Below are 72089 nucleotides of genomic sequence, written 5' to 3'. Positions count from 1 at the left end.
AGACTTTATCGTGATTACCACCCCTTCCATGGACGGCAGCTTCACCTTCATGTGCCGAGTCGATGGAATTGCGCCTATCCTGTTAAGAGTGGGGCCTTCCCAGCAGGATGTTATATGCTGAAGGGGCGTTTACGATGAGGTACTTGATTTTCTCCGTCCTCGACCCAGCCTCATCGGTAAACGTGGTTCTCAGCTCAATGTACCCCCTGACTTCCACCTGGTCGCCAGCGAACCCATACAAGCACCCTCCATAGGGCCTTAGCTGGTCAAGGGGCAATTCTAGCTGCGTGAAAGTCGGCCAGAACATCACGTCTGCCGAACTTCCTTGGTCCACCAGAACTCGGTGAACCTTCCTCCCCGCCGTGATCAACGAAATAACAATGGGATCGTTGTCATGAGGCACAACGTCCCGAAGATCCTGCTTGGTGAACGTAATGTCCACTTCGGGCGAGTGATCTTCAAACATGTCCACTGACATCACCGATCGCGCGTACTTTTTCCTCTGCGATGCGGTGCATCCCCCCCCTGAGAAACCCCCTGCAATGGTGTGGATCTCCCCATGGATAGGCATCTCGTGTTGCTGGGCTTCTCCACCTGCCGGCTGGGAACTCGACGCTCCTCCGGTTCTTATGTCCAGCAGATAGTCGTTTAGGAACCCGCTCTTAACCAGATCGTCGAGCTGGTACCCTAAAGACAAACACGAGTCCAGGTTGTGGCCAAAGCACTGGTGAAACTCGCACCAGACGTCCGGCTTTGACCCTAGCACCTTGTCGCCCACCTTCTCGGGCACCTTCAATCTAGCAGATATGTTAGGGATAGCAATCAGGTCCGCTAGTCCCATGACGAATTTGTGCTTAGGCGGGCGATTGTATTCCCGGCGTGCTGGTTGTTGGCGTGCTGGCGGTTGGCGCGCTTGGCTTCTTCCCTTATTTCTCCTATCGTAAGGATAGCGAGTCCTTTGGTCCTTTCTGGCCGCCGCTGCCGTTTCCAGCACCCTCTGTGGCTGGATCCTGGTCTGGGCGCGTGGCCTGGCGGGAGCCACGCTGCCTCTCTTCTCGGCGACCTCACTCTCGTCGGCGATGTGGGCCACCGCAAGTCGCCTGACTTCAGCAAACGTCGCTGGATGAGCCCTGATCAAGGCTTCGCAGAATGGCCCTGGCTGCACGCCCTTCTTGAAGGCATAAACCAGCATTTCTTCATCCTTGGCCGGCGATCTGACCATCTGTGCTCCGAAGCGATTGAGGTAGTCTCTGAGGGACTCCCCATGGTACTGCCTTATATCAAACAGATCATAGGACACTCTGGGCGGTGCCTTGTTCACAATATACTGCTCGACAAAGATCTTCGAGAATTGTTGAAAATTAGTTATGTGGCCATTAGGCAGGCTCACAAACCACTCCATCGCCGTTCCCTGGAGCGTGCTCACGAACATCTTACAATAGACGGCGTCCGACCCTCCTGACAGCATCATCTGTGTGTGGAACGTGGTCAGATGAGCCTCTGGATCCTCCACGCCGGTAAAAACAGCTTTAACCGGGACCACGCTCGTGGGAATTGGCGTGTCGGTAATCGCCTGAATGAAAGGCATTGGGAAAACACGAGGCGGCGTCGATGGTGCCACCTCTTCAGCGGAAGAACGAACCTGCTGCTCTTGGAGAGCTCGACGTAGCTCCTCAGCTACCTTGCTGAGCTCCTCGTTCCTGGCGCGAGAGGCGACTAGGTCTTCATGTATCCTTGCCTGCTCGACGCGCGAGGCTTCTACAGTGGCCTGCAATGAGCGCATCATTTCTGCCATCTGCGCCATGGTCATGGCGGCGTCGCCTTCAGTCGCGACGGGAGCCACGGGGCTGGAACGATTGCTTCTCATCTTTCTCATTAACTTCAGCGAACCACAGAAATACAGCAAATAACACTTCAACCACGAACGACTCAGCGGTCGATCGGAGAAGATTCAAGAAACTGCGCAAGAACTTCAAGAACACCGCAAACCTTCGAAGAAAATCGCAGCTTCACCAAAAACCACCGTTTCCCCGCGAACCAAACAACCAAACGAAACAACTCGAATCCACCGATCGAAAAGCCAAGCGAACGGTTTAAAACACAAACTTCACCGAACGAAACTCAAAGAAACCAAGAACGACGGTTGCACCAGCACACAACCGCGCAGAAAACCTCGAAAACCTCCACGAACTCACGCTGTGGATGGGAGCACATTTTACACGGCCCCACGGTGGGCGCCTGATGATCCTGCCTGTTGACCGGAGCGCTGGAGAATGCCTCGTCAAAGGATCGACGTGCGTGCCGCTTCTCACCTCCGTTCCTCCTCTGGATCTATCTCAAGAACCTGCAAAGAAACGATACGGCGCCGCTGCGGCCGATCGCACTCCGACGCTCAAGTCAGTGACGGTATCACCAAATACTAAGAACTGGAACCGTGCAAATCTCTCTCACAAACAGCTCTGTCACTCGCAAGCGTAAAGTGTATGAACTGAACGTGCGTACCTTAGAAAATCTGTTAGGAACTCTTATATACCTGATGGTTTTCTCTCTCCTGGCAGTTACAGACTTGGACACGTGGCTCGTATCCAACTGTACACGTGCCATCATCTGGGGCTCCCTGACTTGGCGCTGCTTCTTCTCTCATTTTGGCTAAGTTACCTATGCATGGTACTGCCCAGTGCATAGCTAACTCAGGAGTGTGATCTCTACTGAAACTGGCGAGGTAGGGCCTTCATACACCTTCCCTGTGGTCTCGTCGGCCGCCTTCATAATCTGCTTCTCCTTCATCTTCGGCGATGTGCTTGTTCTGGCGATCTCCGACTGCCTGGTCGCCCGAGTCTGCATCTGGCGACTTCATCCCCAACCTGGCGATCGCCTGTTCTGGTAAGCTGGAGATCGGAACACGCCAACCTAACTATCGGCGACTACACGTGCCTCCCGACTTCCTTCCCAACTGTCAACCTGGCGCCTTGTCACCACGCCTATACCGTAGCAGGATGCCACGTCATCGCACCCGACCACCAGGGCGGTACAGTAGCAGCCGAGGCCGAAATAATGCACGCCACTCTGAAGAAGAATATAAATTTGTTTGCATGGACACCATCCGACATGTCGGGCGTAAGCCCGGGCATCATCACCCACAGGCTGTCGGTGTTTAAGGAAGCACGACCGATCTCCCAGAACAAGAGGGATTACGGCGATGAAAAGCGCCTAGCAGCAAAAGCAGAAGCCGAGAAGCTTCTTTCGGCTGGGTTCATACGGGAGGCCTGGTACACGACTTGGCTGGCCAATTTCGTCATGGTCACCAAGCCAAACGGTAACTGGAGGATGTGTGTCGAATACAAAAACCTCAACAGCGCATGTTCGAAAGACTCATACCCCTTACCGAACATCGACCCCGAGAAGTGCACATTTGGGGTTGAGGGAGGGAAATTCCTGGGCTTCATGCTCACCCATAGGGGGACAAAGGCTAACCCCGACAAATGCCAAGCCATAGTCGGCATGAGAAGTCCAAAGAACATCAAGGAGGTGCAACCGCTCCTAGGGCGCCTCACAGCCCTCTCAAGATTCCTCCCTCGACTGGCTGAGCAGAAGGCAGCCTAGTTCACCTGGGAGGCCAGATGTGAGGAAATCTTCAAGGAGCTGAAGGATTTTCTAATATCTCCATCAGTCATACAAAATTCGAGGCCCGACAAACCCATCCTGGTATACTTGGCAGTCTCGAAGGAGGCAATCAGTGTCGCACTAGTGAAGGAGGTCGAGAACGAGGAACGACCAATATACTTCGTCAGCCAGATGCTTCATGCGACCAAGACGAGGTATCAGATGATCGAAAAAGTGGCGCTCACCCTGGTCCTCACAGCAAGGAGGATGTGCCCGTACTTCCAAAATCATTCAATCGCTGTAAGGACCGACTACCCCATCTTTAAATTTTATACAAACCCGACCTTGCAGGGAGGATGATAAGATGGTTGGTCGAGCAGTCCGAATTCGACATTCGGTATCAACCAAGGGAGGCTATCAAGTCCCAGTGCCTGGCCGACTTCTTGGTCGAGCTCACACCGCTACCCACCTTGTCGGCCGGATGGACACTCTACGTAGATGGCTCATCCAACAAAACAGACTTGAAGCAGGAGTTGTCCTGGAAGGACTGGGCGATCTCCTCCTAGAGCAAGCACTCAAGTTCAGATTTAAGGCGACCAACAACCAGGCCGAGTATGAGGCCTTGCTCGCTGGGCTAAACCTAGCCTACGACATGGGAGCATGCGAGGTCGTGTGCAAAAGCGACTCCCAGGTTATGGTCGACCAAGTCAAGGGAGAGTTCAAGGTGAAGGAACCTCTACTACAATGCTATTACCATGCTTTCCGAAACAACATCACCCGGTTCAACAAGGCACATTTGGAGCACATACCAAAGGAGATAAACAAAAGGGTTGACGCCTTATCTAGGCTGTCAATCACAAAGAAGAAGAGCCACCAGCGATCAGTCATACAGATATGGCTGAGGCACCCCAGTGTGTCAGAGACCGAATGCCTTGCAATAGCCGAGGCCGAAACTAACAACTGGATGACCCCCATCATCCAGTACCTTAAGGACGGCACATGCAAGCCAGAGGAAGAAAAAACAATGAAGCAATAGTGTGCCCGGTACACTATGATTAACGATGGTTTATACCGAAGAGGCTACTCGGCCCCCCTGCTGAAGTGCATCACTAGAAAGCAGGTCGAGTACGTCCTGACCGAGATCCACGAAGGAGTCTGCGGAAACCACTCGGGGGCACAGACGATGGCCTCTAAAGTCCTAAGAGCCGGCTATTCCTAGTCGACCGTCCAGGGAGACTGTGCCAAGTACATGAAAAAATACACCAAATGCCAGGAGTTCGGCCCCCTCCACCATACTAAGCCAGAAGAGCTGCATAGTCTCATCTCTCCATGGTTGTTCGCCATCTGGGGGATGGACATCATTAGTCCTTTCGCATCAAGAAAAGGGCAGACTAATTTCCTCCTAGTTGGAGTCGACTACTTTACAAAATGGATCGAGGTCGAGCCACTCGCATCCATCTCGGCCAAGAACGTTCAAAATTTCGTATGGAAAAGCATCGTGTGTCGATTCGGCGTTCCGAACAAAATAATAACTGACAACGGCCGACAATTCATTGACCGAGGACTTCAATCCTTTTATGAAGACCTCGACATAAAATCAATCACGGCCTCGGTCATACTAAACGAGCTGAAGAAGCGCCTAGGCAAGGCAAAAGGTCGATGGACGGAGGATCTAATAGAAGTACTTTGGGCGTATAGATGCACCCCCTAGACAACCACATAGGAAACGCCATACAGCTTGACATACGGGACTGAGGCAATGATCCCGGTCGAATTGGGCAAGCCCACCATACAAAGGCAAATGTTCGACGTCATCCTAAACGAGGAAAGCCTAGCGGTCAACCTCGACTTGGTAAGTGCGCTTCGTGACAAGAGCAAGATTCAGGAGACCGCGTACAAGCTTTAGGCGTTAAGACGTTACAACACAAAAGTCCGACCGAGGAGCTTCCAGAGGGAAACCTCGTCTGGAGGATGCGCAGCGATGCGAGAAGAAATGAAAGGAAGTTCTTGTCCAAATGGGAAGAACCTTTCCGAGTCCAAGAAGTCGCAAAGGGGGGAGTTTATCACTTAGAATGGCTTTCGAGCAAAATTGTACCAAGGACGTGGAATGCCATGTACCTTAAGTTCTATTACAGCTGAAAGAAATAAAATCACGCACTCTTTCCTCACCCTTCCAGGGAGGTTTTAACGAGGTGTTTTTCTCAAAGTACTAGCACTGCTCTCCCTCAAAGCCTCGGTTCGGTCTGGATGAAACCCTAACCGGCATACCCTGTCGACACTACTCAACTAGGTTTGGTCAGGATGAAGCCTTAACCGGCATACCCTGCCAACACCTCTCATTCGGTTCGGTTCGGATGAAGCCCTAACCGGCATACCCTATCGACACCGCTCAACTAGGTTTGGTCTGGATGAAGCCTTAATCGGCATACCCTGCCAACCCCTCTCACTTGGTTCGGTCCGGATGAAGCCTTAACTGGCATACCTTGCCGACACTGCTCAACCAGGTTTGGTCTGGACAAAGCCTTAACCGACATACTCTGCCAACACCTTTCACTCGGTTCGGTCTGGACGTAGCCTTAACCGGCATACCCTGCCAAGACCGATCAGCACACCCAAGTTAACCTTTTAACTTGACACAAACAAACCTAAAATCAAGTCATGGATTCACGTTGAAGGTCGATCACCCATTTAATTTGTTCGATTAAGCAATCACATTAAAGGTTGATCGCCCATTTAACTTGTTCGATTAAGCAATCACATTAAAGGTCGATCGCCCATTTAACTTGTTCGACTAAGCATTCGCAATGAAGGCCGATCGCCCATTTAACTTGTTCGACTAAGCATTCGCAGTGAAGGTTGATCACCCATTCAGCTTGTTCGAATAAACAACCACACTAAAGGTCGACCGCCAGTTCCAGTTGTTCAAATTAAAGACTCGCATTGAAGGCTGACCGACCGTCCAATCAAATGGAGACCGACATTTTAAACTTGTGAAATTTTTTCTTAATATCATTAAGATCGAAAGCACGATATAACAAAAAGACCGATATATATTAAGAGCAAAAGGGGGAGGCATACCCCGACCTCGGAGGAGAGAGAGACTACAAAATAAAAGGCCACAACCCGGCCGAAGGCGAACCTAGTCTTCATGATCTTTGTCTTCCTTGCCTTCGGTCGACCCAGCCTACTGACTCGCCAACGCCTTCATCTCGGCAATCGGCATGATCCGACCCTGGTACACCTCGTGGTCGAGGTCAAAGGCACCAGAGGCCGACGGCCCCCCACAAAGCACGTTGGCTTGGCGAACAGCACGGAGGAAGCTCTACTTCAGCAACTCCTTGGTCTGGTCGAAGTTGCGGTCGAGCTCGGCCTCAGCCTTGGCCTCGTCCCTAGCAGCTTTGAGGGTGGCCAACTCAGTCGCCGAGGACGAGAGTTTCTCATCCCTCTCCTCGACCATCTTCTTCAGTTGGGTGTTCTCAGCCGCCACCCTAGCCATCTCGGCCTTCACCTCCCCCATACGGCACTCGGCCTCAGTAGCCTCCTGCTGTTCTTTTGCCCTCTCGGCCACCTTGGATTCCAACCACTTCGAGAGGTCGGAGTTGGCAGCCAAAGACTGCTTCAGATGGCCCGATGCTTTGACCACTTCATGCTCCAGCCGAGATATCTCCTCGGCATGGCGCTCTCTTTCTTGGACCCCTAGCTAGACCATAACGACCGAGTGACACAGCATCTTTAGGCCGCCCGTAAGCAAGTCCGAGGATGGAACGCCTCGGATCACCTCTCGAGTGGTCTCGGGAAGTGCCAGATGCACCCCTCGAGTAAATTGCATGTCCCCCCAGAAGAGCTAGGGGCGACATCGAGACCTCTATCACGCATTCGGTCTCGGGAGGGCCAGCCACCTTTGTCACACGCTTGGGTGAGTGCGAGTCCACCTCGACCGCGGCATCAGCAGGGAGCTAGGGGAGCGAGTAATGGTGGCAATGTTACTACCATCCCCTGGCCTAATTTTGGACTTGTGGGAAGGCCAGCCGAGCCCTTGTCTGCATGGACATCCAAACCCTTCGGTGCCGTTTTGGCTCGGCCGCCCATTTTCTGTAGGCGTCCAGCACATCGGCACCAGCAAGTGACTCTTGAGCCATGATTTCTACAAAAAATAACAAGTGTTAGAAGACGAACTACCAAGACCAACCAAATAAGTAAAGACTCATACCCTTAACAGCCGCCCATCGTGCCGACTCGGTATAGGCACCAATCAGCCTTCTGGTGGGAAGCTTCCTCGAGAGTGCATCAAAGAGCGAGAGGATCTCTAGCTCATCGGCACCCCCCATCAGCCTCAGCCACTCTTTAAAGTCACGAGGCTGGCTAGTCTAGTAAAGGGGAAACCGTGACCGACCAGCCTCATCAAAAAATTAGGTCGTCGCCTCTGGCCGAATGATGACCTTAACAAACCTCTCTTTGAATCTCTTGTAAGAGACAGCGAAGGAGATGAAGAGAACACTCCCTGACCGACCGATAAGACACAGGTTGGGTGGGGTGAGAGGTATAGTAAGAAAGAAAAGAAGAAGGAGAAGGGTGAAGGCGTAGGACATCGCACAACAGGTGAAAGGCCTGAATGGACGCCCAGGTGTTTGGGTGAATTTGGGTGGAAGCCACGTGAAGCGCCCGAAGGACGCCCATTGTGAACTTGTCAAAAGGAACAGAAACGTGTAAGTCTGCAAAGAGACAGGTATACATGTAGAAGAAGGAGGGACTTGTCCCTGGTCTCCCCAAACAAACGCTCTCGGTGGACGAGTAAGGCACAACACTAAGGAAGCTGGAATGCCCACCCGCCTTTAAGACCGGGCACTTACCCAAAAACTTGGATACAGAAGCCTTAGTCTTATAGAAAGAAGAGATCTCAACTACCTTTGAGTCTACCCAGCTAAGGTCCACGAGAGGAACACCCATCGAGGGAGATGACCGAGACTCGACCTCCCTAACCGAGATGAGCGAGACCCCCACGGACGACTTGGCCGACCGACACATTTAACCATTAACGCTCAAACCAGGGTCAGTGAAGCTAAATTACCGTTAAGAATTAGGTAATGCAACCATAAGTGTGACCCATTCCACTAATTAGGCCCAATAAGGTAAGCCCATTAAAATAATATAAATAGCGCACATTCCAAGAAGAAAGGTACGTCATTATCATTGTACACACCCGAGTGTCGAATACCCTTTTTACTAACTTGAGCGTCAGAGTGCCTTCTACAGGTACCTCCCCCATTTGGCATTCACCCGAGACTGAGAGCCAAAAGAGTAACGTGACGACTAGAAGGATCACAGCAAAGCCCTAGCAACTTGCCCGAAGAAAGGAGGAAGACGAAGCCTTCAACAATTCTCTAGGTCTAATCTCCCTAGCAGAAACATAAACCGAGCCCTATTGTAATACAGAGATTTGATGTTAATCATGAAGACTAGACATTGGATTTAAACTTAGCCTCATTGGCCTTTGCCTAATGCTAGGGGACTGTGGTTTCATGGGTTGAGTCTGATTATGTCATGAATAGATCATGATCGCAATTATGGCATAAACAAATCAGATGTTGATCATGAAGATTGGACTTTGGATTTAAGAGTAGCCTCATTTTCATTTTCCTGAGGCTAGGGGATTGTGGTGTCATGGGATGAGCGCAATATTGTGATAAAGGACATTATTATTGTATCAGTATAGAGGTGGAGATCTCAGAAATAAGCCTAAATAGTGGAATAATGTTTAATATTGGAAAAGGTTGGAAACAAGACCGGATATAAAATAAGGCAAGAGGAGGATTTAACATATTATTACAAAGGGGACTTTAAGCCTAACTCAACCCCATAAAACCGGCTCATGGGGTGAGGTTTGCACCCACTTATATACAATGAAATGTCCAAATCTCTAGTCGATGTGGGATCTCCAACACACCCCCTCACGCCGAGAGTGACAGCTCGTGCGTGGGATAACATATTATGGGTGGTCCGATAACGGTCTGATAACGGGTGGCCTGATAAGCTCAACAAACACTCGCTAGGATAGGCTCGAAATGGCTCTGATACCATATTACGAAGTGAAATTTAAGCCTAACTCGATCCCGTAAAACTGGCTCATGAGGTTGAGGTTTCCACCCACTTAAATACAATGAAATGTCCTCATCTCTAGTCGATGTGGGATCTCCAACACACACCCCTCACGCCGAGAGTGACAACTCGTGCGTGGGACTATATATTATGGGTGTTAGTGAGATACATAAGTCTTCCAATCAATCTTCTATAGGCTTGAATATTTGTGAAAGGAACAGTTCCAGTAGAAGAGAATTTCTCATGATTATCAATAGGAGTGGGTGCAGGTTTGCAGGCTAAAAGACATGCATCTGTTAATAATTCCAATGCATATTTCCTTTGATTTACCATTATTCTTGTCTTACTTCTTGCTACTTCTAGACCAAGAAAATATCTTAAATTCCCAATACCTTTAATCTTGAATGTCTGATTCAAGGCTTGTTTGATTCGATCAATCTCTTCTTTATCATTTCCTGTCAATATTATATCATCCACATATACCAATAATGTTGTAAAAGATCCTTCAGAAGAATTAATGAACAAGGAATGATCATTCATAGATTGAGTATATCCCATAGAAAACAAAAATGATGACAGTTTGGCAAACCATTCTCTGTTGGCTTGCTTAAGGCCATATAAAGCCTTTTTTAGTTTACAAACTTTTCCTGGTGGAATAGAAGTCAATCCAAGAGGAGCAACCATGTATACATCTTCTTTCAAATCTCCATGTAAAAAGACATTGTTTATGTCTAATTGTTTCAATTCTCAATTATAAATAGAAGCTAAAGAAAGAAGCAACCTTATGGTGGTCATCTTTGCTACTGGAGAGAAAGTATCAAGGTAGTCAATGCCTTTTGCTTTTGTATATCCCTTTGCCACTAACCTTGCTTTATACCTTTCAATTGTCCCATCAGCCTTATATTTTATTTTGAATACCCATTTGCAACCTATCACAGCTTTGTTCTTAAGCAGAAGAGTAGTCTCCCAAGTTTGATTTGACTCTAAAGCATATATCTCACATTGTATAGCTTTTCTCCAACAGTCATGTTTCACAGCTTCAGAACAAGTGTTTGGCTCAACATGTGAAGAAAGAGACATAACAAAATATTTGTAAGAAGGTGATAAATTGCTATAAGACAAAACAGAATTCAAAGAATATTTAACTCTTGAAGATGCACTGGAAACATTAAGATTACAATGATAATCCTTTAAATACTCAGGTGGTCTTTTTATTCTTGTGCTCATTTGGATAGATGGATCTGATTCAGAACTTTGTTCTATATCATGATTTTCATTGAGGTTTTGATTTATATGGGAACAATCTTCTTCTGAAACCTCAATTTCTGACTCACAATTATTATCACTGCTATTTTCAACATTATCACAAGGTGTATTATCACAAGGTGCAAGAATGGCTTGTGATGGCTGACTTAAGATAGATTGATCTTCAGCAAACAAAATTTGATCATTAATGTTAGAACTGTTAGTTTCATTGCTAGTATCCTGAACCCTTTGGTATGGAAAAACATGTTCATAAAAGACAACATCCCTAGACACAAAAATTTCTCTTGATTGAATATTCAACAAAATATATCCTTTTGTCCCCCTTTGAAAACCAATAATAACACATTTTGATGCTCTTGGATCAAATTTTCTTTTATTTGTTGACAAAGTGCTAGCATAACATAAAGAACCAAACACCTTTAATCCATTAAAATCTGCATCAGTTTTGTAAAGCATTTCATGAGGAGAAGAATAGTTTAAAAAAGGTGTGGGAAGCATGTTTATAATATGCGCAACATGTATCACAAAATATGACCAATAAATTTTGGGTAAATGAGATTGTATCATAAGAGCTATTGCTACATCTAATAAAAGACAATGTTTCCTTTCAACTATACTATTTTGTTGTGGAGTATTGACACATGATGTTTGATGTAGTATTCCTTTACTGACAAAAAAATTAGTCATGACAAACTCAGTTTCATTATGACTTCTTATTATTTTTATTGTTGTCTCAAACTGTGTTTGAACAAAAATAACAAAATGTTCCAAAACCTTAACAACTTCAGATTTTTGTTTCAAAAGAAAAATTCATGTGTACCTTGAATAGTCATCAGTTATGGTCAAGAAATATTTATGGCCATGAATTGATGGTATTGAGTATGGTCCCCAAATATCTACATGAATCAAATCAAAACATTTTTTTGATTTAGATGTACTAATAGGAAAAAAAAGTCTTTTTTGCTTTGCAAAATGGCAAACATCACAAACAAAAGATTTGTTATATTTAACATAAGGAAATTTATTCTTGATAACATCAATACATTTTTTTGAAATATGACCTAATCGAAAATGCCAAAGGGTTTCTAGATCACTAGCACTGACATTAACAGTATTGATGATGTGTGTTGATTCAAGGGGTTTAATTTCAAATTTCTGGTAAGATGGGATCTTGAGTATATAAAGTCTATCTTGCATCTTAGCAGAACCAATTATTTTCAAGGAGTTTTTGTCTTGAATGTGACAACCATTAGAATCAAAGGTAAGAACACAAGATAGTCTATCAATCAATTTTGTTACTGAAAGAAGATTAAAAGTGAAGCAAGGAATATACAAAACATTGTTTATGACATGATTTTGATTGAGAAAAACACTTCCAGAATAATTGGCAATGACTTGATTTCCATTTGGTAATTTGACATAAATATGATCAATTTGATGATAGGAAGTGAAGTAAGTTAAGGATGAACAAATGTGATCAGTAGCACATTATCAATAATCCAAGAACTAAAAGAAGAAATAAAGTTATTACCAGTTTGTGTTGTCATGTTGGAAGGAATAACAGAGACTTGACTAGAAACATTGTCACTGGATTTGACCTGCTGTAAAAGAGCTAACAATGTTTGATACTACTCAGGAGTAAAACCAATTTGTTGAGACTCCACTTCTGACTTTGAACCTTCATGATTCTGTTCATTATTGTTAAAATTTGTATTGTGAAAGGCTGCATGACTCTGATGATGGTTCTGATTTTTAAATTTGAAATGAGGTGGAAAACCACATTTTTTATAGCATGTGTCAATGGTATGCCCTGTCTTTCCACAATAACTGCAAATTTTGGAAGTATATCCTCCTCCATAGCTTCCTCTTCCATATTCACCACCCATATGCCATAGGTCATAGCATTGTTATTATAACCTCCTTTGCTAGTAGCAATCATTGCCTTGGATTGATCACCAAAAACTTGCCTCCCTTGTTGTGTAATGAGATAGTAAACTCTATTCAAGGATGAATTATCTAATGAACTAACATGGTAAGGTGAACAAAGATCTTGTGAGGTATTAACAACTTCACCCATAGATAAATGTAGCAACTAGAGCTCTAATCAGAGTTCTGATACCATATTACAAAATAGAACAGAGATCAATAAAAGAGAACAAAAGATTAACAAAAGAGTAAAAGGAATGAAAACGATATGAGAATGAATATCTCTCTTTTATTGTTATGAAATAAAAACAAATGGTCTGAATATATACAAGTAGTACACTCATTCTAGGTTTAACTAAAGAGGAAAAGAATAAATAATTAAATACTATAATCATAACACACAAAGACAAAATAAAAGTTATTCACCTCTATAAAGAGAAACAACTGATAATTAGAAAAGACACCCAATTATTCTCCTCTATAAAGAGAAACAACTGATAATTAGAAAAGACACTCAATTAATATTAGAATCTTTCTATAACTTTGGTATCTGTGTCCTTTAATACATATAAAAAAAATGTATGATTGAGAAAGACAAATAACAATTTAGCTAGGAATTGATATATTTCTAGTAAACCTAATAATTTAAGCTGAGGTCGTTTTTATTCTAGAACCACAACAAATATAATATATCTAAAAAATTATTTTCTTATTCTAGAACTAAAACAAAATTAAATAGAAAATCATCACTTTTTTGTTAATTAATACAAAAATCACAATTACATACGAGGGACTTAATTACTTTAACACTACTTGATTTGATTCAAATCTGTGTCTTACATAAAATGAATAAACACTGTAAAATGAATATTATATTCCTATAGAAAACGAAGCTAGCTTCGTGAGAAACATCTTCATAAGTAGTAGTAAATAATAAATTCTATCATCAACCTTTCCTTCTCCGAGACTCTCTTTGATTTCATTTGTTTCCTTTCTTACTTCATTGACTTCGTTTACCAACAAAGTTGACTTTTATAACTAGAAACAACGTAACTAGTATCAAATTAGCAACTTGCTGAAAAAATTATCACAAATTAACACACATTTCGAGGTTTACATGTGAAACATCCTTTATACTTCATCAACATTCATATATTTAACTCAAGTAGCTACTTAGCATGAGTTTCAAGAAAACCTTGAAGTCTTGTATTCAACATTTTCTATTCACTCTTGTTTTAGATACAAGCTGGCAAATCAACTCTTTCATATATTTAATATCTAATTGACTTGTATATGCGTTTAGTCATAAACTTGCAAATAAGTTGGCTTCATTCTTCTCTTTCTGTGGGAATATATATGTCTTTTTAACAACAATATTTATATATAATCTTCAAAGTTTCTTTCTCTAGTTCTTCATTGCTCTTCTGCGAGATTTCAAATCTAGAGCTTCTTCATCATCAACATGAGTTTCCCTCTACTTTTCCATCTTTGGTTTCTTGGCTTTTGTTTCATCTCTTCTTTGGCTAGGGGAGCTACTATACCTGAAGATGAAGGTACAAATCATTCATTATATATACAAGTATATTAGGAATATAATTTCCAGAAAACTTCTAAAGAAAAAAGAAGAAGCCATATTCCATTTTTTTATATTCTCCTGATAGTAAAATTCGTCCAAAGAACCCTATAAAGAACTATGTCTATAAGGTTAAAACTATAATTTATTGTTAGAAAACAAATATAAATGTAAATTTTTAACTAGAATAAAAGTAAACAAGTTAAAAAATATATAAATGGAAAAAAAACTTGAGTTAAATATAATGTAAAGTTTATATATAACTGATTAATTAGTAATATATTGTTAAAGTTTTATTTTTCAGAACTTATTATTTTCTTAATTTTAATTCATGGAATAAGCTTAAGTGTTTTTATACTTGTTTCCTTTTTCTATTAATGTAAAAGTTTATTTGTATAGAAGATGAATAAAGATAGATAATGGTATGTGATTGAATGAGAATGTAGTCTATTTTTTCTTATCTGGGTGAGAATAAAATTCAGTTTGAAACTGAAAAAGATGACATAAACATTAATTTGGGGTTTGGTTTTGTCATACAGTGAAAGTAATGAAAGAGATAGCAGAGACACTTGGGAAGAAGGATTGGGATTTCAGTGTAGATCCATGCAGTGGACAAAGAAATTGGTCTGTTGAAGTGAAGGGATTTGAAAATGCTGTCACCTGCAATTGCCATTTTGCCAATGCTACTATCTGCCACGTTGTGAGCATGTAAGTCTTTCATCTCACAATCTCATTGTCTAACAAAATAGGTTTTTCAGTTTTTGGGATTCAAGAGATATAATTTAAAAATGGAAAATATATATTATATGGTGTAGTTTATGATTTATTTTATTTGTGTACATACATATAATAGAATATCAAAATTAATAACATCTCAATCTTAATTTCCTAAATCTAAATAATAAACACATATTTTTATTTTTATGCAAAAATATTTTTTTTAAATAATTTAAATAAAAAAGATATTAGGTAAATATTCTATATATTCCTCCTTACTTCACTTTACTATATGGTTATTTGAATTTCAAATTTTAAATTGGATTCCTTTTTTAATACTTTATTTCCTCCTCTCATTTTAACAATTATTTTTAAATATGTTTTTACTTTGCATTTAAATTTAAATTTTCAGAGAATAATACATTTTGTAAAAATTTTAAAATAATTTATAATAAATGTGTATATGGATACTTTTTTAAATAAAGGTTCATCTTTTTATCATTACATGAAAAAATATTATTAAGAAAGAAAAAAAAAAGAAAAAGAGAATATACAAGTATGTGGGATTAGACCAAAATTCATATATAAGAAAGAATTACAAATCTATACCAATCAGAACATAGGATTTAATACCTTTTAAGAAAGAACCATAAACAAAAAATATGAAACAAACAAAAGAACCAAAACAACACCTGTAGATGAAGATCCTAGAAAAGCAAAGACTTTCATTTCTTATTAGTTGCCATCTTAAAAACTTTTCTAGGACGTTCAGACCTCCTAGTAGTTTTAACAACATCATCTCCATTATCACTAAGAGGTTGTCCCATATCAACCTCGCCATTCAAATATTTAGCAACAATTTCACATTTTTTCATAACAAAGCAGCACCTGAAGAAAGGACTTGATGTGAGTTGATTTTAGGTTGATTCATTAGGTGACACTTTTTAGAATTAGGATTGGTAATTCTTAATCAATTAAGGTGAGAAGTCTAAGGAAAATTCCCACTGGACATTAACTTAACAAGTGTTAAGTAGGTGTGAAGGTTTATTTCCAAAAACCAAAGGAAAAACACAAGTATATAGGTGATTATGAATGACAATTAATGGTGCGGAATCAAGAACACAAGACAATTAATATGAACCGAATAGAAACACAATTAGAATTGATTGAACCGATTGAAAAACAGCATACAATACAAATCAACTGATTAGATTCAAGAAACAACACAATTCAACCGATTGAAACTAAGAACAAATGAACAAGACATGTTTAGAAATTGATATGGAATGGAAATGGAATTAGAAGATGAATGATAGGAAAACTTATGTGGTTGAAGCAAGGGAAGAAGGTTCGCGCCACTTGGAAGGTGAATAGACTCCAAGATGAGTTAGGTTGCTGCCACTTGAGAGCTCCCAAAGACTCACAAGATAAGACTAAGCTAGGAGAAACAAGTCTCACTAATTCTCACTCAATTTGAGTATAGTAACTTTACTTCAATTTCAATGTGTTTTTACATGAGTCAGGCATCCCTATTTATAGTGTTATAGGTTTGATTTTCACCAAAGAAAATAGGTGGGAAATTTAAATGAAATCCCTTTGAAAATGCCGCCCAAAACAAGTCACATGGAAGGTGTGACTTCACATGGAAAGTGTGACTTTGCTTCTCCTTCTCATAAGCCCTAAACTCCTATCCACACCTCCCTTTTATGTTCTATTTAAATCTACTCTAAAGAAATTACAAAAAGAGACATCAATTGATGCTCATCTACTAATGCCTGTGCCCTTGCTCTTTAGTAAACCTCTAAGGCATGGTGGATGAATTCTTGGGTTGGGCTTGGGCCTCAAATTGGGCTTGGGCTTGTTGGGCTTGGGCCTTCCTTTTAAGAAGACTAATAGGAAGAACTTTAAGTGTTTTGGTCATTGACCATTCCTCCTATTGATGGAATCTTCTTTTGCTTGTTGAGATGACCCTTCAAAGTTGGCATCCATGGTCATCTTCTTATGGATTTGGGTTGTATCAGAACCGCATTAGACTCCAAAGCAACATCTCAATTAGACACATTAGTCAAAAGAGTAGACTTTTGAGTGACAACATCAAGCATTAGAGCAACATCTAGAGAAACATTTGTTAGACCATGAGATGACATTGTTGTCCAAAGCCAACTCAACTTGGGTAGTGCAATTGGTCTCTACCACTACATTCTCCAAACTTGAAAGGGATTCAAAACAATTTTGCAAGCTCAAATCATTAGAGGCAGTTTTAGATGGAACTCTTTTGTCAACAATAGGAAATGAGTCATTTTCTTGTAGAAAATCTTTTGACTCATGAACACTCTCTGACGAGGGCATATCATCAAAAATATCATCCATAGGGTTAGCAACAACAGATAAATCCTTATTAACTTTCTGAACAACAGCATCAACAAGAGCTATAATAGTATCCTTAACAGATACAACAACATAGAATTTAGAACATTCTTAGTGGATTATCTTATCCCTCATTTCCCTTTTCTTGAGAAACTTCTTCCTGTTAGCTATTAGAGATGCTAGCTTTCTTCGACTGATCAACAACAGGCTTATATTGAACAACCACAGGTTTAGGCAACAATTTTATCTGTATTAGTTTCTAGTTGTCTCCTACATTTTGTATGCGGGACGGCCAACCCGACTCGCATTTTGTAGGCCTAAACGGGGCAGGGCGCCCCGCTTTTCCACCCCTACCCTGGAAAGGGCTATCCTCATATTCTTAAGGGGGCAATTTCTTCATGCACCACCACGTTTTTCTTCCTGCACCCGCACACTCTTACGCAAAGACTAAATCACCCTTATTAGTTTTTAAAATTCCAAAAATATCCCTAACCTAAAAAAACCCTAAAGAAGGCAGTGAGTGGTGTTCTTGCGCAACGTGAATCCCTACCACCAGCGTGTTTCTTCATCTTCCACCAGCAACACCTCCAAACCATTCTTCTTTCAATCTCACACATTTCTTCTTGGTGATTTAGAGTGTTCTTGGCAAAGGTAAGTAAATTTTTTTTGTTTTTGGATCTAAACATCCATTTTTTGTATGGATTTTTGTTTCTATGCTTTTTCACATTCTAGATTATAGAATCTGGTAGAATTTCGCAACACAGAATACGGTAAAATCTCGGATTTATGCTTCCGGTAAAATTCTGAATCCAACAATCCATAATTGAAAAAGACCATTCCAGATTCATAAATCCATAACACAAAAAACACAATTTTGGATTCAGAAATCCACAATGCAATTTAGGCTTCCGGATCCACCAATCCGTAATACAATTTAGACTTCCGGATTCAGCAATCTAGAAAACAACAATTTATGATATTGTAACTTCTAGAACACCCCCTATCCGGAAAACATAATCTAATCAATTCCAGATTCATGAATCTAGAATACATTATCGGATCTCGATATCTGATAACCCCGAAATCTCCATAACCACCATGCTCCTAAAAAAAACTTAACTCTTACCTCTACAACCCAAACAACACTTCGACAACGTTGCGTACTCCTCCACCTTGCTCCAAACAATTACAAAGACCCTCCACAGTAGTTGATATTAAATGATGAAGATGAACAGTGACAATGGAAGTCCAACATGCTGCCCCTTTTCAAATTATAGGTCAAAGTTAATTTTGGGATACTTAAAATTGTAGGGGTGCAGGAAGAAAAATGTGGGGTGCAAGAAGAAGAAGCCTCTCAAGGGAATAAAAAACAAACTCATAAAACCTTTTTCAAAAGGGAATAGCCCTCCACGGACCAATGAATTTCAAGCAATATTAAGTTTTTAGCAGAAATCTAAATGAGTTAAATGTTTATCACTTTAGCTAGAATAATTTTACTATAAAAATGATTTTTGCACTCTTCTAGATCGCAAGATAAACATCTTCAGGAATTTGAAAAACAATTAACTTATCCTTGAGACACGGAGCTAGCAATTGCAAGAAAGGAATGGTACAAACATTATTTAATGTTTGTGCAAAAGTCTTTTTTGTGCTTGAATCACAATAGAGATATTTGTATTTGAGGAAGAATCTTGATGTTTGAGAAATTCTCCAGAAATTTGAAATCCTTAACTATTCGTACCCATGGAAATTACCACGTGAAATAAACACTCCACGTTGCAACAGACTCCACGCCCAACGCTCTAGCACGGTGCAAGATCATGACTGAAAATGTCCTATACGCACAGTGAATACGACACTGCTCCACGTAACCTCAGATGCAGGACAACCACGTTGCACGTAAGCAAGACTCACATTCAAGACAATCAAGCACACCAATTCAAGCGGTTCCTTCAACAAAGCACCAAAATCCACACAGAACCAGCCACCCACGCAAGCAAAAGAATTATGAAACAAACCAAAGAAGCCATGTAAAAGAAACCCAGCCACGTAAAACTTCAAACACGGCACTCCTTCCAGCCCTAATTTCTTTTTCCTCCTTATCAATGGTCTTCCAAATATGTTATAACTTTAAAATTTATAAAGTAATTTGATTATTTTAAATTTGATAATTTTAAATTTCATCTAAAAAAGTAAAAAAAATTAAAATGTTTGCATTCTCTCACATCTCAAATTAATGTATCTTTTTTTTCAAATTGAACTTGGTTGGGATATCGTTGAGTCATTCAAAATGTCAGTAGTTTGATCAAAGTAAAACGTCATCAACTTAACATTGTTTTAAAGACTAATGTTAATGGAAATATTTTTGAAGTTAAAAGTTGATTATGATTATTTTTTCGTCATTATTGGAACAATTATATTTTTTTGTTGTTGTTGATAGTATAAATGTATTTATATAGTAATAGTAAAAGAAAATAAATTAGTAATATAAATGTAAAAACTATGAAATAATAATAATATATTTAAAATTTAAAATAGGAATAATATATAAAAAAAGTAATAAAATTATAAATAATAATAGTAACTAAAATAATAATAATAAAAATAAATATAAATTACATACTTAATAATAATTAAAATAAATTTATTAAATAATAATATTAACAATAATAAAAATTAATTTTAATTTTGATTTGATTTGATTTTATGAAAATATTTTTTATATGTATTTCTAAAACCTTAATTAACTAAAATTTACACTAAAATATCTCATATTTTATTATTTAAAATCGTAAATTTTCAAATTTAAATACTTTAGAAAAGGAAGAGAAAGTTTGGTTATTTTTGGTATTCTGTTGAAAACGAGTGTTTCTTCTCCTTTATTTTGTTTTTTCTTTTTGGTTTTAATGTAATTGTGAATGGAAACTAGATTCTTGATAAGTTAGATTAGTTTAAGTACGTAGTCTTCTTTTGATAGGTGAAGTTAATGAATAAATAAGATGAGGGTGTTGCCTGTGAAGATTTTGGATATATATTTTTTACGAGTAAAAATCTTGTTAAAAAACTAGCATGGAAATACTTTTAAATTGGAAACTTGCATCCTATATACTTTTAAAATTCCAAAAATATCCTTCATACTGAAAATAAAAATCTAGAGTAAAATTTGAAAATCAAAATCTCATTTTAGAATATAGAATGCAAAAAATAGTTTCAAAATTTCAAAAAACAAAATCTGATAACTTATTCCAAAATAGGATTCCATAACCCATTAAAGTGTTCCAAAAAATTCAAATTTAGAAAAGGGATTCCAAAATCTACCTTTTTCTCCACCACTTTTTATCTAAGAGCATTTTTGTCATTTTATATAAAAATATGGGTAAGGGCCATTAACTTCTGAGACTTTGTGGCTTAAGCCCAATCTAGAATAGTGACGTAAAACTTTAAGGATAAATTCACATAAATGAAACAAATTCCTGGTAATATTAGGCTTTAATTTTTTAATTTTTTTTTCAATTTTTAATTCTATATAACTTTATTAAATTCTCATTTTTTAAAATATATTAAACGAGAATCAAATTCTATTTGATAGTAACATTTATAATCTCACCATTTAACGTCCAAAGAAAACAATAATGAATAATTAAAAATAAAATAAATTATAAATAATTAAAAATTAAATTATTAAATTTATATGAAATTTTTTTTTTATAAAATTACAAACAGTTAAAAATAAAGAGGACTAAAATTGCAAAAAAAAAGGACCAAGATTACAAATTTTATATAATATAGAAATTAAAATATATATACACACGGATTAAAATACTCCAAGTATTTATTTATTAAATCAATTATTTTTTGATAAAAAAAATTAAAACCATACATTTATAATATTTCTGGGATTTAGTTGACATAATTAACTATAAAACAAACTAAAAACCATCTATAATTAAAGAATCAAAATTATAATTAAGCCAATTTATATTTATATATATATATATATATATATATTATTTTACTTATCGTTTTAGGATGAATATATGATGATTATCTTGCAGTGTTCTGAAGTCGCAAAATCTTTCGGGTACACTTCCAAGTGAATTAGTGAGATTGCCATACCTCCAAGAAATGTATGTAATTCTAAACCTAAATTCTAAAGATGCATCTCTTTGCCATAATAATACTTTACTTTGCCACAATACTTTCATTCTTTCACTTCAAATGTGGCACAGTGACCTCTCTCGAAACTATCTTAATGGTACAATTCCTGCACAATGGGGCTTCATGAAGCTTGTCAACATGTACTCTCTCATTTCCTTTTAATTTTTCTACTGTTAGTTGTTTCTATATGAAAAATGGTGAAATGTTTTTTTTTTAAATTCTCTCCCAAGATAATTATAAGTATAAATAATTGGAAGATGACTTTCTTTTATGCTTATTTTTAAGTGTGAGAGAAATATCATAAAAAATTTTGAGTAACTAAAACTTTGGTAGCTAATTATATACTAATTAAAAATTACTAATAACTACAAAGACTCTAAAAAAACCCAACTTAGTTCCAACATTTTTAACCAACAAGGATGAGTTCAAGCATAGTAAAACCTAGTTTGACCTAGCATAGTTTTACTCCTATCTACAAAAGCACATTTTTAAAAATGGAGAAGATTTTTTTTGGTTGAAAGAGAACATTTATTCATAAGAAGAATTAAAACATTTAATTTTTTATATTTTTTTACGAATGTTATACTAATCAATTTCTTAAACATTTAACTTAACTAGTTATGCATGTTTCTTAATTATGATAGATCCATTCTTGGAAATCGGGTAGCAGGTCCAATACCAAAAGAATTAGGAAACATCATCACACTGAAAAGTTTGTAAGTTTGTGGTCATCCACATACAATAAATTTTCCTTTTCAATTTTATGAAAGTATCTAGCAACTAATATTGTCTTAAACTTGAAATGCATAGAGTCCTGGAGTTCAATCAATTATCTGGAGAGCTTCCTCCAGAGCTTGGAAATCTCCATCAACTTGAAAGATTGTAAGCCATTTGTTGATTTTGCTTGCTTCATTAATTTTTACCACTGAAAAATTAAATAATACTCGTGTTCATTGATAAAATTTTGTTCACATGTCTTTGATTTGTCTTCTTCAATGTGCCCAAGTTCACTTAATATCTTTTATTTTATTAAAAGGATTTGAAAATGAATTGTACTTTTTGTGCCTTATGTTCTAAAGTTCAATTTTACCTATATAGGCATCTTACATCCAACTATTTTATTGGAAATTTACCTACAACATTTGCTAGACTCACTACACTAAAGCAAATGTAAGTGTCATTCTTTTATTATATTTTTATCATTCTCAATTGCATTAACTGTATTTTGTTTCACTGTAAAATGAACATTTCTTTCATGTATACACTATTATTATGCAGTCGACTTGGTGACAATCAATTCTCTGGAACTTTACCTGATTTTATTCAAAGATGGACAAGTCTAGAGAGGCTGTATGAACCTTTCTTCTTGTGTAGTTTAAATCTATTTATTTACTAGTTTATTAGAGCAATTGTTGTTAACTATAACAGGGTGATGCAAGGGAGTGGTTTTAGTGGGCCAATTCCTTATGGAATTTCATTTTTGAACAACCTCACTGATTTGTAAGTATGTTGTAACCAAGGTTTCAAAATTTATTTTACTCTTCTATATCCTCACCATGTTTAAGATGTGATGCAGGAGAATTAGTGACTTGAAAGGACCAGATTCTCAATTTCCCCAACTTAAAAACTTAACAATTTTGCAAACATTGTGAGTATACTAGGATACTATTATAAATTCTAATTTCATTGTGTTACAATGTCTCAAAAATGAAATGCTCTTATAATAAAAAATAATGAATAAATGATTTTATTTCCTTTATATATACGGTTACATATTTACATATTGTTAAATGGTTTCCTAGAATACTGAGGAGTTGCAATCTTATAGGAATGGTTCCCGAATACCTTGGAAATGTGACTAGCTTACGATCATTGTAAGTGATGTTTAATTTCTTTTCTATTACATTTGTTAACGTTCAAACATTTTTAGCATTATTTATGAATTTCTACTTCTATGCATATAATTTGTGCGCTTCATACTTGTTTATTGTGTTGTTTCTATTGCATTGTAGGCACTAAACATTTCCATAATGTTTTTTCTAACACTATTATTATCCCTTTTTCAGAGATCTTAGCTTTAACAAATTAACTGGACCGATTCCAAAAACTTTGGGTGGCCTAAACGATATAAATTTACTGTAAGCAACATTTTATATTTCATGTTGATTTTGTTATTTCACCATAATTTCATTTTTTTTTCATTTTTCATAATAGTATCACTAAAAATTATCTATTCCTTTAGTTTAGTGGAGATTTATAGCCCAATTGGTTTCCTAGGATATTACCTATAGAAGTCGTGAATAATTCTAATTAGTATAATGAATATAGGATTTTGACAATAAAAATGGTAATTGACAGTTTGAATCAATCAGCTAAATCTTTATATCTTTGTTACTTGAGTAAACCATGTTTGAACTTTAGGTCTAAATTAGGATACCAATACACTTCCAAAATAAAATAAAAAATAGTTTAATTTAAGTTGACCAAGATAAGGTTATTGGTAAGAACTTTGTAAATTTAAAATGCATTGTTTTTAAGATACATATATATTTACAAAAAATAAGACAAAAAAAAAATTAACCGGTTTAAAAAAGATAAATACAGTTATTGTGGATGTTGTGCATACACACCAGAAAAATAACATGAAGCATCAAAATATATCTACTCCAATTCCTTGTACAGGTGGTGCACTAAAAGAAATGTAATCAGTGTACACTTTGAAAAAAACAGTAGCAGTAATAAATTTTGTTTACTTCAACAAAATATTATGAAAAATTTCATTTTTACTCGAATAAATTTTTTTTTTATTACAAAAGAGAACATCATTTTTCATTATTAACATATAAACATTGGCAGATTAAGAGTCACTAATAGTTACCTTAACACCCACCAATAATAATAATCTCCACCATGTCATACACAGAAAAGAAAATCTAAACAAAAACACGAGAGATCGAGGTCAAACTCATATTAAAGAAAAAATATTAAATAAAATTTAATTTTAAAAATAAAAAATAATTAATTATTTAAATTAAATATTATTTTATTAACTAAGTAATTATTGATATCTAAAATAATTTTTATTATTAAAAATAAATTATAAAATAATTTTTAAATTGGTATGTAATTAGTTATAAGGTTTTTTTTTTTATCAGCAACGAATTAATAAAAATTAAAAGAGACACTTTAGGGGTGTCCCAACCCGTATACATCAGACCTTAAAGTCTAGACTGTACGCATAAGCTAAACCGATTCTGCTAGACATAAAAGAGCCAACTTCAATATTATGGTTTACCCATTTACCCCAACAGACAAAAACACCACAAAGACCCTCACTCACCACCTAAGACATAACCAAACTTAACCCTTTATAGAAGACCACGAAAACCTCCACAGCACACCATATCAACACTCTATAAAACCACCAGCTCCCTCCACGCCAGAAAAGATACGCTAAGTTAACGGTGTTGAGTAACACCCGTTCTCCACCGCAGGCTCTATACTCAACAGTCCCTTGTAACTACCGCACACCAACCACACAGCTGCTCATCCAGGAACAGTGGATACGGATAGGGGACCCTGCTTAACTTCTTGTGCTTTGAATAAGACACAGCTCGAGACGCCCACAACCGATGCCCTCTACATTCACCTCGCCACTTTACCCATTCACATTGCCTTCGGCGACCACCGACTACGTCCATAAGGAGCACACCACTTCCTCGACCAGCGATTATCTTTGCATAACTTCGACGACCACCGACCGGCGATCATATGGAGCACGCCGTTTAGGGTTTAGGGTTTAGGGTTTTTTATAACCGGCGATCATGTTGAAATCACCGTTTCAATTACCGGCGATCATATGGAGCACGCCGTTTCAAGGAGCTACGGCGACTACCGACTACTCACATATGAGGAACGCCGCTTCCTCGATCGGTGATCATATTGGCCATCGCCGTTTTTAATAACCGGCGATCATGTTGAGCGCTGCCATCTACGATCGCCGTCTGCACAGAAGTGGAGAGCGCCACTTCATCAACCGGCGATCATGTTGAAATCGCCGTTTCAATTACCGGCGATCATGTTGAGCTTTGCACAATCGGCGATCACCGACTACATACAAATGGGTCATGCCGCTTCACCGATCGGCAATCAAGGTAACCTATGTAAAGCACCACTTCACCGACCGACGATCATGTTGACTTGCATACCTTCGACGATCACCGACTGTAGTATCATCCTTCCACATAACAATCCTTCAGATGCACCAGAGCCAGAACCCTTGCCTTCCGCTACTTACACCAACAATTGACCTCACCCTTCCAAGGAGAACCCTGAGGTACTCCTTTGCTCAGGTTCGCCCACTGTAGCCAGCTTTAGTCAGCAACCTCTAAACCCTGCAACCAGCTCACTGGCAATGCCTTATTCCCACGCTAGCAACGTCTCCTCCTTCCCTCCACTGAGCATGTCACCAAGATCTGGTTATTTGTAGCTTTTTATGCAGCACATTGGATTCAGGACCCAATCCACTAAGGAGTAGTTAAAGGAACTTGTCTTATGTTTCAGCCATTGCCAAGATTTAATTTGTGCTTGCTGAAAAATTTCTTCTGCATCTACAATGCCTTGTTTGAACACTACCAAGTTCCTCTGATCCCAAATACACCTGACTACCGCTGCCCAAACCCCTTTCCAAACCAGGTTTTGATTATGACTAACCTGAAATAGGTTAAAGCTCTCGAAGTGCGTCATTATATCATTGTGTTGAACAAACAACATTCCAATCCACTTGAAGCACATGGACCACACTTGATTAGCATATTTACAATCCAAAAATAGATGTTGACACGATTCATCCTTCGTCTGGCAAAGAGCACATAAGGTTGTTTCCATCAACACCCCTCTCCTTCTCAAACATATTCTAGTAGGAAGTCTATCCATCATAATTCTCCACGCTACAGTCACCGCACTTGGGAACGCCTTAGCTTCCCACAGCGACTTAAAGACATCATGTTGAGGCCCTCTTCCTTGTTTTGATAGACACACGTAAGCATTATTGACTGAGAAGCACCCTTTCTCCTCGTTCCCCCATACCTGGACGTCCTTCTCTTCTTTAAGAATGGTTGTCGTTGTTATGAGCACTTCAAGTTCTTGTACTAGCACGGATTCCCACACAAATCTTTCCCGTCTCCACCTTAACCGCCAGCACCAACCCGACTCTTCCCACACACCTACCTCTCCCACCTTGTGCCCCTGGTTTAAAGACAACGAGTATAATCTGGGGAACAAAGTTTTGAGATTACAGTTACCAATCCACACATCCTCCGAGAACCTAATTTTATCTCCACATCCTAGTTTCCATCCAATTTCTCTATAAAACCACCCTTCACCTTCACCCTCCCTAAGGTTTTAACTACTAATTAAATTAAATTCTACTGTTAGTAGTTAAAATCTTGTTAGTTAATTAGATATTAATTTAAAATTATTTTAATTTTTTATTAATAATAAAAACTGATTTAGATACAAATAACTTTTTTAATTTATAAAATAACATATAATTTAGTTAATATAGTGACTAATTATTTTTTATTTAAAATTAATTTTTATTTAATTAATTTTTTTTGTAGTATTAGTTTTTTTTAAAAAAAATTGTATAATTTTAGGAATTTTTTATAGTGGACATTAATTTTAAAGAATTTTAGGAAGATTTTAAACTTTGAATGGAGTTAAATTTGTGGACAAGATAAAAAAAGAACAAACTTTATTCTTAGTAATGATATGAGATATATTAAAAGAAACGTTAAACTCGTGACTATTTTAATTTTTTATCAATAAAAAGTATAATAAATCAGTAATTGAGACAATTAAAGAATGTTAGAGGCAACTACCTCTGAGCATATAAAGAAAGAGTCCTCCACCTCATATAGAAGGGACCTATCAAACCCCACTATTACCACATGGCCGTTAACAGGCCCAAAAAGTGTAGCAAGAGAAGCCTGAAAATTATGTGATGATTTAATATTGTAACATTCTAACTACTTGTTATTTCTCCTTCTTTATATTTCCCATAGCACGATCCCCTTCTCTCACCCATTCAGCATAAATGGTCATAAGTTCCTGCATCAGATTTATGGCTATTCCATATGTGCACCACTGTAATATCTACATAACCGAACCTCATTATATCTCCATATGTGCACCAATGTGATATCTCTGTTGGGAAAAACGGGTAATTTTCTCACTAAAACAGAACACTAACAGAGCTACCCGACAAATAATATTAAATAAACAGAGCGGAATAATAAAAAAGATAAAGAGGAAAAAATACACCAGAAAATTGTTAACGGAGTTCGGCCAATTTAGCCTAATTTCCGAGCACAACTGAACCAACCCACTTTTATTATTATGGGAGAAGATATTACAAATTGGGATATTTAACAGTGAATGAGGAGATGTTATTTTATAACCCTCAAACCTCCTTCCCAAACAATGAACCCACCGATGTGGGACTTGGGATTAAGCCAAAATCAACAAATCTCCACATTGGCTTAATTTCAAGTCCCACCTAATACAAATCTTCTCAAAACATAACAAAAACAAACTTTGCAGTGCTTCAAATTTGCGCCTCCGGGCGCCAACTTCAAATGTGCAAGATATTAACCAAGTCTAAACAATGTTCAAACTTGGCCCTTGTAACCACCTTGGTGAGCATATCTGCAGGATTCTCCGTAGTGTGAATCTTCTGGAGAACAATCTCCTCTTCTTCGAGAATCTCACAAACAAAGTGATAGCGAACATCAATGTGCTTCGTCCGTGCATGAAAGACTTGATTCTTTGCTAAATGAATAGCAATTTGACTGTCAGAATATAACTCAAGTTGTTTCTGACCAACTCCCAAGTCTTTAAGCAACCCATGGAGCCAAATTGCTTCCTTCACAGCCTCTGTAATCGCCATATACTCTACCTCTGTCGTAGACAAAGCCACTGTAGACTGCAAGGTAGACTTCCAACTAACTAGCGCTTTTGCTAAAGTGAACAAATAGCCAGTTGTAGACCGTCGCTTATCCAAATCACCTGCATAATCAGAATCACAATATCCAACTATGCATTGACCAAGTGATTCATCTTGCTCAAATGCCAATCCAACATCTAAGGTATTTTGTGTTAGAAAGGATGGTTTTAAACTAGAGGGGGGGGGGGGGGGGGGGGAATGGTTTAAAGAGGGATTTCAAAAACTTTTAAGTCAAGAATGAAATTATCTCTTGCCAAAACACAAAGCTAAAAGCACAACACCAGAAAAACAATTGGTTGTTTCGCAGAAACAATCGGTTGTTTATACCAGTATACAAATATCAAAACTGAATTTAAAGAGTTAAGGGAGAGAAAGAATGCACATAGAGATTTATACTGGTTCACTCTAAACCCAGAGCTACATCCAGTCTTCTCAGAAACCATTGAGGAATTCCACTAAGCAATCAAACCTAGATCACTTACAACACAACCAAGAAAGTGACATTGATCCCCTCAAGACACACACTTCTCTTGGCCAATACACCAACACTAAGAATGCTGATCTTGATCCCCTCAAGAACACACAACACTTCTCAGGAAACACACAGAAGAAACTTGTTCAATAGATACAAGGATTACACTTGTTACAGAAGTAAATCTGTAATCAATACAAGCAAAAATCCTATCTCACACTCTTTGATCAATCTCAATCTCTAAGCAATCTCAACTCTTTGAAAATCAGAATCTTGTTGTTAAAACCCAAATTTTGATTACAGTTTTATATCAAAGATTGTTGTTTGTTATCAAATCTTAACAAACTATTAATTGCCTTTAAAGATTGGTCAAAGCATTAAAGACTGTGGAGCGTAATCAGTTAGAATCATATAAAGCTCAGTCAAAACAAAAACCATTTTTCTGTTATGGTACCTAAACAAACAATCGGTTGTTTCTTCGAATCTAACGGTTGTTTCTTCGAATCAATCAGTTGTTTTGGTTTTAACAGCTCAACCATTTGAAAAAAAGTTTTCAATCTTTTCTCAAAACACCTAAGTATAAAACAATCGATTGTTTCGACAAAACAATCGGTTGTTTTTCACTTAGTTTGAAAAACACTTTTCTTTTAAAAAGATTGAGAATGCCTATGCTTTTGACAACACATAGCCAATCTACCCCAGCTTTTCGACAAAACAATCAAGAGTGGATTACATAAACAATCTACCCCATATCCTATCTAAGACAGCTTAGCAACAACAAGCACAACCAAGCCTTCAACATCCTTCAAAGGGTTTGGATTCTTCAAAGCTTGAACACCACTTGGTTCAACAATCTCCCCCTATTTGATGAAGACAAATCCCTGATGCTTGTGTTGTACCTGATTGAATCTGAAGCAGTTCCTGCAAAGCACAGTTTTAAGCAAAGCATAGAACTTCTGATATTTGATTAGCACAAAAACAAGTATAGGAATTCAGAGCATAATATCAAAGTAATCAACAAACAAATATTGGAGCAAAAACCTATAAGGTTTCACTCATCCAAACTGTTTTGCAGAAAATAAAAACTGAAATCAAACACAACATATGTCTCCCCTTATTTGTCTTCACAAATAGACAAAGAGAAGAGATAAAACAAGATAATTGTTTTGAATACATCAGAATTAAACAGCAAAAGCAGCAAAAAGAAAACTGATACAATCACCAAAAAAATAATCGGTTGTTTCGATACATCAACCGGTTGTTTTTCTTCATTCATCATCATCAACATATTGAAGATCAAAGATTTGGTTCTGTACTGCCTCGATCTGTTCATCTAGAGTGATGAAGCATGCATCCATGCTGTCAAACCTGTTATCAATCCTCTGGAAATTGCTTGTACACAGATCATGGAGATTTCTTTGATTCTCCGCAAAGCTATCAAGCCTATTCATCATGAGTTCTTCAAAAGAAGACATGGATTGTTTTCTTTCTTCTAGATTTCCAGCACCAACAGTAGGTCCAACATCTTAATGTGCTTCAGGTAGATCTTCATGTTGAAAATCCATATCTGTAGCATGTTCATCTTGTTCATGATCAGCAACAACACTAGATGAGGCACCAAAGTCACCATCTTTGCTAATCCATTTTCCACCTACTTTGGTAAAACCCATTTTTGTTGAGTGATCCATTGTTCAACTCTTGAGTTGACTTGACCAACTCAAATGTTTCATCCTCTAGGTTCACTTCAAAATAGAGTAGAAATTTAGATACCAAAACAGCATGTGGATAGTGATAGTCACTTAACCTCATTGCCTTTTGCATGTGCTCTTTGATGATGTTGATCCAATTAATTTTGATCTTCTTCATAATGCAGAAGATGTACACCAAATCCTCCTTAGTAAGAACGGAATGATTGCTCCCCCTTGGAGTTAGAATCCAAGTCACAATGAGGGCTAACAACCTTTCATCAAACCTTAAGCCACCAACCGAGCAAGACCTAACTTGTGCATGTTGGTTCTTCAAGCAACTCTTGTAGTATTGGATTTTGTTGAAATCCTCCACTACTCCAAGGTTTCCCTTGTTAATCCTGAGGCCTGAGTACTTTAGACCAACAACAACAGCCCACACTTCATGGGTTATCTCCATATCTACACCTTTTACATGAGAAACTAGGTTGTTTCCCTCAAACTTGAGATTTGTGTAGAAAACCCTTATTAAATCTGGGTAGATGTTTCCCTTCATCTCCAGGAACTTTCTAAGAGATTGATCTTTGAGCAGCCTCCTTACATTATCCAGCTTTTGGCTTTTCAGCCAATCAAAGCACACAACCTTGGGGTTGTTTATCACTTTGGTGCTTGTTTCAAAGCTATATCTCTCAATTAGATCATTGTCTCTAGAAAACCATCCTTCTAGCCTTCCTCCAGACCTTACAACTCTGGTTTTGACTCTCTTTGAGGTGGGAGGAGTTGAGTCCATGATGGTAGAAAAGAAAACAGAGAAAAGCTCACTCACAGATTTTGCAAGAGATGTTGCAAGAGATGTTGCAATTGGTTGTTCTTGTGGAAGAGATCAGCTGCAATAGATTTTATAGCAGTAATAGAATTAAAAAGCATTCAATGACATGAGTGGGTACCAGATTTTCAGAGAGAGAGGACTTGACCCTGCCCTGCACAGAAAACGTCAGAAAAAGCTGAAAATCACATGGTCTTCACATGTGATCTTTGACTAGTCATTAAGGCTCTTGAATTTCCAAGATTTTGGAATATATTCCTTTATGACTGTTTGTAACTTCTCTCTGAACATGATCAACTTTCAACACAGGTTCATTGACCAAGGATTCTCTCTTTAAATTGATCTGCAACAGATAGAAATTCAAAATAGAAATTAAATTGATTTCTTCACAATGCTGTCAGGCTCAAAACAATCGGTTGTTTCGAAGAAACAAACGTTTGTTTTTCTGCAGCAGTTAAAACTGATTTTGAATTTTAACCATGAGCAGAAAGAGTTCAAAGCAGATGAAGTTAAGCATTTTAAAGAAGATATTTAAACATGAAAAAGAACTTTAAAACAGAAATTAAGAACAGGGAAAAGGAAGGTCTTATCCTTTATGTTGTTCTTTTAATGAGCCATGTGCTTTGTGACCCAGAAGCCTCTTTTAACTGTTGAGGGCCTTTGGACAGATGCAGAACATTGATTCAGCTTCAATGTTGGTCTTTTTCTTCCAAGAACTTGATCAGATGACTCAGTCCTTCATACTTCTTTAGATTTCTTGCACAAGCATGAGTTCAAGCAACAAGATTTGGTCCCTTCACAAATGTGGGTCCAATAGGTTTCTTTTTCTCATTTGGAACCTCACATCCTTTAGGAATCCATTTCATGTAGCCTCTAGGAACAGAAAACTTTCTTATTTTGCAGAATCTAACCGAATGGCCATTCTTCATGCAATAAAAGCATGTAACAACCGGTTGTTTCGATTTAACAATCGGTTGTTTTACTGGCTTTCTTAAAAAAAATTTGAAAACTTATCTTGTTGGTTCTGTGGATTGAAACCTAAACCAGCCTTTCCAAAAACACAACTTTGAGATGCCAAGACATTCTCAAAGTTAGATTTCCCTTTTGAAAGCTTGTCCACAGTGTCAACAAGTTAATGAACATTTTTCTCAAGATTTTCACAATTTTTGCAAATGAGAGTGTCACACTTGCAAGAGATTTTTTTTAAAATGATTTTCCAGGTTTTTGAAATCATTTTTTGATTTTTCAATCTCATCTTCAAGTGATTTCACTCTCTTTTCCAGTCAGCTGTTAAGTTCTTTCAATCGGTTGTTTGAAAGAACCAATCGATTAGCTTCATCATGAGTTTCTTGAAAAAGCTTCAAGCAATTCACTATAATTTTGTTCATTTAAAGAAGCACAAGAACTTACCTCACTTGAGCTACATGATTCATCATCATCTTCTGCAATCAAACAGATGTTTGCTTTCTCATCTTCACTTGATGAAGAACTTGATGATGACACCTCATTTTCATCCCAAGCTATGTATGCTCTCTTTGTTTTCCCTTTCTTGTCTTTGTGGCTAGACTTCTTCTCCTTGCTTTTGTTTGGGCAATTTGCCTTTATGTGACCTTGCTCACCACAGCCAAAACAGGTATAGTTATTTGAATTAAAATAATTTGATTTCTTGTTTCCATACCTATCTTTGTTGTTGTCCTTGTTGTGGTTCCTCTTCAAGAATTTGCTAAACTTTCTTGACAGCAAGCTAAGATTTTCCTCATCACTATCATCACTGGATTCTTGTTTGCCTTTGTGCTTGGAAGCTTTTAAGACTATGCTCCTTACGTGCTTGTCTTCGCTTTCTTGAACATTGAGTCGATTCATCTCTAACTCATGTTCCCTAAGCTTGCCAAAAAAAGAAGCCATACTCAAGGATGTTAGATCTTTAGATTCAGAAATAGCAGTTACCTTGGGTTGCCATGCTCTATCAAGACATTTCAAGATCTTGATGTTTAGTTCTTCCTTTTCAAAGGTCTTGTCAAGGCTCATGAGATGATTGATGATGTGCGTGAATCTTTTCTGCACCTCAACAATTGTTTCACCTTTGAGCATTCTGAACATCTCATACTCTTGGATTAGAGTATGCTTCCTAGCTCTCTTTACCTCATTTGTACCTTCATGAGTTACTTCCAAGGTGTCCCACTTTTCTTTTGATGATTTGCATTGAGAGACCCTGAAAAACTCATCAGAATTTAAAGCAGAGGTTATTATATTTTTGGCAATGTAATCGAATTTGGCCTTCTTGCTTTCTGAATCAGTCTATTGAGACCAAGGCTTTTCAATGAAAGATCCATCTTTTTCAAACTTTGGGACAAAAGGACCATTTTCAATTGCATCCCAAATTCCTTTATCAAGTGATTCCATAAAGATTTTCATTCTCACTTTCCAAAATTAGTAGTTCAAACCACAAAACAGAGGTGGTCTGTTGATTGAAGCATCTTCTCCAAATAACTTGAATAACTTTCAAGAACCAAGCTCTTGATGCCAATTGTTAGAAAGGATGACTTTAAACTAGAGAGGGGGGGGGGGGGGGTGAATGGTTTAAAGAGGGATATCAAAATCTTTTAAGTCAAGAATGAAATTATCTCAAAAAACAGTTGATAAGGAATCCAGTTTGCCAAAACACAAAGCTAAAAGCACAGCACCAGAAAAACAATCGGTTATTTCGCAGAAACAATCGGTTGTTTATACCAATATACAAATATCAAAAGCTACATCCAGTCTTCTTAGAAACCATTGAGGAATTCCACTAAGCAATCAAACCTAGATCATTTACAACACAACCAAGAAAGTGACCTTGATCCCCTTAAGACACACACTTCTCTTGGCCAACACACCAACACTAAGATTGCTGATCTTGATCCCCTCAAAAACACACAACACTTCTCAGGAAACACACAGAAGAAACTTGTTCAACAGATACAAGGATTACACTTGTTACAGAAGTAAATTTGAAATCAATACAAGCAGAAATCCTATCTCACACTCTTTGATCAATCTCAATCTCTAAGCAATCTCAACTCTTTGAAAATCAGAATCTTGTTGTTAAAACCCAAATCTGTTTTTACTGTTTTATATAAAAAATTGTTGTTTGTTATCAAATCTTAACAAACTATTAATTGCCTTTAAAGATTGGTCAAAGCATTAAAGACTGAAGCGTAATCAGTTAGAATAATTTAAAGCTCAATCAAAACAAAAACCATTTTTTTGTTATGGTACCAAAACAAACAATCGGTTGTTTCTTCAAATCAATCGGTTGATTTGGTTTTAACAGCTCAACCATTTGAAAAACAATTTTCAATCTTTTCTCAAAACACCTAAGTATAAAACAATCGGTTGTTTTTCACTTAGTTTGAAAAACACTTTTCTTTTAAAAAGATTGAGAATGCATATGCTTTGGATTCAATCAAGAGTAGATTACATAAACAATCTACCCCAGATCCTATCTAAGACAGCTCAACAACAGCAAGCACAGCCAAGCCTTCAACATCCTTCAAAGGGTTTGGATTCTTCAAAGCTTGAACACCACTTGGTTCAACATTTTGGAGGTACCATAGAATCCATCTCACAACTTGCCAATGACCCTTGCCCGAATCATGCATGTACCTGCTAACAACACTCACAGCCTATGAAATATCTGGTCTCGTACACACCATTGCATACATCAAGCTTCCAACTGCATTTGCATATGGGACTTTCGCCATGTATTCTCGTTCTTCATTAGTCGTCGGAGATAAACAGCTACTCAATTTCAAATGAGGAGCAAGTGGGGTACTTACAGGTTTTGTATCTTTGTGTATACCAAAACGTTGTAGTACCTTCTGCAAATACTGCTTCTGTGACAGGCAAAGTTTTTCCCTCTCTCTGTCCCTATTTATCTCCATGCTGAGAATCTTCTTGGCTTCCCCCAAATCCTTCATCTCGAACTCTTTACTCAACTGAGCCTTTAACCTGTCAATCTCAACTTCGCTCTTTGCTGCAATCAGCATATCATCAACATATAAGAGTAAGTAAATGTAGGAACCATCTTCAAGTCTGGGCAAATACACACAGTGATCATATTTGCTTCTCTTGTACTTTTGATCCTTCATGAACTTATCAAATCGTTTGTACCACTGCCTCAGAGATTGTTTCAGTCCGTACAACGATTTGCTAAGTTTACAAACCCAATCTTCTTGACCAGCAACCTTGTATCCTTTTGGTGAGTCATATAGATTTCCTCCTTCAAATCACCGTGTAGGAATGCGGTCTTTATATCAAGTTGAGCTAGCTCCAAATTCAACTGTGCTACCAAGGGCAACAAAATTCGAATGGAGAAATGTTTAACAACTGGAGAAAATACCTCATTATAATCAATTCCCTCCCTCTAAGCAAAGCCTTTAGCAACCAACCTTGCCTTGTAGCGAACATCTTCTTTATTAGGATATCCTTCTTTCTTTGCAAATACCCATTTGCACCCAATTGCCTTCTTACCTTTTGGTAATTGTGACTGCATCTCCTCTTCCATCGCACCTGCCCAATTACCACTCTCTGAACTCAAAATGGCTTCTGGGTAAGTGGATGGAATGTCACCAACAACTGGAAGTGCATAGGCAACCATATCCATGAAACGAGCAGGCTTATGAATATCTTGTCTCTGTCTTCTAACTGCAATTGGCGCTGATTACTGTTGAGATTCTTGGGTAGGAACCTCTTCCTCATCTGACTCTTCTTCTACCATAGGAGAGTCACTTGTGGTATTTCGTGTTGGGATCACCACAGTCGGCTCAAACTCCACCTGCTTCCGGGCACACTCCACCTGTTGTGGAGTACTATAAGCTCCTTCTAGATTTACCTTCTTTAACATGACAGATTCATCAAAGGTAACATCCCTGCTGATAATCGTCTTCTTTGCCTCTAGACACCACAAACGGTATCCCTTCACTCCAACACTAAAGCCCATGAAAAGAGCCTTCTTTGCCCGTGGATCCAACTTTGATTCAATCACATGATAATATGCAATAGAACCAAAAACATGTAAAGAATCATAATCAGTTGCAGGTTTTCCAGACCATACCTCTAACGGGGTTTTGCCATCTATAACAGATGATGGCAAACGATTGACGAGATGTTGAGCGTATGTCACAGCCTCAGTCCAAAACTCTCTGCCTAACTCAACATTAGACAACATACAACGAACTTTCTCCATAAGTGTCTTGTTCATACGCTCCGACACCCCATTCTGCTGTGGTGTTGTTCTAACAGTGAAGTGCCGAACCATGCCACAATCTTGGCATACCTTCAGGAACGGATCACTCTTGTATTCTCCTCCATTGTCTGTTCGGAGAACCTTAATCTTCCTTCCTGTCTGGTTTTCAACTTGAGCTTTCCACTTAAGGAAAATTTCAAGCACATCATTTTTGTTCTTCATAGTAAACACCCAAACTCTCCTGGAAAAATCATCCACAAAAGTGACAAAATAATGCCTACCTTCGATTGACGGAGTCTTGGCAGGTCCCCACACATCTAAATGCACATAATCCAGAATACCCTTGGTATTGTGAATTGCAGTGCCAAACTTCACTCTTCGTTGTTTTCCCATAACACAATGCTCACAAAATTAAAGTTTGCAAGCCTTCGTACCTTTCAACAATCCCTGCTTGGTAAGAATTTGCAAGGATTTCTCTCCAGCATGTCCCAACCTCATATGCCACAACTTCGTTGCCTCGACATCCTTCTTAGAGCTAGAAGTTGTTGTCGCTACTGTCCCCACCACTGTACTACCTTGATAGTAATACAAATTGTTCTTCCTCATGCCTTTCAACATCACCAGTGCTCCTGAAGTTGCTTTAAGAATTCCATCTCGCATCGTCACAACTAGGCCTTTAGATTCTAAAGCCCCTAATGAGATGAGATTCTTCTTCAACTTTGGCACGTACCGTACATCCCGCAAAATTCTGGTGGATCCATCATGATTCCGCAACTTGATTGAACCTATCCCAGCTGTCTTACATGGATTATCATTACCCATGTAAACAACCCCGCCATCAAGTTCTTGAAATTCAAAGAACCATTCCTGAATGGGACACATATGATAGGTACAACCTGAATCCAATATACACTCATCTGGATACGATGATGCTGAAAGCGAGACAATTAAAGAGATATCTGATTCCACATCACTTTTGCATTCTGCAACATTTGCATCTTACGGAACCTTCCCTTTCTTCTGTAGTTTTGGACAGTCTTTCTTCCAATGTCTTTTCTCATGACAGAAAGCACACTCATATTTGGCAACGGCTCGACCTTTAGACTTAGACCTCCCTTTTCTCCCCTTTGTGTGGCTTTGCTGACGACCTCTTGCCACCAATGCTTCTTCTGATGTCGTTGATTTGGTTTTCATCTTATCCTGCTTTCTCAATTCATGACTATATAAAGTAGAACAAACAACATCTAACGACACATTCTCCTTCCCGTGAAGGAGCATAGTCTCCAAATGTTCAAATTCATCAGGAAGAGATGATAACAACATCAAAGCCAAATCCTCATCCTCAAACTTCACATCTAAATTCAATAGGTCTGCTACTAATTGATTAAACATAGTGATGTGTGCATTCATAGTAGTACCTTGTTGGTAGTCAAATCGGAACAACTTTTTCTTCATCAGGAGCTTGTTCTGACCACTCCTCTTCATAAACTTGTCCTCCAATGCCTTCCACAGTTTGTGTGCAGAAGTCTCGTTTTTTACAACATACTTCTGCTTTCTGGACAGGCAGGATCGAATAGTTCCGCATGTCAACCGGTTGATGATGCTCCAGTCTTTCTCCTCTACCTCTTCTAGTTTCTCTCATTCAATAGCAATATCAAGACCCTGCTGAAAAAGAGAGTCCAAGACCTCTCCTTGCCACATGCCAAAATGTCCAGTGCCATCAAATATTTCCACTGCCAATTTCAAAGTGGACACCGGGAACCTCGACCATGATGACGAGGAGCCCGACACTTTGGATACATCCTTCGCTTCTTCTTCTTGATTTGCCATTACAAACTCAAAATATAGTATTCAATATTACAAATAATTTCAAACAACCCAAGGGCGAACCTTCGACTCTGATACCACTTGTTGGGAAAAACGGGTAATTTTCCCACTAAAACAGAACACTAACAGAGCTACCCGACAAATAATATTGAATAAACAGAGCGGAATAATAAAAGAGATAAAGAGGAAAAAAACACACCAGAAAATTGTTAACGGAGTTCGACCAATTTAGCCTAATCTCCGAGCAGAGCTGAACCAACCCACTTTTATTATTATGGGAGAATATATTACAAATTGAAATATTTAACAGTGAAGGAGGAGATGTTATTTTATAACCCTCAAACCTCCTTCCCAAATAATGAACCCATCGATGTGCGACTTAGGATTAAACCAAAATCAACAATATCTACATAACCTACATAACCGAATCTCATTATATTATATCTGCTAAAGATAAGATCAAAACCAATGAATTTTTCACGCATTCCCATAACCCTCTTAATACTCTTGCATTGCCAGTGACCCCATACTATCACAAAATCAGCACACCATTGCCTCTACATAACCTACATAAAAATCCTAAGAAGATTTTAGGTAAGTAATTAAGTAAGTGAGAAGATTGAGTTAAAAAAATAAAAATAAAAAGTTAATAAAATTTACTAGCGAAATTATAAAATTGAGGTGAGAATTGAGAAATAAAACCTCTGCCACATCCATCTCCACACACCCAAATAGCATTGCCTCCTCTATGTAGTCATTCCTTCTGCTGCCCCAGTTAATCAAAACAGCATCCTCTTGGGAAGATACATGTATATTGTCGAAGGCTTGATCTACCTGCACTAACAAATGAAAAGGCACCAAAATCCTCTCAAATTTCTGAACACCATTCAGCATAATTGGTCATAAACACAAGAAAAAACTGCACCCTTTCTACTTAGCTTCACGTTTGTTTTGCATTGGTTTCCAAAAGAAAGCCTGCATCAGCAAAAAGACCAGCACCCTCATCCTTAGCTTCACTTTTGAAAAGACCCTGCACCATGCAATCTGTGCTCCAGCAGACTCACTTATGCAGGGGAAACCGCGGAGGAGAGGGTGATAGATGCTCCAATTGGGAGAGCTAAAACTGCACAATTTTCTCCATATTATTTTCTGCTTGTGATTCATTCGTGACCATAATTATGAGAAACCCCGTGAATAAGTTGCAGATGAGTAGTAGCCACACTTGGAAGTGGAATAGTAAGTGACTTGGAATACTCTCAATTACACATTTTCAGTGGCTGCTCATAAGGTTTTGAGTCGCATACTGAATAAGAAAATTTGGTTTTGGCGTGTTTATTTCTTATCCAATCCCACCATCCAACTTGTGCAATTGTAAACAGAGTCTATACTACTCAATTTTTGAAAATTATATTATTCTTATGATTCCAATAAGTAAATGATTTTTGTGCTTTTCCAGACCTGTTTTGTTTAATACTTAGATCCACTAGGCTAAATTGGCTGAAATGATGTTTTGCCTACCTCCCCAATTATTGCACCTCTTCCGGACTTTTCTAGCAAAAGTACACGTAAAGAACAAGTGGTCGTGTTTATGTAAACAGATATAATTTTAAGTGAATGGTAAGGATATAAATGAAAAAAAAATTAATTAATATTGTATTAAATTTTTGGATATAACAAATAAAGACAAAAAATATTTATAGAGGAAATAAATAGACTAGTAGATACTATTTTTTCCTAGGGTAATTATTCCATCACTAGTCTAGATTAAAATATATTAATATGATGAATCCATTTAAGTTATATATATCTTTCTTGAAAACAAATAACTTGGACATAAGTTTATATTCATCAAATTGACAGTAATATATGAATTTTATAAATTAATTTTTTTTAAATTGTTTTTACTTAGATATTTAACTGGAAACCTTTTCACTGGACCACTACCCAACTGGATAGATAGGCCAGACTATACGTAAGTAATTCAAAGTTCAACTTATATATGATTTGTTAAACTAAACTATTAATTAGTTTCATCTGTGGTTCTGAATTGATCACATGTATAATTTGATATAGTGATCTCTCATATAACAATTTGAGCATCGAAAACCCAGAGCAATTGACATGTCAACAGGGAAGCGTGTAAGAATTTTTTTCCTTAGCATAGTTTTCTAATTTTGAGATATTATTTGAGTCTTGTCCATTTTCTGTGTGCCTTAGGAACTTGTTTGCATCATCGTTGAAGGGAAATGACTCGTAAGATTTGTATTACTCCTACTAAATTAATCTTATCTATAAGTATATCTTATGCTACTGACTTAACATGTCTATTATTTTCTCAGGGGAATGGTTTCATGTTTAGGCAACAATAACTGTCCTAAAAGTAAGTTTATATTATATAAGTTTATATTATATAAGTTTTAAACATTAATATTTATCTAATGCTTTATTATTTGAACTTGTCCAATTTTAGTATGATATAAATATCTTAGTATGTTGAAATGATATTGCCTAGATAATCACTTTCCAACATATGCTTATAGTTATTTGAATAATTCCACTAGTCATGATCATGGATGGTACTTGTCAATGATTTCCTATATGAATTACAAACCCAGTTACAAGTATGTACCGGGGTCTTTGTATCAATTTTGATTGCACTTTCTTTTATCGGCAAATTTTGATTACACTTGATTTGTATTTTTGTGTTTTTTTTTTCTATAAAGTGCCACTTTGTTTTTCATTATTTCCAACTATTGGTTGTAGACTAAATATTTACTTCCAGAATTAGTGATTATTATCACTGTCCTTTTAATAAAAGGTTGATGGGAAAAAACACATCAAAATCAAAGAAAGAAAGAAAACAAATGATGGGTCTCATTCTTTTCTTTATTTCTTTTTCTTTTCCTTAACAAGGATTTTACTATTCTTTTCAATTTTGAATCACATATATTAATCTAGTTCTCATTTTTATTTTTCATGAAAGCGATGTAATTGTCAAGTACTTTTACATAAACTTTGGTATGTTATCTTTGTCATATTGACAATAAAAAATTACCAGTTTCCCATTCCCAGGCTTGTATAATTCAGTTAGACTCTCTAGTTTTTCCCTTCATACTTAAGATGAAATAAAAAATTGAGTTTTTTATACATTAGTAGAAAGTAAAATTTGTTTTCAATATTTTTCTTCTAACAATCTTCTTATTATGCTTGATTCCTTACATTGGTTTTTCACCATTTTTTGGTTGTCCCAGCTTTATACTCTCTCCATGTAAATTGTGGAGGGAAGTTAATATCTAATGGAAACATAAAATATGATGATGATTCACAAGAAGCTGGCCCAGCAAGATTTCGTCGAACAGGATCAAATTGGGTATTTAGCAACACTGGTCATTTCTTTGATAGTGGTCGTGTGGACTACTATACTTGGTCTAATACAACAAAGCTTGACAACAACAATGACGAATTATATATGGATGCACGTGTTTCTCCCCTTTCTCTCACATATTATGCATTTTGCATGGGAAATGGAAGCTACACAATAAGCCTTCATTTTGCAGAAATAATGTTCACTGATGATCAAACATATAGCAGCTTGGGAAGACGTGTGTTTGACATCTATGTTCAGGTGCATGGTTTTATCATCTTACCATTGTCCACCACATGCTAATGTTAACAACTTCCTTTTGTTCTTCATGAGCCATTTGTGTTTGAATTGAAATATTGCAGAGAAAGTTGGTGCTGAAGGATTTCAATATTGCAAAAGAAGCAGGAGGAGTTGGTAAAGCAATCATAAAAAAGTTCACTGCTACAGTGAATAGCAGTACCTTAGAGATTCGCTTGCAGTGGGCTGGAAAAGGGACTACTGGTATACCATTTGGATCAGTTCATGGTCCTCTCATATCTGCTATATCTGTTGATCCTGGTTAGTGCTACTTCTCCACATTGTTTTTTCGGCCATCACCTCATATGATCTAATATAACTAATCTATTTTTGTCATAATGAAACAGATTTTACACCCCAAGAGGAAAATAAAGATGGTGTACCTAAGCATTATATTGTTGCAATTATAACTGGAGCACTTGTTATCATCATAATATTTGCCATAGCTTGGTGGAGAGGATGTTTAAGAAGAAAGGTATCATTACAAAAAGGTAAGCACTAAGAGGTTATAATAATTATCATTTATAAAAAAATTTGCCATAAATTTATGATACCAGCATATAATAGATAGATTTAAAAGTAAAGATTTTTTTTTATCAGACAAAAAATAATAAAATAAAAGTGGAGCGTTGAAGGAATGTTGTAACCCATATAAAAAATACTAAGACCCTAAATAGGCTCGTACCTTGCATTTTTTACCTCTCCCCTAAACATACAAGATTACTGGACTGAAACTAACCAAAAGCACCCGACATACTTAACCTACAATAATAGCCTTCATACCAATATATGAGGACGGATCAACAAAATAAACTCGTTCAAAACTGTACGAAAATCCTAGTATAAAAAAGCTCTTCTACTAACTACCTTCCATCACTTTGCATATGTCAATGCTGCATAAAATTGGCAAACTGCCTTCTTTCAACAACTCAAAACCAAAAGTAGACAACCTAGCTTATACTTCTTCCTCCATGAAAAAGTCATTTGCAACAAAATGGAAGGAATGAATTGTTTGTCAAAGATTTTCGCAAAGAATGAATCTTTATCAAACAATCACAGATAAGCAATTAAGGAAAGCAATTCAACCAAAGATACAGAAACTGTTTTCAGAATTTTAACTGATTGAAATTTCATTTTAATCGATTGTTTATACCAGCAGCAGAAACAAAATTAAAACAAACAGTTATAAGGAGATAGAGATAGAGAGATTTACACAACGAATTTTATACTAGTTCACTCAACCTTGAACTACATCCAGTTCTTAGAACAACCTCTGAGTTCCACTAGTAATCAATTACAGATTACACCAACACACCACAAAGAGGTGAGCTTGAAAACCAGAAGACCCACTCACCCTCTTTGCAACACCACACACCTCAAGTCAGAACACCCTCTGAATTTGCAAGATTTCACACACACTTACAAGTTAATGAAAGTACAATTAAAAGAATGATGAAAGGAATAGAAAACACCTAAGATTACACAAACCAGAAAGTCCTATGATCAGATCTTGTACCAGAGCAAAACTTAACAACAATCTTGCAAACCTTTTGAAAACTTCTTTCAAAAACTAATCTCAATCTCTCTTTGATCTCAAATTTGTGTAAAACTTGTTCTTTTTTGTTTTGAAAGAAGGGCTATATTTATAGCACTTAAAAAATAGTCGTTCAAGGCAACATTAATGATCCAAAGCAGTTTTGATTACACCAGAAATAGAATAACAGGTTTTCAAAAAACTGTTAGAGAAAGTCACAATCAACCGGTTGAAAACACGATTTAACCGGTTGAATTGGTTAGATAGTTACATAACCAAATCAAAAATAGTTTCAAAACCTTTAAGCCAGCTAAGTGATAAACAACCGATTATTTCGATAATTCAACCGGTTATTTTTCTCTTTGCTTAGAAAAACACTTTGCTTTTTAAAACAAATTGGGTAAGCTTTGTGCAAGGATTAAGAATTGATCTTTACATAGATTCTAAACACTCTAATCTAAACACAAACCAAAAGTAGCAAGGCTTCAAGCTTCATCTTGGATTTGAAACATCAAATCTCCCATGCTCTACAATCTCCCCCTATTTGATGGAGACAAATCCTTGGGATGCTTTTTGGAATGTTCTTGTTTAGAATCTGTACAACCTAAATTCATGAGAAAACATAGAAACACGGGATAATCTATTCCAATCAAATAAGCACCACAAACCAATTCCCACTAGGTGATTTCCAGAGAGGAACATCAGCCAAATCAGATGAGAAACCAGTCAACATACAGAGGTGCAAACACAGATAAACAATCGATTATTTCGCAGAAATAACCGGTTATTTCGAAACCTGCAGAATCTAACTGAATGACCTTTCTTCATGCAATAAAAGCATGTAAGAACCGATTGAATCGACCTTTTAACCGATTGTTTTTCTGGTACAATTGAAAAAGGTTTTGAAATCCCATTTCCTTTGCTTTGTGGATAAAAACCTAAACCAGCTTTTCCAAAAACACAATTTTGAGATGCAAGAACATCTTCAAAGTTGGATTTTCCAGTTGTAAGTTTGTCCAAAGTTTTCAAAAGATAGTGAATCTTTCTTTCAAGATTTTCACAATTTTCACAAACATTTGACTCACAACTACAAGTTGAGTTTTTGTAAATCAAAAGAAGGTTTTCAAAATCTTCCTTTGTTTTTCCCAACTCTTCTTCCAAAGACTTGACTATGTTTTCCAGCCAATTATTCAGACCTTTCAACCGATTGTGAGAAACTGCCAATCGGTTAGCCTCTTCATGAGCTTCATTAAAAGCTTTAAGCAATTGATAATAGTTGTTACCTTTGATTGAAGATGATGAACTCATGCTACTGGATACAGATGCTCTAAGGCACAAGTTTGCTTCTTCATCATCAGAAGAGCTAGAGGATGATACCTCATTGTCATCCCATGCCACATATGCCTTCTTGGCTTTTCCCCTTTTCTCATTTTTGAAATCTGCTCTTTCTTTGATTTCATTGTTGGGGCATTTTGCCTTGATATGACCATGTTCACCACAGCCATAGCAAGTGTACTTGTTAATATTAAAATCAGTAGGTTTTTAAGAGCTATACCTCTTTGAAGCTTGATTTTTCTTCTTCAAGAACTTGCTGAATTTTCTTGACAATAGACTCATGGTTCTTCATCACTCCCACTTGAGTCTTGTTGTTGTTTGTGATTGCAAGCTTTGAGTGCTATGCTTTTGTTGTGTTTGTCCTCACTTTCTTGGACAACAAGCCTATTCATTTCGAGCTCGTGTTCCCGAAGCTTACCAAACAATGAAGCAACTGTCATTGATGTCAAATCTTTTGATTCTGAGATGGCAGTGACCTTTGGTTGCCATGTTCTATCAAGAGATTTCAATATATTGATGTTCAGCTCCTCCTTGTCAAAAGTCTTTCCAAGACTCATCAAATGATTCACTATGTGAGAGAACCTTTTTTGCACATCACAAATGGTCTGTCCCTTCTGCATTCTAAAGAGTTCATACTCTTGAATAAGAGCATGCTTTATGGCTCTCTTGACATCGTTTGTCCCTTCATGTGTGACTTCAAGAATGTCCCACATTTCCTTTGCTGAGCTACACTGTGATACCTTGAAAAACTCATCACAACTCAAGGCAGAGGTTATTATATTCTTAGCAATCCGGTCAAACTTGACTTTCTTACTTTAAGCCTCAGTCCAATCAGATGAAGGTTTATCAATTAAAACCTCATCTCTTTTGACTTGAGGTATAAATGGACCATTTTCAATTGTTTCCCAAATACCCTTATCAGTTGGATGCATAAAGATTTTCATTCTCACCTTCCAAAACTGGTAATTGACACCAGAAAACAGTGGTGACCTGTTTATGGAAGCATCTTCTCCAAAAGGCAACTTGTCAGCCATGTAAAAAGATTTTTCAGAAAAAATATAAACTTAAATATTTTTCAAGAACCTAGCTCTTGATGGCTTAAATAAGAGGGGGGGGGGGGGGGGTGGTGAATTGTTTGTCAAAGATTTTTGAAAAGATTGATTAAGAATAAACCTTTATCAAACAATCACAGATAAATAATTAAGGAAAATATCAACCAAAGATATAGAAACTGTTTTCATAATTTTAACCGATTGAAATTGCATTTTAATTGGTTGTTTATACCAGCAGCAAAAACAAAATTAAAACAAACAGTTATAAGAAGATAGAGATAGAGAGATTTACACAACGAATTTTATACTGGTTCACTCAACCTTGAGCTACATCCAGTTCTCAGAACAACCTCTGAGTTCCACTAGTAATCAATTACAGATTTCACCAACACACCACAAAGAGGTGACCTTGAAAACCACAAGACCCACTCACCCTCTTTGCAACACCACACACCTCAAGTCAGAACACCCTCTGACTTTGCAGGATTTCACACACATTTACACAAACCAGGAAGTCCTATGATCAGATCTTGTACCAGTGCAAAACTTAACAGTAATCTTGCAAACCTTTTGAAAACTTCTTTCAAAAACTAATCTCAATCTCTCTTTGATCTCAAATTTGTGTAAAACTTGTTCTTTTTTGTTTTGAAAGAAGGGCTATATTTATAACACTTAAAAACTAGCCGTTCAAGCATTAATGACCCAAAGCAGTTTTGATCACACACAAAACAGAATAATAGGTTTTTAAAAAACTGTTAGAGAAAGTCACAATCAACCGGTTGAAAAAACGATTTAATTAGTTAGACTGTTACATAACCAAGTAAAAAACAGTTTCAAAACCTTTAAGCCAGCTAAGTGACAAACAACCGATTATTTCGATAATTCAACCGGTTATTTTTCTCTTTGCTTAGAAAAACACTTTGCTTTTTAAAACAGATTAGGCAAACTTTGTGCAAGGATTAAAAACTCTTCTTTACATAGATTCTAAACACTCTCATCTAAACCAAAACCAAAAGTAGCAAGGCTTCAAGCTTCATCTTAGATTTGAAACATCAAAGCTCCGATGCTCTACAAAAAGTATATCCACTTGGAAACACAGAATAAACCAAGAAACTCTAATTTCTTGGTCAATAGTTAGTCCAAAAAGGGGACAGAACATGACACACAATGAAAATCTCTACATTATCGTTTACCTCATTGTTAAAAATTATGTTATTTCTATAACCCATAAAACCCATAAAATTACCATCCACACAACTTTCCATTCCATACCTCTTGCTATTTTTTGTTCAAACTTATCATATTAAATTGTTCAAAAGTGACAGTTTTGGAGTGTGATGCAAAACATTTGTTACTCTTATCCACCTATTACACATATTCTAAATACCCCAAGCCTTCCTGCATGTGAAAAAAAAGGGTGATTTGTGTCTTCGTCTTTCATTCCACACGTCGGGCACAATCAATGTTTAAAAATTCCTTTTAAATGCTATAGTGATTACTATTGGTATCTTGAGAATCTTAAAATACAATGCTTCAAAAGAATGTATTTTGATGAAAAAAAATTGCATGACACTAGTTCTCTCGTTTATAAGTTATTCACATGATTATATGGATAAATAATTTCCATTTTATTTCGTATTTATTAATGATTTATGTTTTAATCATATTCGACAAGAATGAGTAACAAATCTACACTTTTTTTGGTAATTGTGTCTATTGAGTAATTAGACATGTTTAAACTTGATGATTGATATAATAATGTTTCACACATTCAACATTTTCTATGATTATTCATAAGGAAATGGTAACACCCACACATACCATCTTACATAAATATATATATTTTTCAAATCCTGTTATTTTTATTTTCATAAATATTTTGTCAAAAAATACGTGTCAAAATTTAAGCTTTTAAAAGATGATTTTCTAATTAATTCCATGTTTAATTATATTAAGATTATTCACATTCACTAGTAATATAACTAGAATATACATTACAAGAAAATTATTAAATAGAAATTAATTTTAAAGACCAAAATAATTAGTTATTACTTGATTAAATTAGAGATCATTTTATAAACTAAAAACTTTTAGTATCTAAAGTAGTTTATATTATTAATAAAAATTTATAAAATAGTTTCTAAATTAATATCTATTAATTAGTTATCAAGGTTTTATCTACTTACTACTTTATTTTCTAAATTAGTCTCTATTAGTCTTTTATATTCTAATTTAAAATTTAAAATATTAGTATCTAAAACTTAGGTAACTAATTTAGATACAAATTTAAAAACAATTTTATAAATTTTTATTAATAATAGAAATCACTTTAGATATGAATTACTTTTTAGTTTCTAAATTAGTATTTATTTTAGTTAATATAGTAACTAACTATTTTCAGTCTTTAAATTTGATTACTATTTAATGATTTTCTTGTAGTGATATACTATAAACAATAATTTTTCATTTGATCGATATTTTGAAATAAAAAAGTCTAGTCAAGGTCTAATATATTTAGTCTCAATAAAATCTTGTTTTTATTTAAAAAATTAAAATAAATAAATTGGATTATTTAAAGATGTTCTAACCAATATACCATAAAAGTTTAAGACTTTTTAATAAAAATAAGCAAACAATGCTGTAAGTCCAAAAACTGCAAAAGAAGATTTACAAAGGTAATTGTTTTATATAGTACTCCACAAATTGGGATTACCACTACACCTATATTGTTTCCTACACTAGAACACTTCCCCCCTCCCAAATAATTCACTTCTATGACAACATTAGACAGAGTTATAACATAAGCTGTAGGTGAGACATGTTTGTAGCCACCAAACCTTCTTTAGTGAACCTATAACCACAAAAGTTGCTACTGCTAATTAACCAAGACCAAAACTTGAGCTTCAGACTTTTGTTAGTTTTTGACAGATCTTGATACTTCATCCTTTCAGCGTTCCTTGTGCTTAATATGTCTAACACCCAAATATGACATCCATCCCCTGATTTAACAGTTTTGCACTGTACCCTAATATCCCCTGTGGTTGTCCCCAGTTTTTAAGCCCTATATACATTCCTACACAGAATAAACCTTACACCTTTATACTGATCTACCTTAGTGTACTTAAACAAACCATGGAATTAATACACTAGTTAGAGTAAGTGAAATGCGCCCTTGGATATTTATTGGACCTTTATAGTTATAAATTTCACATCAAATTTTGGTCTTAGACATATAAAGAGGTGTTAAGATGTTTCAAGAATATATCCAAAATACTCTTTAAACAATCCTTCTCACACTTAGGCTAGCTTTCATTAGTTAGACTTGATCTATTTGTAATATATTAATAGGTTTGTATATATTGTTATTAACACTTTCTTTTAAAGATATGATCATCCCTAATTTGTTCCATTACATAAATTTGATCGCCAATATCGTATTTTGACATCTCTAAGAGAAAATAAAGAAAAAAGTTTTGATACTAAATTACCATTTTGATCTGTTTATTACCGACTCGAGAATTAATAAAGGACAAAAAATATGGTGTTTACCTTGTTACCAAAATATAAAGTATTGAATGACACTAATTATAAAGGTTTAAACAATGCTTATTTTGAAACTGAAATTAGTTCTTAGCTTAATTAAAGTAGTAAGTTTATCTATTGTGACATAAATTTCAGTTTTTTTTTTGCAACATTTTTCCCAACTATTTATGCATTTGCTTGCATAACTTATAATATCTTATAAACTACTATAGGTAGTATACAAATTATTGTTTTAATTATGTCACAACATATTTATGCTTTTCTTCTGTCTCAACAGAATTAATGGGTGTAGATTTCCAAACTGGCTTATTTAGCTTAAGAAAAATCAAAGCTGCAACTAAAAACTTTGATATTAACTTCAAGATTGGAGAAGGAGGTTTTGGTCCTGTTTACAAGGTATTCTCGATTTTCAACATTTTGTATATGACTTATTCACAACTTCCCAAACATAATTTAATCAAAGCTGAAAATGCAGGGTGTTCTCTCAGATGGCACGGTAATAGCAGTTAAACAGCTTTCTTCTAAATCAAAACAAGGGAATCGTGAGTTTATAAATGAGATTGGCATGATTTCTGCTTTGCAACACCCTTGTCTAGTTAAACTTTATGGTTGTTGTATGGAGGGAAATCAGTTGATGCTAATATATGAATACATGGAAAACAACAGTCTTGCTCGTGCTTTATTTGGTAATTTTCTTTTGTTTGTGTTAAGTTTGTTAACTCTATTAATAATCTACATTTCAATATACTATGTCCTCTACTTTTTGTGCAGAACCAGAAAAATTTGAATTGAATCTGAATTGGTCAACAAGGCAAAAGATATGTGTTGGTATTGCTAGAGGTTTGGCTTACCTCCATGGAGAGTCAAGGCTGAAGATAGTTCATAGGGACATCAAGGCCACTAATGTGCTACTAGACAAAGATCTCAACCCAAAGATATCTGATTTTGGTTTGGCGAAACTTGATGAAGATGGCTATACACACATAACGACCAGAGTAGCTGGCACTTAGTGAGTTATTATATATTAGTATGTTTTTATGAATTTTTTTAGTAATATTCATCATTTTACATTTAAAGATTACAAGCACTATGACTTAAAATATGTTAGATGCATAACCAAATTCTTTTGGTAAATTTGTTTTGACTTTAAAATTGTATTCACAACTGTTAATGTGAGTTTTTAACACTGCAGTGGATACATGGCTCCAGAATATGCAATGCATGGTTATTTATCTGGTAAAGCAGATGTGTATAGTTTTGGTGTTGTTGCGCTAGAAATTGTTAGCGGAAAGAGTAATAGCATGAATTGGCCAAAGGAAGGATGTTTCTCTCTCGTTGATTTGGTAAGTTTTACTCTCATGGATCTCCAACTTCCATGCCCATATGATTGCATTATACAATATCTTAAGAATTTTTTTTGTTTCATAAGCTCTGTATTAAAAATATCATTTCAATATTAATGTAGTGCAGCATTTGAAGAACAAAACAACCATAAGTCTATATGTTGATTTTAATTTATATTAGAACTAAGTTGTTTCTATTTTTTTTTTCTAGGTGCATCTCTTGAAAGAACAAGGTGATCTAATGGACCTAGTTGATGAAAGGTTGGGTAAGGATTTCAAAAAAGATGAAGTAATAGTAATGATTAATGTGGCTCTATTATGTACACAAGTTTCTCCAATGCACAGACCCACCATGGCTTCAGTTGTATGCATGCTTGAAGGAAAAACTAATGTTCAAGAAGTGGTGTTAGATACAAGTGAAGTCATGGATGGAAAGAAGTTGGAGATGCAACAATATTACAGTATAAGAGACAAAAATATAACTGAAGAAACTCAAGAAGAGAGCATCTCAATGAGTGAAACTTCAGCATTTATGTCTGATACAGATTTATATTCTATCAACATGGATTCTTCTTTCCTAGAGAAGAGTCATTAGATAATTATCACCACTTAGTAGAGAATATATATTTTATACTTAGGTATATCCTTTTGTTGTGAATATTTTGTAAGAAATAACTAGAATAACTATTGTTAGTTATTTCTTTTATGGATTGCTTTTATAAGGTGGGTTTCTTTTGGTTGTACGTAGGCTTTTCCTGATATTATGTAAAATACTCTCTCTTTTGTATTTAATTCAATATCTCATAATTTTTCTGATTGGTGTCTTGAACCACTAGTTTGTGTGAGGTCTGTCAAAAAGTTTTAGGAGGAGTTTACCTTGAGTATTGGGGATATGCTTGTTAGTTATGTGTTGTATGATAGGTTTGTTTTAAGGTTTTTTGCTTGTGTAACGAGGCAGGAGGGCGAATTTCTTAGGAAGGTCTTTTGTATACAGGTTGAGGTATTGAAACACCTCGTATTTATTTATTTGTTTTTTACTAATAAAAAAACGTTACCCGTTGTTGGTACTCTTTGGTATCGTGGTTGCATGTTATTTTTCGATAAGCAGACCAAGTCAACTGTAGTACAACTAATAAAAGGGGTTGTCATATCCACATATACTAGAGATAACTAAGATATTAATATCTTTCAAAGGGAAGTAGGGATATGATAATATTGGAGTGCATATGTGACATTTAATAAATTTAATAGATAAAATATAAATATTATAAGTAGTGATATTGAAACTTAATGCAAAAAGGAGAAGTTTTATATTCAAAACAAGTGTGGGATTGAATCACTTTATAAATATTTTTTTGCTAATGTTACTTACAAATGTTTTGGTATTCAAGTTCATTGTTCTTTATGGTCAATCCAAGTTAATCACTTGCTCATGGTAATCTAGAACAACAAACTATCATAATCAATTCTTTGACTTACAATAGCCTGCTTCTACATTAAGATGAAACAATTCAAGCCAAAAATTCAATTATGTTGCCAAACAGTGATTTTTTTTTTAAAGAGTTCAAAAAATAAACTTGTTTCCCAACATCATTCAAGTTCTAAGGGCATGAATGGTGATTCCTCACATATCACGCACTGAGTATTCAATGAAATCAAACGAACTGGAACAATCAAACATTCACAAATAACAAAAGCTAAGAGATATTACATTGTTCTGCAATCCCAACAATATATATGTAGTTACTCATGATAAAGCTTACAAAGAAACCCATGAAGGAGTAGCTAGCAACAAAGGACATGTAGCATTGAATGTTGCATGCTAGCTGAGGTTGATTCCTTCTACCTTAAGTTACATCTTCGTTTCAACCTCTCATTTATGAACTAACGACTGCTTATAACATATAGTTTTATCAAACAAATTTCAAAGTTCCCTTAATGTGGTATAAAGTTAACCTAGGTCGAATCCCCAAAGAAAACATGTTGGTTGAATTCATTATTTCAATGTTCTTATCTTCACAAATTAAAATGGGGGAAATTGCTTTGAATTACGAACTATTAGGAGAAGTAAAATGAAAGACTAAGTATACATTCTTTCTACCAAGACAATCATCTAATGTAAAAGAAAAGTAAATGAACTGCAATGTAGATAAAATCAATAAAACACAACCACCATTTCTTCTGGCATGCGATCGCGGACCATTTCGTCTGATAGTTGTTTCACAGAAAATTAAATGGATTCAATGCAAAACTATAAACAAAGTAAAATGACATTCTCTTCACTATCAAACAATTTGAGAGAAATCACTTTACAAATCGTCTGATAGAAAAGTGTAGGTGAACAACAAGAGGTGCAAAAAGAATGTACATGACAAGGAAAATAATTTGCGAGAATTGTAAAGAGCTAGAAATCTAAATTGCTGGAAATGTAAATTGTGCAGAAGCAAAAGTTGTGAATGTGAAACAGAGTATGACTGAAATGTAAATTGAAACTGATTTAGAACGTTTCAAAATGAAAATGGAATGAAAAATTTCAAATGTAATTGGTAAAATTGCAAATAAACGTGAATCAAGTACACGTTCATATATGAAGAAACTAAACTCAATTTTGGAATTGAAAATAAAGAGACCTTCAAAAGTAAGGAATCAAAAATTGGAATCCTTGATAACGGAGAACATATCCCCAATTGGTTTAATGATCTTAAAACTCATTCCAATCGAAAACATAATTCTTAAAAAGTTTTTGAAGAGAAAACACTAACACAAAGAACATTGTCTGTCGTGATCTTAGAATCAGTGTTACCCATTTTCATAATCAAATTCATTTCCAAGAATATCATTGAAATCAAATGAACTGTAAGAGAAAAAGGAAAAGAAGAAGAAGAAGAATAAGAATAGATTGAACTTGAAACATCAAAAAGCAGAAAAAACTGAAAACAAAAAACTAAACTAAAACTTTTAAACTGCTAAATTTCTTCTCCCTCCTTATCTATATGTCATACCCCCTATTTATGGAGTTTTCACTTTGGAATGGATTTCAGATTTTCATTCAACAACCCTAAATTCGGTTAGGCTTTTAACTATCTTCTACAATTTTCCCTTTTCAGTCAGGTTCTCTTCAGTTAAGTTTTCTGTCTCCAAGTTTTCTTCTTTGGCAGTTGATAAGTGTCATATTTTAATAATATTTCATATTAAAAGATAGACACTTATGGATACTTATTGATAAAATAACTATAATTTATGAATTTAAACCTTTTTACATATTTTGTTATTATAATATAAATAAGAACGATTTATTCCCAAATTTGTGTTACTTTCAGGATTCTAGGAAAAAATGGAGATGAAAGGGCGAAAGAAGAATAAACAAGATAAAAAAGGCAATCTAGAATGCAAATTCAACTCGCCCAACTCACCTAAGCCAAAAACATTCCAAAGGAACTTGCCCAAGCAAGCCCAGAAGTGCCCAAGTGAGAGCACTACAGAGACGTTGGGCTTTTCTCGTCCAACCCGCCCAGACGAGCCATATCACACCCAAGCGAGAAGTCACTTAGCCCAAGCCTGATAAATTTTCTACGACAAGTGCAACATGTTGTTAAAAGTAATAATTTGTCTCTAAGGATGAATATTGAACCCACAAAGAACAATTGAATAATCAAGTAAAATATTCATTAAATAGAAAACAAAATAATAAAGTTTTTTGGAGTTTGTTATAATTGCAATGAGTAATAAGAAAACAAGTCAAAGAGTTTGTTGCTTCAACTGGGAAAATAGGCATTAAAGTTCATCTTTCTCACTCTTTTGTATTTTGATTAACATGACAATATTATGTCTTTTGATTGATATTGATGCCCGTATAAAAATCATTTATATCGATTCCTCGCATATAAAATTATTGAGATGTTTCCTAAATATCGACTCCTCGCATATTTATAAAAATTCTTATCATTAAGATTAGACGTTGATAGCAATTAAAATTTTAAATCTATTCCTAGCATTGAAATATGTTAAGCATTATCATTTGGGTCAGAAACTTAGAAGTACTTTCTAGTCAAATCTAAATTTTGAGATCATCATAAAGCAAGCATTAGAAACAAAACGAAAATACCAATCATCAATCAAGAACAAAATATTATGTTTATCAATACAAAAGAGTTTGAACATATTAATCTCAATCCCAAAGGGTAGAATTAACCACACATGATGACTGTTACAAACAGGGAGAGCAAGAAAAGATGATCAAAGATATTTCTCCTTGACGACTGCCTCCTCTAAGATTTCTAACACCTCTTATTTTCCCAACTGGATTACAATTCACTCAATGCGTCTCTAGGGTTGTGCCTCAAGCCTCCTATTTAACCTAATTGGCTTGGGCTAAATGACTTCTCGCTTGGGCGTTATTGGGTTCACCTAAGCAAGTTGCATGAAAAAAAGGTCCAATATCACTAGAGAAATCTCACCGAGGCGAGATTGAGCTCGGATGGGCGAGATCCTCTAGGGCGTTTGGCTTAGGCGAGTTTGGACGAGCTTTGGTGAGATTTGGTTCGTTCCACCTTTCCCTTTTTAGCTTCGTATATTCTCCTTTTGCACAATCATCTCCATTCTTTCCTAGAATCATGAAATTAACACAAATTTGGGAATAAATCGTTCTTATTCAAATTAAAATCACAAATATGTAAAAAGGTATAAATTCATAAATTAGAGGTTATTTTATGTTTATTTTATCAATTAATATCCATCAGTGCCTATATTTTAATATGAAATATTATTGAAATTTGACACTTATAAAGCCGAACTAGGTTCATAGAAGGTGATAGAAAACCCTATAGCAGGGAACCATTAAAGAGAAACGTCCTTGATCTTCTTTTCTTTTTTTCCATGCTTGTAAGGGCCAATATGAGTGGCTAATTATACCCTTTGGGATTGGGAGTAATTTGTTCAAACTCTTATGTATTGAGGTGATATTTAAATATGATATTTTTTCTTCTTGATTGATGATTGGTATTGTCATTTTAATCTTAATGCTTGTTTTTTATGATTTTGATCCCTAGATTTGACTGAAAAGTACTTCTAAGTTTTTGACCTAAATGATAATGTTTAACATATTTGAATGTTGGAAATAGATTTGAAATGTTAATTGCTATCAACATCTAATCATTAGGATAATGTGTTTTTGTAAATATGCGAGGAATCAATATTTAGGAAACTATCTTAATAATTTTATATGCGAGAAATCGATATAAATGAATTTTATATGGGCATCAATATCAATCAAAGGATAGAATATTATTATGCTTCTCAAAATACAAAAGAGTGAGAATGATGAATCCCAATCCCAATTTTCCCAATTGAATCAACAACTCTTTACTTTGCTTTATTTATATTCCTGCAATCATACACAACAAACATCCTACAAAACTTTATTTATTGTTTTCTATTTAGTGAATCTTATACTTGATAATTCAATTGTTCCTTGTGGGTTCGATATCCATCCTTAGGGACAAATTATTACTTCTGACACAGTACACTTGCCGTAAAAAATAGTCATCAGCAACAACCTCTTTTACGTTTCTTAAGTTAATTTTAGTTTCAAATCAACACTACAAACTAAGTCAAAACATTACTTGAGACAAATCAGACAAAAATTATAGTACAAGAAATCATTTTTAGGTCATTTGAATCTTATATTTCACTGAAAGTTCAAATCTAATCTAAAAATATAAAATAAGATCAAAAGAAACTTCAATGAAATACTATAAGGTGTATTATGTTTTATAATAAAGCTCACTCATGTGCAATATTAAAAGATCTCAATTTATAGATGATGAGTAAAAGACCCATTGCATATAGATCATCACACAATCCAACAATTAAACATCATCAAACAGTCTAATCTTGGTCTCAATGCTGTAAAATATCTAATATTAAAGATAATACTTAAATAAGGAATGTTTTCCACACAAAAATAGGTCAAATGAGAAAAAGATATGTCAGACGATGTCACAAGAATAAGTTATATGATCTCAATAAAAAGGTTTCGTTAAAAAATTTCAAAGAATTGAATCAAATGAACTACATACACTAGTGCAAAATACGTAATTGACGACTCCTTATGAAGACGGTTTGTAAAAAACAGTCGTCATAAGTGAGGCGGTGGCAATTTCGTTATTTTTTCAAATTTTCGACACTTATCACGACGGTTCTCTTTAGAACCGTCTTTATATGCATGGTGTGTATGTTTACAAAGACGGTCCACCTTGGAACCGTCCTTATACGTTAGGTTTAGTATCAAATTCCCGCGCCCTAGCTAGCCCCCTCTCTTTCCCTCACTCACATCTCACTCTCTTATTTTCTATTTTCACTCACTCACCACCGCTGCACTTTCCCTCTCACTATTTCCCTCACCCACAACCGCGCTTCTTCACCCACAACCATCGACTTTGCGCCGCCCTCTTCACTCACCGCCGCCACAGATCTTGCCTCCATCCAACACGCTGTCGCACCAGCTTCTTCTCCGCGAGCTAACCCTACCGCGACGCTGCGACACTGCGTCAGGAGCCACTGCAAGCGAGCTTCGTCATCGCGAGTGAGCTTCGTCACTGCGAGCTTCACCCCGAGCGCCACCGCGATCTGCGTCACGGCGTCGTGCACCACCGCGTCCAACGCCACTGCGACAACCCTCCTCGTGCTCCATCCTGCATATACGTTGGCCCTCTTCACACTGCCACCAAAGAAACCCTAGAATCTCTTTACTCTCACGTCACACGTCTTTTCAATTCACCATTTTTCATTCTCAATTTCACTTATCCTTTGATATTTTCCTGAAATTATACTAATTGGGAAGCCTTGTGTTGTATAATATGTTGTACCTTCTGTCTTTTGAAGCATGTTGTAGCGGTCCCTATAATTGAAAATCACAATTCCTGCTCTGAACCTATAAAACAGAAAGCACATACTTAATCTCTTTATTGTTTTATGGCTGCAACTTCTTTTCAGGAAAGAGTAATAGTGTAACTGGTATTGCGAAAGCAATCAATGCTCACTTTCGAAAATACCCTCTTGCCTTAGTTAATGTAAAAGGAAGGGCAAATGGGACCTGAATTCAGGAGGTGGTGTCCAAGCTAGAGTTGCACATGCAGAAAAAATTCCTTCATTTTTTCTTCTCTCTTCCTTGTTGAATTTTTATTTCATGTCTTAGGCTAATATCATTCTCTAAATACCTGAATTTTGTTTTCTCTACTATTCTTGCAGCAAGCAACAGGTGTCGTTCTGGTTTCTCATCAACACAACACCAGGATTTATAGAGATAGAGCTTCTAAGTCAAAAAAATTTGGAAATTGCTGATTATTAATATTGAAAATTTTAAGGTGTTGGAAATATTTGATTGTATATTTGTACTGGGATGGAGAACACCACCAAACAAGAACTGAAAAAGAAATAGGAAATAAACAAAAGGAAGAGCTTAATTGCCTAAACTTCTGTTTGTTTTTAAACTCATGTAATGGCTCCCTGATCAATTCAACCAGGAATAGGTAAATGTAGAAGTTCGTGATCAACCATCAAATTGAATTATGGCGATGTGGCAAGTCACGTTGGATAGTTGATGTGGGCAGAGTGTTGAATGTTAGTAATGTGGTAGGTGACTTGGCAAAGCAGGTGCTGTCTGTTTTAGATGATTGGTAAGAGTCCTTAGTAAAAATAAGGAGGCACTTTCTTTTTAAACTCTCAAAATCTTGAATAACACCTTTTTCATTCTGAAATAGATATTTTGTAATGTCTTTTTCAGGATTTAGGGTTGGACTCAGTACTCATTTCTGGAGTTAAAGTGTTGGACTCAACGATTTCTCCTTTTCAAAATTCTCCTAAAAGGTATCATTTCTATCATATGTTAGTCAAGCATCAGGAGTAGGGTTTCTTTTTGTGGTCAACAACATTATCCTCACGACACTCGGTTTGGTTATTGGCTACCTGTTGCTTCAACTTCAAGTAAAAATCATTTCCAAATTTGAACTCCAAACACTAGTTCAAATTAAATGTCAAACCCTTTAATTTAGTTAAATTGAGTGGTTCCTTGTGTACTTTTAGCATTTTCCCTAATTGAAATTAGACTTTCACTTTCAAAAAAAAATTTGATTTTAATGTAGAGATAGTAGAGATTTTCTATTATAATTGTTTTATATATATATATATATATACATATTATATAATTTTATTTATGATATCAAAATATGATAATTAAATATATTATTTATTGTATATTATATTGAAATTATGTTGTAGTAAAAAAATTAATTATATAGAATCAAATATTTATATTTTAATTATACCTAATATATAAGTAGTTATTTATTTTATCTACATGTATTTCCCTTACAACTGTTGTTAGTTTCCTTTTTTCCCTTCACTTTTACTAGTTATTTCTTGTTAGATTTACTTGCTCTTTTCCCATTGTTAGTCTATTTTCTTCTTCTTTTTCATTATATTTTAATTTGTTTTTTATTTTTTCATTAGTACTTTTTCTTGTGAATTTTGTATCATAACTTTAAAATGCTATTAAAAGTAAAATAAAAAAACAACTTGTGTCCACGGAAAAATTTATATATTATTATAGATTAATTTATTGTTAAATAACTGTAAATGACAGGTGATGTTATGCAACAATCGGATTTAAGATGAGTTTATGGACGTATTTACCTTGTTCGAAGATCCGAAGCCAAAGAGAGCCGTAAATTTTCTTCCCATCAGGGCTTGTATGATTGTGAATATGAATTAGCTAGTAAGGAATGGATAAAACCAAAATCTGTTCAATTCTTCTTAGTCCATAACAGTTTTGTTAGAACTCAGAACCCATCTTGTAACACTTTCATATAGAAAATAGTTGACATGTCAATGGATGATTAGAGCCTTTACTTATTATGAGAGGAGTTCTTTCGAGAGGAGGTTTATTGGAAAATATTCTTCAATGTTCAAGCAAGAGCATTATAGAATAAAAATGTAAATGAGTTAATGAGTTGAACATGAAACTTTGTATACTTAGAACTATCTTTTTAATTATTTATGACTAATATAACATTAATAATTGAGCATATATATTTGATAAAATTTTACATATTTAAATTATGATTTTAAATGTTTTGATTTTTTTTAAAATTTAATATTTTATGCAGATTTTAGGTGTATTGAAAATAAATATTTTAAAATAAAAAAAAACACATATAACGACGGTTCCACGTGGAACCGTCTTTAAAAATCATACATAGTTATAACGACGGTTCTTTGGGAACCGTCTTTAAAAATATATTTTTTAAAATAAATTATTTATTAGTAGCTATTTATAACGTTGGTTAAATGGACCGTCGTTATAACACATTTATAACGTCGGTTGATAAATCGTCGTTAAAAATGCCTGATTTATAACGACACCTGCAATAACGACGGTTTAAAAACCATCCTTATATGTCCATTTTAACCGCCGTTAATGTACTTTTTTGCACTAGTGATAAGAAGATCTCATTAGATGATCCTAATTCTCATGGATAGATTAGAAGATTTTCTTAAAAGATCCCATTGGATATCACAAAGCAGGCGATCTCAAAGCACTTTCTTATGAGCACATCAAACGGTCACTAAAGATTGCACATATATGACAATCTTATTACATTCTACTCGACAGACGGTCTACTATGTTTGGAAAGTGTCCATACTAAACTGTTACATTTTTAGAATATTTTATGACATTCTTCTTATGTTTTCGAACCTTATTTGATATAAATCATAGAAAACACTATTTTCAAATAAGATTAATGCTTAAATGATTTTGAAAAGTTTTCGTATTTGAGAACGTAACACAGAAATCCAAAAATCCCAAATATCATGTGCATGTTTTGTGAATGAAAAAGACTTTCTATATTGATCAAAAAATTGAGCATGATCATTTTCTATGTAAAAGATTTTTTTTCAAAATATATTTTTGTTGAAACATATCCAAGTTAAAATCTATTCATACTCCAATGTTTAAAATATTGTGTTAAATTGGAAAGCATTTCAAAAGGAAATTATAGTGAAAAATCTGAGAATAGAATGTCTCGATAAATCAAAGATATTATAAGAGATATTGTTTCAGTGATACTCATGATTTATTCTATTGATTATAATGTTCACTGATACTTATATTGTTTCTAGAAATTACCAAAGGATCATAATGACACAAATAAAACTGAAAGCCAAATTTTCCATACCGAATGTTGGATAAGAAAGAGATAAAGCTGATAAACGTGATTTGCACAAATAAAGAGTGAAATAATATCTAGGCGATGCAAATGAAGATATTCAAAGAGAAAGATGATTCGAAGTGCAAACAAATGATGAAATGCATTGAAGAATCATATCCGAACTCTCCTTTATAAGCGTTTGACGCAAAGAAAATTGAAGAGTGTTGAAGAGAAGATATTCAAGTCAAGAAATATGCAATCCTCAACGGTCAAAGTTTATTCAAATAAAGAAACTATTTGAGGATCAAATAATTATTAAAGACGTTAAGATTTCATCAAAGCTAATATTTTCATTTTGAGTATCTAATACATAGAAGATGATGAACAGTCCATAAAAGGAAATATTCAAGTGCATAATTGATTTAAGCTTCAACATTCAATTAGATACAATTAAAGAAACATTTTTGAAAGGTTTATAATATTGAAGAATGCGTAGATTCAATTGTAGCTGAACTTTTCATTTTGAGCATCTAGCACAATAAAGGAGAAGAACAACGTGGCATATTTGAGCAGATATTCAAGAGAAGATAATTAAAGTCTCAACATCATATTTGAAGAATATAAGGAAAGAATTTGAAATTCTTTACACGTTCAAGACACACACAAATCAATTAGAGCAAATGTTTCTATTTTGAGTGTCTAATGATCTATATGGAAGAAATACGAACATAAAGCTTCAACAATCACATTTTTTAAGATTATATAAAGACCTTGAAGATGAAGAACACAACAATGAAGTGTGCATAGTGATATACAAGATTTTGGAAAGTAAAGAAACGTGATTCACAGTTGTGTGATTAGATGTTAAACAATTTACATATGCTTAGAAGAGAGAAATTGTGAGATTAGGTTGTGAGCTAAATCATTATAAATCCTTCACAGTGGGAAGTATACCTTGTGAGTTTTCACTATTCTCTTAATAAAAAAGTATTATTATTGTTATGAAGTTTTAATCTCATGGGAGATTAGGATTGGTTTCTTGGAAAGATAGAGAATAATTGGTGTACCTGAAGAGGTAGATAATACTTGGTGGCATGTAGAGGTGTAAGCATATTGGGTGTACCTAAAGAGGTGGAGAATACTTAGTGAAAGACTCTTAAGTTGGTTCTTTGAGGGAACTGGATGTAGTCCTTATTGTTGGATGAACTAGTATAAAATACTTTGTCTATTTTTCTCTTTCTCTATCTTTTATCTGTTAGGCATTGTGCTTGTTTTTTTCTTTTCAGGTTTAGGGTTTTTGAGTTCAGGATCTATTCAACCCCCACTTGGAGCCAAATTCATGCAAACCAACTCAACAAGCAGGTGACTAAGGACACCACAGACTCTTCCTAACTAGGTCACTCATCTCAACATAAGGTCCCACCAAATCTCAGAAGAGCCTTAGCAGAGGGAGAACCGGACATGAACCAGAATATCAGTTATTCTTCCTTCTAGTCTTCTCATAAGACAAGTTAAGTAAATAAATTGGGCTCCCTTTGAACTTCAATTAGAAAAATAAGCTAGAAGAGGGTGTACTTAGCAAATTGGGCTAGAAACTCACCCATGTGCTCACCTTTGACCTATATTCTAGAAGACTGCCCCATGTGCTCACATTTGACCTAGTTTCTAGAAGGTTGTAGTCATTTACACCCCTACCCTTCCTCTCTTCCTCTCCAAGGCACTCATATCTATAAATAGGGTGTCCCCCCTCTTGTAAATCGGACTTGAATTTGAATTAAGAAGAGAAACTTTGCTTGAGTGATTGGTGAACTTTGACTTCTAAATTGTTCTTGGGTCTTATCTTGAGAGTAGTGCACCTCAAGTGGCGGTTCCTCACCACTCATCTTAGAATTCCCTCACCCGTTAGAGGCGTGATTCTTTGCTCCATTTTTCATAAGTTTTCTTCATCTCTTCATCTTTTTCCTTTCTTATTTGAGGCATTTCCTTTCCTTTTTTATGTTCTTGTGTTCTTCCTTTCCTATTTAGTTCCCATCTTGTTTCTTTCCATTATATGTTCTATAATTCCGCATCTCATCATCATCAACACCATATAATTGTGTTTTTCTCTTTGCTCTCTAGAAGAGAACCTTCACACTTACTTAACCACTTGGTTAAGTTCATGTCCTGTGACAATCTTCTTTAGGTTTTACACCATATTCTACTTAAATAAAAACTCACAAACAAAGTGAACCATAAAATGTGCAATCCTAAAATCAACTGACGTAATTTTAATTCTAAATAAATGGAATTCAGTCACCACTTTTTTATAATCTCGTTTGCATAATTAAACTAAACATAATATATTTTTCATAATAAATAAAATAAAATACTAATAAAATGAAATACAATATAAAGTTATAAGCATTCATTCATTGCATTGAAAATTAAAGCATACATAATTGTTCAAAAGTTGATACATAATTGAAAATTAAAACACACATAATTGTTCAAACTATTACAACATGTTTATCTCTAAACAGTTTTGCTTCCAGTACTTGATCATATTACTTGATTAGGTGATGGAACACCACTTCCAACACTTGGTGCTTGAAATAAATAATAAATAATTTTAATTTAATAATTTTTAATATTTATAGTTATAAAATAAAAGACACGAATAAATATTTAAAAACAATAAATATTTAATAAACACTTGAAAGGCACTAGAAATGCAATTATGGATATGTGGAAGTTAGTAAATCTGCTAAAGAGCTTGAGGTATAGGAACTGCTGCAACTATATTTATTGGCATAACTTAAATAATTATGGGAATATATATATATATATATATATATATATATATAATAACTTTATAACGTGCAATATAATATATATATAACTATATAACATGAAATATAATATATAATTTTTCTGTTATTGTGACATATTTTAATGTTATTATCTTTCATTTATAGCAGAGCAGCTACCGTGAATACTTAAAACGGAAAGCAAGATTTGAATCACTTCTATGAACCCAAACTTGAATTTAACATGATAGTATTGAGAAAATAAATAATGAATTAATTCATGATAACTTTCTCTTATTTAATGTTTATTTCTTCTGCGCTAAGATGTGAATAAAAATTCTAAACAACATTTAGTCATCAAATAATTTTTTGCATATTCGTGATTAGTTTGCATATCACAATAACAAGAGTCAACTACTTTGACTAATGAATTTACTTCTGCTACTGTAAAAACTTTCTAGGAGAAGACTTGGGTCCACTGAATACTTGAGCAACTTGAACAACAATTGGATTCTTCTCTAAAGCAAGTGAGGTACACCAAGGTAATGATGGATAGTTTAAGGATATGTTAGTTTTTCATAAAAAGATAAGAAAATCAGAAAAGTAAAAAACTTTTTTATAGACTAGATTACACATGAAATGAAAATCATCTTTTATAACACTAAAATTAGATTACAAATGAAGTGAAAATCATCTAGGTTAATTTTATCTTATGTCGTTTTTATTTTTCTTTCTCATTCTTTCTGATCTAGAATGTTTACAAAGAATTTTTACTTCAATTGATCCTAAACTCATTAACGTATAGTTTTTTACTTATCAGTAGTTGCAGCAGCTTAACGTTCCTCCATTTGACTTAACATCTTTTCGTTAATATTTTTTGTAACATTTTTTTCTGATACCATGGCCGGTGCATCATTAACTGTATATGGTAAAGGCATATTGTGACATGAGTCTTATGAATTTTTTATCAATTACACTTGTTTCTTACATGACAGGAAGCATTAAACCGGATAAATTAAAAACAAATTAAAAAGCAACAAATTGTCCATACAACTCTTTGTTGAATTCTGCATGACAGTTAAATTCTTCCAAATAAATTATTCAACCAAATAATCAATATAATATAAGTTAAATACACATATTTAAACACATTATGGATATAGTCAAACAAAGAACACAAATTGGATGCTTCTTAGACCTAGTCAAGTGCTCTAATTCACTATTTTAATTGTTTCCAAAAATAAAACTGATTTGCAACACTCAAGTGATAGATCAAAATTGAACATTAGATCACAAACTGACTATTCTTTTGGCAAGTGAAGGATAAAGGCAAATTAAGAACCAACACAGGGCAAAGGCAATCAGCCGTTAACAAAACCACAAATTAAATTTAAAGGACACAATTATTCTCCACAGCATAGTCATACACAATATATGTTTACAATAGATTTCACAAATTAAGAACCACAATAGATTTCACAAATTAAGAACTAGCAAAAGGCAAAGGCAATCCAACAATAGATTTCAAAGAAAAGGTTATAGAGCACAAACCTGAATTGATACCATGCAAAGTCGGCGGTTGTTGCGACGATAGATGTTTGAAATACTTGTGAGGAGGCAGCGATGGCGGACAATATTGAGAGTACCTGAGTTTTATATTGTTAGTTAACAGATATTTTTGTTTAAGTTTGTTTGCTAAACCCTATAAAAAGAGCATCAAACTCTTGGTTGTTACTACTGAAAAATAATCACAAAAATAAACAGAGACAGTTTAGCTCTTACCTTTCTAAATGCTTTCACTTCAATTGTTGTACATTGCCTTCCAGAGCTGAGACATCAGGTTTTCTTTCATTCTTTCTCAAACCCAAAATGTGAATCTCGTTCTCTTTTTTGTTTTCCAAATACACATGTTATTTTACTTTTTTATTCCCCTAGTGTTTTACTTCTTTGCCCTTAGTTCTTTTCTATTTTTTCTATATGGTATCAGAGCAGGTTAAAGCCTGCTCTACTTCTGCTGCTAATTTTTTTTCTTTATTGTTTTCTTGATCCTTTCTTGAGGAAAAATGGAATTTGACTCATTAGAAACTAGTGTTGCTACAATGGATCCATGTTTAAATCTCACTAGTCCTTACTACTTGCATCCTGGAGAAAACCCAAGACTGGTTCTTGTCTCTCCATCTCTCTATGAAACCAACTATCATACATGGAGTAGAAACATGAAAATTGCCCTTTTATCCAAGAATAAACTATAATTTGTTGGTGGAAGCATTCCTAAACCCAACAGAAGTGATTCAAGTTTTGAAGCATGGGAAAGATGTAATGTAATGGTTCTTTCTTGGATATCAAGAACCTTATCACCACAGATTGCAAAAAAGTGTTGTGTATATAGACATTGATCAAAATCTTTGGGAAGATTTGAGAGAGAGATTTTCTATAGGAGATCATTTTCGGATCTCAAATTTGCTCCAAGATTTGCATTCCCCAAAACAGGGAGAGAGAAATGTCAATCAATTTTTACAAATATAAAAATTATTTGGGAAGAGCTAGAATTTCTTAAACCTATACCTAATTGTGTTTTTCATGTTCCTTATAATTGTGCTTTGTCAAAGATCTATGCTAAATACATAGATTCATAATATGTCATATGCTTTCTAAAGGGTCTTAAAGAGATCTATAATACTGTTAAGACTCAAATTTTGTTTATGGATCCTCTCCCAAATATAAACAAAGTTTTTTCTCTAGTTCTCCAGCAAGAAAGACAACTTACAAGTGCCACTACAGACATGAAGGTTCTCTTGAATACTAATGAAAAATCTGTCAACTGGAAACAACAAGAACATGGTTCTTGGAAACCCCAAAATCATAATCAAAATCAGATTTTTTGGAAGACTCGAGAAAGGGGAAATGCATGGTGTGGCCAAGGAAGAGGCAGAGGAAGATCAAATAATCAATCAAAACAGTGTTCTTCTATCACAAAACAAATCATACAATAGATGAGTGCTACTCTAAACATGGGTATTGTCCATGGTACAAACAAAATAATGAACAATTCAACACTAATCAAGACAGAACGTGCAATCTGAATGTAAAGAGTGACTATTTACAAAGCAACAATCAAGAAGAAACTAGAAGAAGTTCCTTTACTACTGATCAAGTGAAAAAACTCCTACAACTATTAGAATCCTCAATAAGTCATGGTATCAATAAGATTCAAAGGTATAACAGTAAAACTACTACAACTAAGATACCAACAAAAGGTAAGAATTCATGGATCCTTAGCACTAGTGCTACAAATCATGTGACTTATCTCAAAAATCAATTCACTGTTCTTTACAAAATTAAACCTATTAATATAAAATTACCAAATGGATCTCTCATTACTGCTCATTATACTGGAACTATTCAAATTTCTAAACAATTCATCATATACAATGTTTTATATGTTCCTGAATTTTCATTCAAAAAAATTGTTGTTCATAAGTTGATTAAAGACTTAAACAGCAAACTAATTTTTCCCCTTGAGAAATGTCATATTCAGGACAACATTTCATCCAAGATGATTGGACAAGCTGATTTGCATCAAGGATTATACTACCTTCATGATTTTAACATTGGATTCAAGAATAATTTTCTACTTAATATTTTTATTAATTGTAATGAACACAATATTGATCTTTGGCATTATAGATTAGGTCATCCTGGCAGCAAAACTTACATTTGTAGAATTTTTCCCTATGTGCACTCTATTTCTAGAACTACTTGTGCTACTTGTCATTTTCCAAACAACATAAACTACCTTTTCAGCAAAGTAATACATGTTCTTTAAATGTTTTTAATCTGATCCATGTTGATATTTGGGGACCTGTTGGGATTCCTTCTATTCATGAGCATTGGTATTTCTTAACTATTTTTTATGATCATACTAGACATACTTGGATATATCTTATGAAATCAAAAGCCGAGACTAGAAACCTTTTATGCAATTTTATCATGTGTGCTTAAAACAATTTAATATTGATATCAAAATTATAAGGTCTGATAATGGTAAAAAGTTTGATTTCATTGAATTATTTTATAAACTTGGGGTCTTGCAAATAAAATCTTGTGTTGAAACCCCTCAACAAAATTCTATTGCTGAGAAAATACATCAACACATCCTTAACATAACTCGTAGTCTTATTTTTCAATATGGACTACCTAAATCTTATTGGTCTTATGTTGTTGCACATGTTGTTTACTTAATAAACAAATTAACTTTGATTGTTGTGAAAAAAAAAATCTTCTTATGAACTTTTGCATAAAACTCCTCCTACTTATCTTGATTTAAAAGTTTTTGGATCTCCCTATTTTGCTTCTAGTCTTGAAAATAATCGAAATAAACTTGAACCCATGGCTAGAAAGTGTGTTTTTCTTGGATATAAATCGGGTATAAAAGGATATGTTTACTAGATACTAAAAATAGGGAATTTTTTATCAACTGAAATGTTATCTCTTATGAAAATATCTTTCCTTATAAAAATTCTGAAGATAATTCTCATGTTAACCAAAATTATAATACTCAAAACAGTATTGATCTTTTATTAGATTTTTAGGGCAATGAAAATATCAATTTTGCTAGCATTGGTTAAAGGTTAAATAATTCTGGAAATCATATTTTTTCTGTCAATGAGAATCAGGACAATAACAATAGAAGGGAAGAAGAGACACACAATCAAGAAAGTAAAAGTTCAAGAAGCAAGTCATGACAAAACTACAAATATTGATTTGAGGAAATCCACCAGACAAAAGAAGATACCTTCATTCCTAAAGGACTATTTTTTCTGTCAATGAGAATCAGGACAATAACAACAGAAGGAAGAAGAGACACACAATCAAGAAAGTGAAGTTCAAGAAGCAAGTCATGACAGAACTACAAATATTGATTTGAGGAAATCCATCAGACAAAAGAAGATACCTTCATTCCTAAAGAACTATTATCATCAGGTTAATAGTTCCATTGTCAATGAATATGATAAAAACAATTTTAAAATCCCATACCTTTATCATCAGTTTTATCATATAAACATTTGACTGAAAAACATTTAAATTATATTTGTTCTCGCCAGTTGACTTTCTCGCCGATTGACTCTGGTGACAAGTTGTAGCTTCGTCTGTCTCTTTTGGAATCTGTTCTACGTCTTGCTGCACTAGAACGTTGCTTTGTTGAAACAGAGGAGTTCCTACCTGTTGATCACACTCCGACGATCAAGTCAGTAAGAGCTTACTAAAATTTAAGAAGTATTCAGTTTCAGACTCAGAAACAATGTACCTTTACCTGGGGTCTCAAGCCCCTTTTATAGCTTACTCGTTCAACAACTTTCATCAACGAGAATCTAATCTCAACCAGAAGCATACTTAACAGAAAAACACTTTTTTTATGGGCACTTTCACTCACGAGGCTACAACAGAAAAGAATCGTATCTCGACTGAAAGCATAAAATAACAATAGAAAAGCCACCTGCCAACAGAGCATCACCTTAGGCGCTAACAACAGGAAATTACTCTGTTTACATGGGCACCCTTACTCACGGTGCAATGTTATCCTTTACCATGCAAGCAACTTAACCACTGTGTGCCCTAGAACACACACACTTAGATTAAAATATATTTACGTGACCTAACCACCACATGTACTATACGTACCCCTAGGTTCAAAAATACCCTTTACTGATAGCCTTGTACTAATGAATAAAAATGTTATTTTAATTATGCTTCAACGAGATTACTAACAAAATTGGGCCTAACACATGGCCTAACCGCCGAGCTGACCTACCTACACCATGCACCAAGCTCCGACCATTGAGCCCTGAGCGCTTTGTCCAGTACAAGAACCGTTTGGTGAAAGTTTCAATGAATATAAATGGTGAAAAGGTGTTTTTAATTGGTGGAAACAAAAGATAATCGGTGGAAAACAAATAATCAATGACAAAACAATCAAGAACAGTGATGAACCGTGAAAAATAAAGTTGTACAGAAAAAAAATTGGTGAAAAGACTTAGCTTGGCCAAATCTTTGGTGTGCTCTGATCCACCTGATACAGTCCAAGTTCTTGCTTGTGGATTAGAATGGAGTGAGGTAGCAAAAGACTTTGAAAAGGAAAAAAATCGAATGGAATTGAAGATGCTAGGGTTCAGTGGTGATGGAATTGGAGGTGTGGCCAACCTTCCAAGGTTCACTAGGCCAAATGAGTGATGTGAGTTGATTTTAGATTGTTCCATTTTAGAGGTGACACTTTACTTATGATTGAGATTTTTAACAATAATATATGGTGAGACCTAGGCAAGATCCCTACTGGATACGAACTTAACCAAGTGGTTAAGTAAGTGTGAAGATTCACTTCCAAAGGCAAAGAGCAAAATCAAGATAAGGTAATAGTGATGATGCATTGTGGAAATTGAAAGACATGAAAGGAAACAATTAAGATGGTCATGGTCGAATGCTAAATGGAAGCACAACACAAGAACACAAAGGAAAAGGATGGAAGAAGAAAGCTTATGGTGTGAATTGAGAAGGGACACGCCACTTAGAGTATGGTTTCTTCCAAGATGAGTGTAGAGAGCCACCACTTGAGAGCTCTCAACTCACTCAAGATAAGACATAATGCTTAGAACAAACTAGCCTCACACAAATTGTGTAGAGTTTTCCTTCTTCTATAAAATTCAACATCAAAATACATGGAGTAAGGCACCCTATTTATAGGAATGGGTGCCTTTGAAAACAAGATGAGCAAGGATACGATGGTAAATGTGTGAGGGGGCTGCCTTTAGGGTTTGACTAAGTCAAAACCACACCTTAGGCCATTTCTTCTAGAAACTAGGTAAAAAACAACCTAAAATGATAACTACACCCCCTTATTATGCTAAAGGCACCTATTCTAGACTATCTTGCTATTTGGACCCCTAAAGTGAGCCCAATTTATTAGCAACTTGTTTTATTCTTAAGAAGACCAGAAGGAAGAACATTTGATGTTCTGGTCTTTGCCCATTTCTCCTTCTAGTGAGGTTTGCTAGATCCTTGGTGGGGTCTTCACTTGAAAGTTGAGATGACTTCTCAAAGCACATTTCACTGCCCCCACGCTCAATTCTCTCACTTCCCCAAATTGAGAAACCCTAATTTCTTCTCACTTTCACACTTACTCTCCTCACTCTCCCCTAGTTTCGTCCGTCTTCACTGCTATGACTTGTCTTCACTGCTGGTTTGCTCTTGCTTTTCAATTTCTCTTCCTTCTTTTCTCTTATTTTTGTTAACATTTTGTTCTTCTTCTTGATTTGAGCTTGAAGTTCGTCGTGAGTCCCTCGCCCTCACTGCCTCCACCACTACGCCTCCCAGTTTCACTACCCAATCCCGCTTCTGTCACTGTCGATTGTCTCTTCTTTCTCCCTTTCTCTTCTCTTCTCTTCTCTATATCGTATTATTTTCTTAACCTTTTTTTTCTTCTTCATTTCAGCTCCAACGTTCCTTCACCGCTGCTCCACCACATTCAACTCCAACTCCTGCTCAAAGTCAGTCTTCCATCCTTCTTCCAAGGTAAATTTTTTAAAATTTTGAGTTTTTGATTAATTTTTTATTTCTCATTATTGTTGTTTATGTGAATGTTGTTTTTATGTGATTGTTGTTGAGATTATCTGAATGGTTTTACTACAACATAATTTTGTTTTAAAGTTAAAAAACTCAGAAACGGTAATGGAACACTTTACAAAGTTGACATGCGTAAAAATAGAGAATAAGAAAGTTGTTGTATGTGTACCTGTTATCACAATGCCTATGTTAATTTTATTCGAAATAAATTTATCTACAAAATTGATCTTAAAAACACTCATTTTAATTTGACTAAAATTG

General features: G+C 35.4%; 1 protein-coding gene and 1 long non-coding RNA gene across 3 annotated transcripts; one reads left to right on the top strand and one right to left on the bottom strand.

Moving 5' to 3' along the window:
* The first annotated feature begins 14188 nt into the window (after nt 1-14188).
* On the top strand, nt 14189-52032 carry LOC137835244 (putative leucine-rich repeat receptor-like serine/threonine-protein kinase At3g14840). The gene is made up of 24 exons (XM_068643652.2): nt 14189-14444; nt 15004-15172; nt 21604-21675; nt 21778-21846; nt 22351-22422; nt 22517-22588; nt 22805-22876; nt 22985-23056; nt 23135-23206; nt 23283-23354; nt 23509-23580; nt 23773-23844; nt 40659-40721; nt 40823-40888; nt 40967-41002; nt 41089-41129; nt 42001-42374; nt 42476-42671; nt 42758-42901; nt 50152-50270; nt 50350-50560; nt 50646-50883; nt 51067-51217; nt 51429-52032. The coding sequence occupies exons 1-24, from the start codon at nt 14354-14356 to the stop codon at nt 51810-51812; spliced, it is 3000 nt and encodes a 999-aa protein (XP_068499753.2). The 5' UTR covers nt 14189-14353; the 3' UTR covers nt 51813-52032.
* Nucleotides 38956-39973, bottom strand: LOC137835247 (uncharacterized). 2 transcript variants are annotated; one of them, XR_016521009.1, is made up of 3 exons: nt 39675-39973; nt 39452-39583; nt 38956-39328 (listed from the first exon to the last, which is right to left on the bottom strand). It is a non-coding gene; the product is annotated as an uncharacterized LOC137835247 (long non-coding RNA). The 2 variants fall into 2 exon arrangements; XR_011085055.2 differs by lacking the exon at nt 39675-39973 and having other exon boundaries at nt 38956-39315; nt 39452-39590.
* Nucleotides 52033-72089: the final 20057 nt, after the last annotated feature.

Source organism: Phaseolus vulgaris, chromosome 5, assembly GCF_051622355.1.
Source record: "Phaseolus vulgaris cultivar YP4 chromosome 5, ASM5162235v1, whole genome shotgun sequence".
Taxonomy (NCBI): Eukaryota; Viridiplantae; Streptophyta; class Magnoliopsida; order Fabales; family Fabaceae; genus Phaseolus; species Phaseolus vulgaris.
Note: the sequence above shows the minus strand (reverse complement) of the source record. Positions and strands in the feature narration are given on the sequence as shown.

Coding starts and splice junctions, on each gene's coding strand:
- LOC137835244 (XM_068643652.2), top strand. CDS start 14,354: ATGAGTTTCCCTCTACTTTTCCATCTTTGGTTTCTTGGCTTTTGTTTC. Junction 21,847..22,350: donor TTCATGAAGCTTGTCAACAT/GTACTCTCTCAT, acceptor TAATTATGATAG/ATCCATTCTTGGAAATCGGG. Junction 50,561..50,645: donor TCTTGCTCGTGCTTTATTTG/GTAATTTTCTTT, acceptor CTTTTTGTGCAG/AACCAGAAAAATTTGAATTG.